The following is a 61,775-nucleotide window of genomic DNA, read 5'->3' on the forward strand; positions in this document are numbered from 1 at the left end:
CATTATGAACTTAATTCAGGTGTACTTTGAACAATTTTGCATTTCCAAATAAATCAATAAAGCTGAAAGCATGATTTGGCAAAAAGAGCTCATTGCTGCCAATCTGCTTTGCAACAAGAGAGACTGAGGTTCTGTGAAAAAGATTTCTGACAGTTTACAAATAAAGACACTGGAAATTTTAAGAGTATTTTAATGCCAGATACATAACCAAACTTTTTGCCTTCCCTTGTCAAAGCAAGAGTTATCAGACAGCTACCCAGACACAATCAGGCCCACAGGCAGAACCTGTACCAAATACAAAACAGGCTGGTCATGAAAACATGCAAGCAAGCAAATAGGATGATGAGGATGGAGGGTGGAATCACCAGATGGACACACACTGATATGTTACAACTCTACTGCTTTCTGAGTAGCTCAAGATGAAGAGTTTCCCCTTAATTACAATAGCTTCTCTTCTGTCAACACAAACAAGGACAAAAGGAATATAGTATTAATATTCATCCTGGTTACAAGACAAATTGTTCATTACATCAGATGACACTGTGACAACCTGTTCACTAACACAAGTTTAATTACTGTGCTACTGTAAGTTAAGGAATTTTCTCCCTTGTCTTATTTAGTTTTCCTCATCTATTAGATTTCCTATCACAAGTACAAATGAAAACCAAGATGTGCATATGAATGATGAATAAACAATTCAGAGGAATTAATCTTTGTAACTTTAAACAATTTAAATAATCCTGTTGTTGTCAAAATATACTATTATTATTCAGATGACCATAGGAAGTATTAAATTGATTTTGCGTGCAAAAAACTCATCACTTTGTAACACAGGAATCTGGTAAGCTTTTCATCAAGACTGGAGTCTTCACCAAGAAAGGTACCAGCACAAAGTTCAGATGAACTGAAGCACAGTAACAAGTTACCTGACAGTGTTAACCATAAGCCTACTTGTGTTATGTATCTCTCAATGCACTATTGAATAAATTCACAAATACCATTTACTCCTGTCGTTTCCAGTCTTAAGACAACAAATAACCCATGTATGCTAATCCAAACCTCACGTCTTAATCCACAAAATGATGAGATTTAAAGAAATTTATGAATTTCTTAAGTGCGATTAATTATACCTCAAAAAGTTTACTACCTAAAAGAAACCCAAACCAAAACAAACTGCCAAAAAACCCACAACATTATCAACATCTTGTTTGATAGAAGATGCTATCACAAATTATAAGGCAAACCATAGAAATAAACTCAAATTAGTCTGTTTAGCACCAGAAAATAACAGTACAAATGTGTGACCCCAGCAGTCCAGGGGCAAAAACACTTTTGTTGTTTATCCAGGTACATGGCAGGAGTTATGGGGACCCACTACTAGTGAGAAAAGTATGTTAATTGAATTCAGAGTCAGGGCCTGACAACAGAAAAGAGCAGATCTTTTGTTATTCCAGCAAAGGGCAGGACTTCACGTCTGCATGCTACAATATGACATTCACATTTTGTGTGCCAGAACATGCAAGGTTGTAGTTACAGATCACATAACTGAAATACAGAACTCATATCATATACATGAAATGTCAATGCACATATAACCTGACTGCTAAAAAGTAGGCAACAGAGAAATGCCTTGAAAATACAGGAGTACTGTTTAAAATTCATATGGAAACTGCATGTATGTTTGACTTCTCAAAGGCAGCATCACAAGGGCAAGTGAACTCATTTTCTGGTAGAAATTGACAGAGTGCAAAGGATCCACTGAGATACACAGAATTCTTCTGAATATACTCAAGATGAGTAATTTTCTCTCTCATGGCTATCTGGAGAGAAATGGAGCTGTTGGTTGGGACAACACTGCACATTTTTTCATTCTGGTGTGCTCTGATAAATAAAGACTACATTTAACTGAGTTAGGAATGAGCTTCCATAAGCAGTTCCCCTAGTCACTTGGAAATATCATCTCAAGCAAAACCTCTTGCAGAATACTATCTTCGAGTAAAATTTTCTCCCACTTCTGCAAGACTACAAAATTAGAATCATGGATTAACAAGAGACTGAAGAGTCTTCAGGAGTCTGAGTTCAAGCCATGCATGATGAGCTAAAGTTCTCTGCTCAAGTTGTGAGTATCTTCAAAGATGAAGATGACAACCTCTCTGGGTAACCAGTTCTAATGTCTACATGGACCAGTCTCCATGTAAAATGGTTTTCCTACTAGTTAACTGTAGCTGCAGCTTCCCTCTGATGTCTGTTTTATCACTATAAATCCACCATAAGAGTCTGGTTCCATCTTCACTATAACCTTCAGACAGCTTAGAACAGCAGTATGCTCCTCCCTTGGCCTCCTCTTCCTCAGGCTAAACAAATCCAGCTCTCCCAGCTTCTCCTTGCATATGCAACACGTTCCAGCCTCTCTCTGGACTCATCCCAGTATACCAATGGGTTTTTTTGTACGGGGGAACCCAAAACTGAACACGGCACTTCAATTCCAGTCTAACAAGTACCAAAAAGAGAGGGAAAAAATTACTTCCTTCAACGTGCTCCCCCTGTCCTTGCAATTACAGCTGAGTGTGTAGTTGGCCTTTCCCAAGACGACACGCTGAGCTTCCACGTGTTCTGCTTCTCTACCGAGACACACAGCTATTTTTTGGTGCCGACTACCTAGCCGATTTCCCCGGCTTCAAAAAGCCCCCCAAAGCTTCTCTTTTCTAAAGTTTTTCGCTCACATCCCCGTCCCCACTCCGGACATCCCAGGGCTGGAGCTGCTCCTCCCGGCGAGACACCTCAGCCGCGCTCCCGTCCCGTTCCTATCTGCCGCCTCCGCTGCCGGCTCCGCCCGCTCCGCATCCACAGCCCGCCCATAGGCTCCCCGGCATAGGCGAGCTGATTTCCCGGCTTCAAAAAGCCCCCAAAAGAGCCCTTTTGCTCAAGCTTTTCGCCCAGATTTCAGTCCCCACGCCGGACTTACCAACACTGGAGCTGCTCTTCTGGGAGAGGGCAGAGCCGGCACCAAGGACTATCCACTGTCCCGGCTTCAAAAAGAGCCCCTTGCAGTACTTTTTCGCCACAATCCCCTTCCTCACTCGGGATTTACCAACACTGGAGCTGGTCCCCTCGGAGAGTCAACGCTGCCGCGTTTAAACCTCGTTCCTATCTGCCGCCTTCGGTACCGGCTCCGCCCGCCCTGCCTCAGCAGCCAGCCCACAAGCTGCCGGTCCCCGGGGACAGGTTTCCCGGCTTCAGAAAGCCCAAAAAAGTCTCCTTGCCAAAGCTTTTCGTTGCGATCCCCTTCCCTACTCCGGACTCGCCAACAGTGGAGCTGGGCTTCTCGTCTGGCAGATACTCCAGAGTCAGGAGAGCCCTCAGAGCCCTCACCTAACTCTGTGGTGTCACAGGGAATAACAAAATTAGAAGTCACAACTAAAAGGTCTTGGCACATGGCACATGAAGAAGTTATGCAAATAGATAGATCAATAGTTATGCTTATCAGTGAGATTCAGGAAATGCAACTGGAAACAGTACCTTCTGTCAGTTCTTGCTCTGTACATATTCGTAGGTCCGTCAGTCTTTTTGAAACCTCCAGATTCACAAAGGATGGAAGTTTGAGTTGCCACTCTAAGTTTTAGATTATTCTTCTTAAAATAGGTACAATACTGATCTAGGATAAAAAAGAACAAGTCGATTTTAGTTAAAACTGAAATTGGGATGTTAAGCTTGACACAAGGTAAGAAACACTTCCAGAAATTTCACTTGCTGATGACAGAACCTGGGTAAACTCTTGTAGGACTTGAGGAGGGGGAGAAGTGGAACTCTGGTTGATCAATCAAGGCTTTTAAAACAGAGAAAATTTTTGTAGAGTAAATTTTTTGCTCCACAGAGGTAGAGTGCTGAAAAGCAATCAAACAAGAGCTGGTTATTGTCAGTGCAAGCACTTCTTAATCTTTTTCTGTAAAATTATTTTGTACAAGTCTGATAAGCCAGAAAGGGTTAACAATTTGATTAGCAGTCTTGCTTAAACAGAGTACAACAAATATTCTGCACAGCAGGTACTTCCATATTTTCATAGACTCATGGAATGGTTTGGGTTGGAAGGGACCTTAAAAATCATCTTGTTCCAACCCCTCTGCATGGGCAGGGACAACTCCCACTAGACCAGGTTGCTCAAAGCTCCATCCAGCCTGGCCTTGAACACTTACAGGGATGGGGAGTCCACAGCTCCCCTTGGGCAACCTGTGCCAGTGTCTCACCACTCACACTAAAAAAATTTCTTTCTAATGTCTAAACTAAATCTACTATCAGTTTGAAACAGTCACCCCTCATCCTACCACTACAGGCCCTTGTAAAAAGTCCCTCCTCAGCTTTCCTGTAGGTCCCTTCACATACTGGAAGGCCACTATAAGGTCTCCCCAGAGCCTTCTCTTCTCCAGGCTGACCAACCCCAAGTCTCTCATCCTGTCTTAGTAGGTGAGCTGCTCCATCTCTTTGATCATCTTCATGGCCCTCCTCTGGAATCGCTCCAGCATATCCACATCCTTCTTATATTAGGAACCCCAGAAATGGACACTGTACTCCAGGTGAGGTCTCACATGAGCAGAGACATCCTTTGACCTGTTGGTCAAAATTTAATTATCCCTAGCCTGAAAATGCATTCTAGTTTGAACATGAATGTTGATTTAAATGTAGAAAAAAAGTATTATGTAACACACAAGCACCCCGCCTGCTTTAGCTCTCCCATTAGGTAGCTGTTTTTAGAAACACTAACATGTAACAGCACAAGAATAATAAAGCCTTTTTGTTGACATTTCCACATGGGAACCTGCCTCTAAACTGCTGCACTCTTACATGGTGCAGTGGATTGGAATTGAAGAAAAAGTACTGGAAAATAAGACTACCATTAAGATACCATAGCAGTATTCCCTGATATTGAGTTATATTTGAATGCAAGTGATTCACTGGCAGAACAGCTACATGGAAACCTATTTAATGAGCACCTTCATCCTATGTACAGAATTCTGCAAGAGCAGAACACCATTTCCATTCCTGCTGCTATGTGAGTAGTAGTTCAAGTCCTCTTGTGAGAACCTTACTTCTTGTTTTATAGTTCCATTAATCTATAGAAAATTAATTCCATAGTAAACCATTAGTTAGTCTCTGTGTTTAGAAAACATGTAAAAGTTCTCAGGATAAGAAATTGGTTAGAGGGTATTGACGAGTTTTAAGTCATGGTTTTGAAAAATGCCAACAAATAGCTATGTATGGAGATTCTTTAAGGTAAAATTTTGTTGTTCAGTCCCCAACTCTGATGTCCTACTCATATGATCCTCCATGAACAAAATTTTGTGAGTTTCTCCTGTGAATTAATTCTTTATCACAATGAAGCTATTATAATGCTTTACATCTCTCCACAAGATTTTAGCACACTATTGCTAAGAACCTGCACTGCAGAAAAGTAAAAGTCTTCATAGGTCTTTCAAAGGTAGCAACTGAAATACTAAAAACAGTTGATTCAATAGCTTTTAATCAGATTAAAACTATTCAGCAATGGAATGCATTTTGTCTATAAATCACTCTCATAATAATTGTTCCCCTTCCTGAAATAAGTGAGGTAAAAGTTGTACTTAAATCCTGGACAAAACCCCTCAAAGAATGATGTGTAGATAAATCACTTACAAGCAGCATTTATAAAACCATTCCCAGTGAGGTTTCTTTGTTTACTGAAAGTTTGTTATAAAACATATTACTAACTTTAATTTGATAGATGGTTGTTGCTTACATCAATGGTACTTACCCAAAATAAATCTAAGCTATTTATGGACCACCTCAGTTCATCAAGTGAACTTATTACATAGGAATAATTTCTTAATTGCCTTCACAGTAATTTATTTTAAATGAAAAAGAAATCACAAATTAGCCATGCTTTTCAATTATTTCTTTTCCAACTTAGTGGGACTGCTTATCTTCATTATTTTTTCCCTCTATTTTCTCCTAGTTCTGCTAGTTTCTACTACCTCAGTGAAGTCCATTAAGCATCCAATGTAGTACCACATTTTTGTTAGTGATAGAGCTGCTGCTCCTACATTTTCAGAATGGTTACAAGAATTAAATTGAACTTGCAAGGACTAAGTTATGAAGTCAAAATCTGAGTAACCTCGAATGCCTAATCAGTATTCAAGTGCTAGGCTTGTATTCAAACCACTTTATCTTTCTTGTTTACAATGGCTGAAAAGTACCTCAGCAATCTGTAGTCTGATGCTCAATGAACAAAATTCATTTGTAGGGCTATTTCATTTGGCAAGGAATGGAGACAGTTTTAGATTTTTATTATCTTGTTAGACTCTGTTCCTAGTCCCAAGAGGTGGCAATTCAGTAGCTGCAGGATTAATAGAGAGAAAAAGCAGTCAGAGGCTAAAACTCACTTGAGAGTTTTTTGATGGGTATAAGAAAGGCTAACAAGGCAAGACAGAGGGGTATGCGACTTATCAATGATTTTTCAAGTTTTCATGGTGCAGTAGTTTTTGTTATTCCAGTCAGGCATTATAGTCACACTTCAGACCGATGCTTGTATTTCTAGCAGACAGACCAGATGTTGGCCTTTGTCTTCATATTTGGTTGGAAAAATAAAATCTTCCTTTGCCAAGGTAACTGGAAAAAAAGGTGATCAAAACATGACAGACTGATGAGACATTCTTCTAATTAGCAAGAAAACACAGCACACTGCATACTTGGCTTTGAAATGAGATAGCAATAAGCCTAAGTCTGAACTTCAGGGTCCTTAAAAGAGTCAACACTGAAAAAAAAAAAAGGAAAATCTATTGGGAAAATGAGACAGTGAATCAGCCATTTGTCCCAACATCAAAATAAAACTACAAATTTTTTTACCTGCATGTCACCTGATTTCTCTTGAGCATGGGATGGCTGAGGCATCTGCTGAGGACTCTTGAATGAGCCATATGCTGTCTGGGCAGGCAGAAAACTCTCTCCCTTCAATGAAATTGGCTCCATCAAGAAAATATTTTTTGACACATTTAAATTCACCCCACCCTAATGGATTCCCTTCATTTCCTGCAATGCATTGGAGAAACAGCCAGGCCTGGAAATCCTGGCTTTGTGGCCATTTCCCTGGCTGTGTTTGCCCACATGATGCCTGCCCAGCTGGCTGCCTCTGTTGCTCTCCACCTGCTCCATGACTCGGAGGATGTTTTTGCCTCTGCAGAATCAGACAGAAAAGAACAGTTCCAGTTATAGGTATCCAAACTGTGGTTGCAGACTCCAAGTTTGTATACCCCTCTTCACACAGAAAGCCCTCTGGTAATTCAAACTCAGCACTGAATCCTACCCAACACTGATTGTCGCAGTCCGAGACGGGGACCCAGTTTGATGCAAACAAATGTCCAACTTTATTGAATCAGAAGGCAATATTTATACACTAATCTAAGAGCTAATGCCACGTATGCATATTGCTGATTGGTAGTGCCTACATTTTGTTACACGAGTTTTAACTTGATTGGCTACAAAACCTTTAGCAACAATTAACTAACAAAGCTTATCTTTCACACATTCGAGCTTCTTCGTGGATGTTGCTATCGTGCCGAGTCCCTTAATCTAATCGTCTTGCTTACTCCTTAACCTTTGAGTGTTCTAACGTACTGTTCCTTGCGGTTACAAAAGTTGCTTCAAGCAGCACTGTCCTTGCACATAGCCCAAGGCTTATGTTGAAATTATCAGCAATTGTTCGGTGCTGACAGTCTGAGGCTGTACTGCCTCAACTGATTAAACCAGACTGCCTGTATAATTATTGAGGGCAGGGAGTGACCTGGCTAGCCTGATGGGGAAAATGAGTTCCTGAAAGCTCTTGAAGCTGTGCTTCAGTAAGCACCTCTTGCCACAGCAGTTAGCTTCCCATTTAAATTCCATACACTTCACCATAACAGTGGTTCCAAATGACAATAAATTAAGGCAAATAACATCTCTGCTTTTTAATTGCTAGGGGCAGCCAGTCTGCTCTTTAAATCTAGACCACATTTCACATAATGCACATTCTTTCCAACACTGCACCACAGAGGTACATAATGACAAACTATATGTTAGAGAGTCTCTTGATTCTGTAGGACTTGAGGTCAGTAACAATACAGTTGAGTGCCTGTGAGTCAAAATCAGGGGAAAGCCAGTAAGGCTGACATCCTCATGGCAGTCTGTTACAGACCAACCCAACCAGGATGATGAGTGATGAATTATTCTACAAGCATCTGGCAGATGTCTCAAAATCACCAGGCTTGTTCTCAGGGGTGACTTTAACCTGCCAGATGTCTGCTGGGAACTCCACACAGCAGAGAAGAGGCAGTCTAGGAGATTCCTGGAGCATATAGAGGATAATTTCCTACTCCAGCTAGTAAATGAGCCCACCAGGGATGGGTCCTGCTGGACTATTCTTTCTACAAACAGTGAGGGGCTGGTGGGAGATGCAGTGGTCAGAGGCCATCTGGGGCACAGTGACCATGAAACAATAGTTTTCAATACTCAGGGATGCAAGGAGTGTCAACAGTAAAACCTCTATGCTGGACTTCCAGAGGGCAGATTTGGGTCTTTTCATAAGGCTGATTCAGAGTATACCCTGGGAAACAGCCCTTGAAAACAAAGGGGTCCAGAAGGGATGGGTGTACTTCAAGGAGCAAGTCCTGAATGCACAGAAGCAGCTGTCCCTGCATGCCCAAAGGCAAACCAGAGGGGAAGATGAGCTGTCTGGCTGAACAGGGAGATACTGAAGGAAATTTGGGTTAAAAAGAACTTACAGACTATTGAAAAAAAGGGTGGCTACTCAGGAAGAGTTTAGTAATATAGTTAGGTCATGCAGAAAGAAAATTAGAGAGAGGAAGGCACAATTTGAACTCTATCTTACCACTTCCATTAAGGGTAGCAAAAAGTCTTTCTACGGTTACATCAACAGCAAAAGGAGGGGCAGGGAAAACCTCCATTCTTTGTTGGACGTGGGGGGGAAAATATAGTTACCAAAGATGAGGAAAAGGCTGAGGTATTTAACACTTTCTTTACCTCAGTTTTCATCAGTAAGACAGGTTGTCCTGAGGACAGATGGCTTCTGGGGCTTATAGAGAGAAATAGGAAGCTGAGCAGCCTCCCTGTAATCCTGGAGGGAACAGTTTGTGACCTGCTGACCCACTTGGATCCTCACAAGTCCAGACAGGATCCACCCCAGGGTGATGAGGGAGCTGGTGAAGAGCTCACCAAGCTGCTCTCCATCATTTAGCAACAGTCCTGGGTCACTGGGGAGGTCCCAGATGATTGGAAGTTGGTGAATGTTGCAAATGGGCGAACTTTTCTTGGGGTACGGCGCTCCGATGTTGAAGAGGTGTTCTCACCAAGGTGCACAGTAAGTGCTCCGATTTTGCTGCCTTCAGACTTGGGTGGCCTTGTTTGCTGCTTCTGCTCCAAACTCCAGCGACCTCCCCCTTGCGCTGCTCGAGAGTGAGCTGAGTGTGTGTTCGGAAGCTCCCATTTTATTGGCCCCCCAATCCTGCTCATGTGCAGCTGAGGCAAACCCCGATTCGGAGGAGGCTTAACACAAGCTCACACCTCCCACATCATAATTAGCACCCGAGTGCCTCAAACATGGGGCTGTGTACGCATGCTCAGGCCGTTCCTCTACACATTCTGCTACAGAATGTCACAGCAATCCACAAAAAGGGATGAAAGGAGGACCTGGGAAACTACACAGCCTGACCTCAGTGCCTGGCGGGTTTATGGAACAGATCATCCTGGGAGCAATCACCCAGGACCTGCAGGATGGACAGGGGATCAGACCCAGCCAGCACAGGGTTAGGAAGGGCAGGTCCTGTCTGACCAACCTGATCTCCTTTTATGATCAGGTGACCTGCCTGGTGGATGAGGGGAAGGCTGTGGATGTGGTCTGCCTGGACTTCAGCAAGACCTTTGACACCATCTCCCACAGCATTCTCCTGAAAAAGCTGTCAGCCCACAGCTTGGACAGGAGCACCCTGTGCTGGGTTAGGAACTGGCTGGAGGCCACCTTTGTTTCCTTGGTTCCACATTCTTAATCATCAAAATGACTGTATATGATGCATTTCTACAGCCAATAAAAGGTGAAACTCACAGCCACAGACTAGCTCACTCTCAAGCACTGTATCACTGTATTGTGAGTTTCACCTTTTATTGGCCCCCTGGTCTTGCACATGCTCAATAGGGGGCCTGCCCTAATTGGGCACAGGTGGATTTGATACCGGCTCACACCCACTTCTTGGTAATCAGAGGCATCTGATTGCTTTGTTCCACTACACACCCTGGCATGTGGACTGGCACCCTGGACAGAGAAAATAAGAAATGGCACAGTCACCATCTTAAAAGCCAGTTTATAGCTCCCTAAAACTGTCAAGGTTTCTTACTTCAGTCTCACTCCGAACAGGTGTGGCTCCTTCTGTGACAGCATAACACCTAACCCCATCTTTCTGTATTTTCATATTTTGGGCCACTGATTTTAATTATTAGCACTGCTGCCAGTGTTCTTCAGTCATAATTCACCCCCTGCTAACAAGACTGAACAAAAAAATTAAACAGAGCCAGAGACTTACTGGTGTTTGGGATCTTCAGCTGAGATAGAGCAGAGTGAGGTTTGAGAATCAAGGTCCTACAGCTGTTTCATTATTTGCAAAGCAAGGCAGCTCTGCCAGGAGAGACTTCATGGTAACATGGTTATTTATCATGACCTAGCTAATACAACCCCTTGCACAGCTTGGTTATTCCTGCAAACCCAGCTAGTACCAGGCAGAATTTTCTCTGTTTCTCACAAACTTCACAATCTACCTTAGGGCTCAAATAAAGACAACTTCTGAATGTTAGCTGCAACAACACTGCTTATTTACCTTCACATTGGCTTAAACAGGATCAGATTTCATCCCAAGATTACAATTCTCACCTGCTTTGCTGACATTTAATAATTATTACCAGTGCAAGTGTATTAGCAAACACCACCACTGCAAGGTCTTAAAATAAACAAATCCTTTGACTAATCCTGAAAGAATTTTTCCCAGCAAGACTTTTTAAGAAAAGACATTCAGCTCCATCTGCTGACAGATTTAGATTCTCCCCGAGGACTGCACAGGGATTTATTTTTCATTTGTTAAATATCCTATATGCACACAAAAGGCAAAAGCTCAAACTGCTGATGTGTAGATACCTATCAAAGTGAAAAGCATGCTTCCCCCTAACAGGTCCATTAATACATCTCATTACTGCCCTTAGCAGTAACAGTAACCATCCTTGGAACACCTGTCTTCAACTGACATAATTTATTATATTTTGCCCTTGTTTCCTATGATAATTATAAACAGAGGACAAAGGGCACTGAAGCTAGGCTGTTTAACAAGACCCAGTTAAATATTTCAAAGAGCTACACAAAAAATCACTGGGAAAAAAAAAAAGCCAGTCTATTAAATATTATGCTGCCTCACTCTGCCCCTGAAATACTATAAAAATCCACCCTCTAATTACAGTTACAGGTTACAAGTAATTTTAGAAATGGGTATTTTGCATCTGAAGAGTAACAAATTTTCTTAATAAAGGAATATCTTCATTTAAAGAAAACATCTTACAGTGAGTTCAGAGATTCCTAAATTTATATTCATCATTGCTTCTTCCTTTAGTATGCATCGTTAGGGGTCATGAAATACTTAAAATGAATAGCCAGAGCTGTACATAAAATACATACATAAAATGCTATAAAAGTATTTTAAAAGAAGCATTTAAAAATATAAAATTCTGAATCAGACTTTCTGAAAATAAATCTTGCAATACAAACAATGCACACACTTGCATAAAAAGATTCTAATCACCTGTCTGGGGTGACCTGTCTGCCTAATATACATGGCTTACCTGTATCAATGAAGCAATGGCTGGTATCAATTTAAAAGAAACAAAGAAACCTCCACAAAGTACCCTAATCCTTTTTATAGGCCTGATTCTGATACTATTTTTACAAGTGTATTTTATTTTATCTTAACGAAGCAAAGCTAGATTTACACTGGAGTAATTCAAAACAGAGCAGGGACTGTGTGCCTATATACAGAGCTCTCTTTTGTGTACTTTGGTGGGGTTCTGTTCATCTAAGCACAAGTACAAAATGCTTTATTAGCATAGTAGCTTAGTGGAAAAATAAAGCATTCTGAAACACTTAGGCTGTCAGTCATCTACCTTTTTGCTGTTTGTTACACTTCTGTTCTCCTTGAGCCAGTCATTAGAGTAGACATTGAATTTTCTAACACTTCTCTTGAACAAGATAAATTGACACATCTACTTAGCACACCCAGAGGGCAAATCCAGGAGAAACGTAATTTTTCGTCTTGATAGGCTATAAAGACTTTTAATGCAGATCAATCCGGGATATATCTGCTTTCCCAAAACAGGAGGGGATATTTTGTTTGTTTATTTGGTGGGGTTTTTTTATTTATTTTAAGGAAAATAAAAAATTCAACCTGCGTGTTCTGCAACCACCCTTTCAAAAGTCCTTTGCTGCCCTCATGTGTTTCACAGGAAAGGTAGTTCTTCAAGTCTGCATACAAACTAGAGTAACTTCTACAAGAAAGACAATAGCTTCCCCTGCTAAGAACAAAACATAATGCATAGAAATAACTGAAGGTTTCTCTTTCTTCTAATGAGGCTAATTTGACTGGTTTAGAATTATTCTATATCAAATAAATAAACAAATAAAACATATTCAATTTCAGATAATCATAATTTTCAAGCAATAGATTTCAAAACTGGTTGGATAATTTATTGAAAGTTAATGTTAGCCTGGTCAAAAAAATCTGAAATGCATTATTTCAAAACTTACTTTTCATTAAAGCTAATTTCAGCATCTTCCTGCTGCTTACACTCACCGGCAAAGTAACTTCTTTCCTGTTCTAACCCTGTGCAGGATAAAATCAGCGCAACTGTTGCATTAGGGCTTCTGTTACACCCCCCATCTATAAACAGAAAGCGATGGTTCCCATTTCAAGCTTTCCTTTTACACTGCCCCAGGTTTGTCCCTGCACTGCTTCTGAGGGTCTTGCCCTGACACAGTTCCTGGTAGCAGATCCCTGGAATCAGGGATCTGATGGATTTTGCACTCAGACTTTGGCTGCTGAGGTTCAGACCATCCTTAAAAAGGTTTCAGCATTCTCTTCCCATGTTCCTGTCTTCACTCTTTCCACTGCCTATGCTGATTCCAGACCTCACTATGGCAATATGAGTTTGTAATACGCTGTAACAACATCTCATATGCCAGTCCTGGGTTTACAGTGGCAAAACATACCAGAATGACCAATAAAATGTGCTGTCTTAACAGGCTCCTTTTGTACTCTGGCTGTAAAACTGAAATAGTCCTCCCATACCAAAGCAGGCAAACACTCAGTTTCCCAACAGCCATTCCACTGGAGGGGCAGAGCTGGATTACGATCCCTACAGCTTTGTTCAACCATGGATATGAGCTATTTGGGGGGACCTGACCATAAACTTCTATTTATATTGCCAGGCTGTTCCTGAACTGCTGTGATTGTTTTATCATTAAAACTGCCACAGACCTTTAAACTGCCTCAAATTCTCAGCAATAATAGTGTGTAAACTTCTGTCTTCACTACAGAAATGTGTAGGATTCCAAGCTATAAAATATTTTTTTTCTTTACATTATTAAGCTACTTGCATAAGTGATCAGCAAATATATATTTATATATGTTTATAATATATATTATACTATATATATTATATATTAACAATATATATATTTATAATATATTTTATATAAAAAGATATAAAAATATAAATATATATATAGAAATACATAATATATATCAGCAAGTGCTCCTATATAAGTGGGGTGAACAGGAGGGTATTACCGGGTTTATTTCTCTTTCTCTAACAGATAAAAACAGTAGTCTCACTTTAGAAAAGCTATTTGCCATTACTGCTTAGTTTCTAATTAAAAAAAACCCAAACTAGCAAATGTACTCTAAGTACTGCCAACATTACAGTACTTTCACCATTCTAGTCACAGAAAATGCAATGTTAGCAAAATCTGACACGCTGTAACTTAAAATTCTAGGAAAAGCCCAAGGAAAGCTTCATGCACCCCAAATGCAGCCCTGCAAAGTTTGCTGCTGGCACCACAGGAGAGGGCACCCGTGCCTTCATGTTACAGTAACAAGGGGGTGGTGGTGGGAAAAGGAAGAGAAACCACTGAAACAAGAAGTAGTTTTGCATGTACAAATACTCTTCTTACAAATACAAAGTAAAAAAAACAATAAACCAAAACAACAACCCGGAGATGGAAATTAATGGAAATGACCGTGTTAACTTACACCAACCTAATTAATTTTTAACTACCAACTCCTAACCTGCTGTCTCCAGTACCAACCCCTGTCCAGTCTCTAAGGAGCCCGGTGCCACACCACAAACACACACAGATTTCTCTCCAGTTTTTTCTTGTCCCATAACCGCAGGCGCTGGGGACACTCGCTGTGTGGCACAGGGTAGCTCTTGTCCCCCCACCAATGCCTTCCCTCTCTAAACCCTATAAGCTTTATTTCTGCTGCCCCAAAGAAGGGACTACACCTCCCCTTTCTTACGGCCAGCCCAGTTTTTAGGGACCAGCTGACTTTCCCCGAAGGGCTGGTTTTAGCTGTTAACCCAGCTGCTAACTCAGCTCGTTCCCTCTTTCCAGCCCTGCGCGCCTCCCTGCGCATCTCCCACGCCGAGAAACACCGCCTGAAACTCGGGCTTTTCCTAACCACTACCGGGCACCCCGAAGCCCAGCCCGGAACCCAGCCAGACTCCCGAACCCTCCCCAGTCCCCAGCGCAGCCGCCGGCGGAGCCCGCCCAGGCCCATGCGGGGAGGTGAGGCAGTGACAGTAGCTGCTGCCGGGTGGACGCCGCTTTGTGCTCCGCCTACACTCCCGGGGATTCCGGCACCCGTTCCCGGCCGGGCTCCGGGGCCCGCTGTGGGAGGAAGCGGCGGGCTGCGTCTGGGAAGAGCCTGGCGGGAAAGGCGATTCCTGCCCGCTGTCTCCCACGCAAGTATCTTGGTCCCCAAACCCTGCGGGGGCACACCTAGGCCCCACCCCGCCATGACATGGCGACCAGGGGAGGGGCGGTGGCGGCTGCGGCGGGGGACCCGGCAGGGTTTGGGCCGCTCTGCCCGGTAGAGCATGTCGCGACTCGTCGCTCGCCCCGGGCGGTCGGTGGCGATGCTAACGCTGGCGCTTCTCTGGTGCCTGCTGCGGGCGGGCAGTGCTGCCCTCCTGCCGCCTGCAGGCAGCGGGCTGGGGCGGGAGGGCGGTGGCAATGGCCCGGGCCGCTCTCCGTGGGACGGAGGCAGTCGGGAGAAAGAAGCGGTGGCGGCGGCCCTTCGGGTAGGTGTCCCTGCCCGCACTTACACTCGCAATCCGCACCGGGCAGCGGGCTCCTCCGGGGCAGGAGGGGTTGCTGAGCAGTGACTGAGGGCGAGAGGTGGAGGAAAGTGGCGCGGCAGAGCTCCGAAACATCGAAGCCCTCTCCGGCATCTTTTGCTCTTTGGTTTTCTGCCTGCGCGGCTTCCCCTCCGTTCGCTGGGCTTCGGGTTGCCGCTGGGTTCTCGCTTTGCCCGGTTATGACGCCAGGGTTTCAGCTCTCCCGAGCCTCCCGTCTCCGGCTGAACTGAGGGTCCAATCGGAGCAGCTGCCCAGGGAAATGGGACCGGGAGAGTCGGGCAGGGGGATGCTCTGAGCCACCTCACCCCATTCTGCATCGTGCCTGAGGAGGGGGCCGGGCGGGGACAGCGGGGTGGTGACCGCCTTATCTGCAGACCTTTTATCTATCTGTGAAGCAGAAGGTTTGTTGTGCTGTCAGGGCAGGGCATCAGATGAGTTTGACCCAAGTTGTTCTCAGCTTGCCTCTTTTATCTGTCGCGTATCGTTTTTATACTCTCCGTGCACTTAACGAATGCTTTTTCAGTAGGGTGCTGAAATAAGTCTCCTGGTTTCATATTAGTTTGTTAGGAAGCCACAATTAATCTGAGGTGGACAGCTGTTCTGTTGTCTACATTCTTGATTACTGGTTGCTAACCTTTTTCTGCTCCTATAGTTCTGTCACTAAGGCTAAGTTAATAGTCCACAATATTTATTTATTACTTTCTTTCAGGAAAGCACTAAGAGAATTAGATTACTAAATTCATCATCAAAAGATAATACGACTGCTTTCTATGGAATAAATCAGTTTTCTCACCTGTTTCCTGAAGAGTTCAAAGGTACACATTCTGGCTGCTGTTAATGCCTTCACTGTTATTTTTTTCCTATTCTTTCCCAGAACCTTGTATCTTTGATGTTAACAAATTCTATCAGTGCTGATAGTGAGGTAATTTACAATGTCTGGTACCAAACTGTAAGCACTTCTGAGGGATACAATGGTCTTCATGTTGCTCTGGTCTTGAAAGGTTGAATTGCCCAGAGCCTGAATTTGATTTAGTATAGAGACCCTCCCTCCATCCTTCCTTAAAGCCTTCTTCAGTTACAACAGTTGTAAAATTGGAAAATACACAAGGTTCTGGAGTACTCTGAGTTCCTGTCCCCTAGACTACAATCTAAATAAGCTCCAAGGCTATACAATAATAGTTATGACTTTCAGGAGCAATATGACACATTTTGGTTTTTTTGCTAAGGAACTTTGATAGCTAACCTGATTTATCTGCTGTTGTAGGTTCTTTTCCTTAAGGGATTTCACACTTTTTCAGGCTTTTTTGTTTGCTTGTTTTTTTGTTTGGTTGGGTTTTTTTGTTTTTTGGTTGTTTGGTTGTTTTGTTTTGTTAATTTTAAATAGTTGAGCAGCATTTTGTGTGTGTTTCAGAATCTTTATTCTCCTCTTATCTTCCCCCTGACTAAAATGAAGTAGTATTTTTTCAGTGAGTAAAATATTACAAACATTTTTGAACAAAACTTGTTTTATGAAATGGTTATTTGTCAACTAGTAAATCTTTATGCTTTACGACCACATTCCCTGTATCAAATTCTTCTGTTCTTTTTAAGACTGTAGAAATATTTCCATTCATTCCAAAGTATAGTATTTTAAAATTCATTAATTTTCTATGGATTTGAGAATGAGATGTAATCTCATGTTTGTAACTGTAGATTAAATTTACCTCTGCAGCCTCTTGTTTGTGGGGTTTTATTATTTAGTTGATTTATCAATGTTTTTGTTCTGTGTTTAGCTATTTACTTAAGAAGCACACCTCACAAACTTCCCAGATACAAAAAAGTGCCAAATGGAAATGAAAAACCTTTGCCAAATAAGTTTGACTGGAGGGACAAGAAAGTCATTGCAGAAGTGAGAAATCAGCAAACTGTAAGTCCTGATGTTTTCCTTTTCTGGTTCTCAGCAGGTGTGTCAGAGACCTCAGAAAGGTTTCAGAAAGGACCAGCACTGCCTCAAGACTCACTGGAGTGCTGGCACAAGTATGGACAGTGGAACAGATGCCAAGTCAGGGAGCATTTTATGCTAAGTGGGATTAGACTTCAATTAATCACGAGGTATAAAAGTTGTGCATTTAGAAACTATGCAATTACAAACTCTGTGCAATATTTATTTTTTTATCTTGTTAACTAAATCTGCGATTATTTTGCACCATGTCTGTTTTGTATTTTTCTAAAGAGGCTGAGGTAAGCCCAATAACTGACCTCATCTCCCTTTTTTCCCTGGATGGGTGTGGATCCTTTGCTGTTGTTTTCTCTCATGATTGAATGCCCTTGGCTGGTCAACACCAGTATCTTTACCACTGAACAGCTCAGGGGATGCATTCATGATAGGAAGAAAACCAGACACCAGGTGATAATAGTTTATCTCGAAGTGGTTATGGTCACTGGTAAGAAAAAAGCCAAACTGTTAAATCTCCAAAGTCTTTCTTTTCTGTCCTTCTCATAGTGTAACCAGGACCCTGCCTAGGAAAAAAATTTTCCTGTTTTAAATTCCATAGTCTTAAAAGCCTATGCTGTTGTATAGAGTCTGTTATGGTGAAGAGTTTTTCTGTTTAGTTTCAGTTAACTTTTTTTTAAACTGTAAGAAACTCTTTAATAAACTCTATAAAATACTTCAGGCTGTAGAAAGTTGTAGACTGTCTCCCTAAGAGCAGCCGTTTAAAAATTTACTAGTAAATGTGCTTAAAAATTAATTTCCTTCTGAACCCCAGCACTTCTTTAAGAAAATAGATACCTCACAGCCAAAAGCATTGTCAGATCTATCTTAAAGGGCAAAAATTAAATCAGGAGGGAATTCTTAAAATAAGACAATAATAATGCATGAATCCTCAAAATAAGGCATCCATAATGCATTTCTAGCTTTCAGAAAGCAGTACAAGAGAAAAAAGCAGGTCAGTATTTTAAGTGGCTGATGAAATTTCTTTATTGTTGCCTTAAAAATGAAGTTCAAGGATGTTGTAGTAAATGAAGAGCACTAGAAGACCCTGTTGACTCTTTTTTGAAGACTGTTAAGAAAAGAGAAAAACAAAGCTAACTTTTTCCCTTCTTTCCTTCTTCTTTGTACCAGTGTGGAGGCTGCTGGGCCTTCAGTGTTGTGGGTAGTATAGAGTCTGCCTATGCAATTAAAGGAAATCACCTGGAAGAACTCAGTGTACAGCAGGTTATTGACTGTTCCTACAATAATTATGGCTGCAGCGGAGGATCCACTGTTAGTGCTTTGAGCTGGCTGAACCAGGTTGGAAACTTTTCATAAATCTTGAACTTTCCCTTAGCCTCCATATTAACAGTCATTTTTTACCGGAAAAAAAAAAGTGTTTAGAAAGGTAGAGTGTGCAGCTGATCTGACTTTTTTTTAATATAAGTGTGTATATGTATGTATATATGCACATATGTGTGTGCAATTATGTGTGTATATTTATTTCATCTGGAAACAGAAGTTTGTTCAAGCAGAATCAAAATTTATTGGAATTTTGTAGTCTGTATACATTATTGTGAATGCTACAGATCAGCCCACAGGGGTAGAAGACGATATTCCTTGAAAGCCACACTACTTCCACTAGATTGAATTGGAATGGCAAACAGAAAGCACATTTATCTACATGTCATGTTTCGGATTTGAGTGTCCAGTTCCTCAGTGCTGAGTGCAACCACTGAGCTCCTTCCACTCAATGCATTTCTCTTCCCCAGCATCTGGGGAAAAGGCAGAAATTTAGGGGATGGAAGGGACCGTGAAAGATCGAGTCCAGCCCTTCTGCCAGAGCAGGGTCACCTACAGGAGGTCACACAGGAACGTGTCCAGGTGGGCTTTGAATGTCTCCAGAGAAAGAGACTCCACACCCCCCCTGGGCAGCTTGTGCCAGTGCTCTGGCACCCTCACAGTGAAAAAATTTCTCCTCGTGTTTATATGGAACCTCCTGTGCTCATGTTTATATCTGTTGCCTCTTGTCCTATCATTGGGTGTAACTGAGAAGAGCCTGGCACCGTCCTCCTGGCTCCCTTTATTTATTAAATGAGGGATTACATATAATTTGAGATTTACTGCTTTCAAATTTCTGTGGTTTCTTCTGCAACACTGTAAAATCATGGATGAGTGGGGAGAAGCTCAGAATAAAATTGACTATGTTTCCTGTTGTTTCATGTACATCTCAAAACACTAAAAATGCAGACAATTTCTATTTTAGTTGTAGCTAACACAGTTCATTATGATTAATGCAAAGTGTGTGTTAATAATATAGAAGCAGTAATATGTTTTTAATCTTTGAAATAAAAAGTGCCCTCTCTAGGATGCCAGTTTGAGTTATAAGAATATAAAGAGAATCCCTAAAGATTTTTTTGTTTTATTAAAAAAGAATGATTGTCTTTTTATGAAACTTTGTAACCCCTGAAGAATCATCTAAGGCAGCTAGTAATGGTCTAGATAACTTGTATAAGTCTGCATTTCAAGAAAGGCTGAAGATATTTTTACCTGAATTCCTCTGAAGCAAAATTTCCTCCTACTTGGCAACAGAGGGCTTCAAAATAACTGGACTGGAGAAAGCACTTTTCTAAACAGATAGCACACAGCAGAAAACAAGTAGGCTTGTTGCAAAACTTTGTAGCTGGACTTCAAACTGTGGAACCATTGTATACTCTTACAAGGATTTGGTGCTAATAGCAGAATTGGACTTAATTTCAATATTTTATTTAACAGTTCTTGGGATACTTATGGCTCGTGGACTGTCCCAGATAGAACATAATTTTCTGTGTGGATGTTGTTTGATTAGAATGAATTAATTAAATGAATGCGTAGTCTCTTTGTCTTGAAATTGATGAGATTGTGCTTGAGGCTAGTTTAAATCAGGGATACATTGTTAATTTTATTCATAATTTAAAGACTTCTGAAGCTTTCACCAGGAACAAAGAAACTAGAGATTATAAATATCTTATTTACCAACATGACGTTTCATTTTTTATGACACAGTGAATTTTGAGTTAGTTCTGTGCTCATTTTCAAGGTGTTTGTTTAAGTCAAATGCATTAAACTTGCACTTATTTATCTTCTTGCAGACAAAAGTAAAAATTGTGAGAGATTCAGAATACACTTTTAAAGCTCAGACAGGACTGTGTCATTATTTTGGTCACTCAGATTTTGGAGTTTCAATAACTGGATTTGCTGCTTATGACTTCAGGTAGTTACTTTTGATTCTTTTTATTTGCTGCACTTTTCCTTCAGCATTCATCAGCTGTGAAGTAAGATAGAGCCAAAGGTTTTGAGACTGATTGCATCAGTTCTGTAGCTGTGCACAGGATAAGAATTAATACATAACATTTTTAGGGTTAAGCTTGTCACAATGAATCTACTAAACCCTGGCATCACTAAGCTTGTTCAAAGTGGAAAGCTTAAGCCAGTGTCTTGAAATGAGGTCTTTTCAGTTGGCTCTGTTTGAATTTCAACATCGAGTCAGTATATACATACATATATATATATATATATATATACACACAAATATACATATTTTATGTGTATGCCAACTGACCATTATATTGCTTAGAATCAGAAGTGGTAAATGCTAGCAATAATGATTGGAATTTGTTGAAAAATGTAGGCAGTGTTCAGTTAATTCAATAATCATCCATTTACATACCCATCTGCATCCTCCTCCAGTCCATGACTTAGCAAACAGTGTTGTCAACTAAATTTTATAAAGATTACTGGTAGTTTTTAAGGTTTCTGTACCAAGGAAGTTTGTGTTTTATTTTTATCCATACAGTACAGCTGCATACTGAGCTTCAAGACACAAAATGTAATTTTGACTAAGAACTTAATTACTGCCACATATAAGTAACTAAAATAAATTACAACTTTACCAGTCTGTACTTACCAGATTTAGTTATTGCACAAATCATACAGTGATAAAGATTTACAGTTCTATTATAAGTAAAACTGCATGAGGATGCTAGTGGTGATGTCTGATAGTGGTAATGCTTGTGTTTTGGTATGCTTGGGATACATATGCATGTTTGGAAAATATGAGGTAATAGTAATATAGACCAGAGGAAATAGTAATATAGACCAATGGTTTTTCCAAAGCTGGACTTTAATTGAGAAGGGTGATGTATGAAAGGTACATAGTGCTCACCATTGCCCAGTGAATTGACCCAGAAATCTGCTTCTTTTTAATAGCATCATATCTTTGGATCTATACTTTTCCTATAGTCTGTGTGCCATATATTTGTATTAATGTTTCAGTATATGAAATCCATATTTATTGAAGTGTTATGTGGTGTGTAGAACTCATAGGGTACAGATGATTGTTTGATTTTTAAATTTTATTGAACAAGTATTTTACTCCAGTTGGGTTAGTGTGCTAACTTAAGTCACTTGGCATTCTGTCTGTCATCTTCCACAGTGGTCAGGAAGAAGAAATGATGAGGATGCTGGTTAACTGGGGCCCTTTGGCAGTGACCGTGGATGCAGTTAGCTGGCAGGATTATCTTGGTGGGATTATACAGTATCACTGCTCCAGTGGAAGAGCAAATCATGCTGTCCTTATCACTGGGTTTGACAGAACAGGTGGGTTTCCATCAACTGAACCTCAACCCAGTAGGTACTGTATTTTTTCTCTGACTTGCAACTTGTCTACTGGGGGGCAAGGTGATTAAAATCCACAACTGGGTGGTTTGTTGAGAGCTGTTTGGTTTGGTTCTGAAAATGCAGCCTGATCCTAGGAGGAAAAACCTTTTGTCTGTGCTCCTTCAGTTCTGTGAGGCTTCATGTTCTTTTAATGTCACAAACTTGCCTTTATGTGTCTTTATGCTAGCAGAGGGTATATTCAGTTATATGTAACTATTAGCTCTGTCCTCTGTGCAGTAGTTTTCACTCTACTATGTCATCAAGCTATCAGAAACTGTGAAATACTAAAATGATAATTAACTCTGAAGAGTGTTAGAAGTTTTTTATGCTTGCCACATCTCACATTGTCTCTTGTTTATGAAAATGTCTCTTTCAGGGAGTATCCCTTACTGGATTGTACAGAATTCTTGGGGACCTACGTGGGGACTAGATGGCTACGTCCGTGTTAAGATAGGTGGCAATGTCTGTGGTAAGTCTGACAAAAAATAATTAAAGTGGGTTATGTTTCTCCATGTAAGTAAAGAGATATAATGGGATCCTCAGAGAGGAAATAAAAATAACTGCTGTCTTTGAAAAGAGGTTAGATGAGTCCAGGTGGAAAAGTAAATAAAGCAGTTGCTAGTTCAGCCAAGCCATATAGCTGAGTGATTGAAAAACATCACACAAAGATAAAGCTATATAAGGCAAAACAAATAAAGTGCTCCTCTACTAACATGTAGAGGTAGTAGCATGGTAAATTATACACTTGTGTATTACGGTGCCATTGCTATACTCAGTGTGTATAAAGCAGCAGCTGTCCTTGTCTGGTGGGTGTAATTATCTCTGAGTTCAGTTTAGCCTGTGCTTGGGAATGCCGTACCCTGCTTATGGTTTTTCTTGTAAGATGGAGGTACATACTTTATTTCTAGTCTTATCTTCTGCTCTGTTACTGTCTGCATGATTTTTTTGGTGTCCAAGGAGTTTTTGTAGTGTTAAATACCCATTTTTTTCTGAGCTGCTGGATATGGAGGTAAGGCAGATGAAGCTCACATTTACCAGCAAAGACTTGATATCAAGCCAAATTGCTGGGATTGGACTACTAGATACTAAGTAATGTGTGTCCACTGAATTTTTGTCTGTTAGATTAACACTGTAGGGCTCCTTTTGGCTTTCCCTTTTGTGGATGTTTTGAAGCACTTCTCACAGTCATTGTAAAAGGTTTTAGGTACACGTAAGCACAGATAATATTCAGTTTCCCTAAACATTGAAGGATCGGGACAATAAATGCAGTCACAGACTTCCCATGCTGCTGAATGCTTTTTTGGTACTTGTTGAATGAACAGACTATTTGGAAAGATAAATTTGGAAGCAGTGATAATTAAAGTAAGTCACTTGTAGAAGTGGTCAGGAAAAAAAAAACAACGCTATTTTCAAAACTCAGTCTCTCAAAAAGCAGTATCTTCCACATTTTCTATAGTTACACAAGAGCAATCCAGCAAAGGCCAGTAGTTGCTCTCTTTCCCCACAGATAGATACTGTCTTCTGAGTTAGAGGTACTCTGACATCACTTTTGAGGGGGTCACAGGCTGTAGTAAGCCTTAGCTCTTAGTGCTGGAAGGAGTACAGCAATTCAGAGAGAACTGAGCATGACTAAAAGCCTTGTTTCCTCTGGCTTTGTGTGTGTTTGAGTGTTCAAAAATGTCATGTAATGGAGTTCGTGATTTCTGATCTCTTGGTGAGCTTTCAGCGCTACATAACCTCATATTGTTTATCCATTTCTAGTAAACATGATTACAGGGAAGAGGGTATCAAGGTTTAGATTGCTTTTCAGGACCCAGACTGTACCCATGCTGAATCCTCAAAAAGGTTCGAAAGTTTTGAAGGTGAAAGAAGAAGAGAGAGGAGTGCAGAGCATGGCTGTAGTGTCCAGCAATGAAGAAATTGGCAGCAAAGAGTTGCAGCTGATTCCTCACCCCCTCCCCAGCAGCTCACTTGGCATGGCATGGCAAGGCATGGCATGGCATGGCATAGCATGGCATGGCATAGAGAGGGCATTATATGAACAGGAATTCTGGAAACTTACTTCTGGAAAGTCTCCACTTCTGGAGTTTATTAAAATTTTGTTTGTTTCATTTGTAGGTATAGCAGATACAGTTTCATCAGTGTTTGTTTGATGCTTACTGGCCAAAGACCACGATTGTTGTTTGCCACACAACTAGATGAAGATTTACTTCAAAGCAACATTTTGTAAAGTAAGAAAGGACTGTACAGGCAATTGCTGCTGTTAGGCAGTACAGAAATGGTTTGGCTGGAGTTTTAACACTGTTTTTATTTGAAATGTGTGTTGCATATCAAATCTCTCATGGAATAAGAAGACTCATAATCAATTACAGAGTACGCAAAAAAAAGTTACCAAGATGGACTGAAACTGTGAATCTGCTACTCCATAAAAAGAAACAAAGTGATAAGGAAGTTGGATAAAATAATCAGTTGTATGAGAGAGTATATGCAAAATGCTTTGAATATAAGAAGAACCATTAGGTCAGCTTTTATGTCAAGGGAGGAACAGCAGCTGGAAGAAAAGATTGTTTTGATACCTGTCTTGGCTTTTCTAGCACTTTTGAGAGACACGTTTTGTATTCCTCCTGTTTGTGAACCCTACTTTTTGCTGCTGCTAAAATAATAGAAGAAAGTGGAAAGCTGGCATTGTTTCCTGAGCACCCACTGTATCTGAAGTGCTGCAGTCCTTCAGTTTCAGTCTTCAGACCTATGCTGGGTAAATATAACTTCAAAGCTCAGCATTTCAAAAGCAGGAGTTGATCTAATGAGAAGACAATAAAGATTTATCAGTATTCTAAATTTGCCTCACTTTTAGTATGTATCAATTTTATGCTTATTTCAATTATATTTTGAATAAAAAACTTGAAATGCCTGTCATACTGTTACTTGAACTTTATGCTTGCTTTGTGAGACTTAACAGAAGATGAGCTTTAATACTGCTTTATTTGAAGGGCAAAGTACTTATTTATAGCTACTGTTCTTCACAGTGTTTCTAGGCTAGGGATTTACATTAATCTGTAATGCATGGATACCAACATGATTCTTGAAGTCTGTAAAAGTTCAAGATGCTGGGGTTTCTTTACATTGAGGGCTTATTTTTTTAAATCTAGTTTTTGAAACTCTTAACTCAAGATTCCTTTTGAAATTCCACAGAAGCTCAGAAATTAATATTCTTCTGAAGGTGATGAGACTCATTACATCGTCAGTTAGAAGTTAATAACAGTCATTAAGCAAAGAGCAAAAAATAAAAAAATATGTACAAATAAGATATGATAATGATAATTCTCTATAATTTGCCTCCTCTCTCAAGGTATAGGTTTTGAGAAACAAGGTAAGAGTTAAATTGATGACCAAGATGAATTGGGGAACTATTCTAGTCTTAGTATAGACTAACTCAGTGCTAATTTTTTCTACAAAAAATGAGTTTCTTCCATTAGCTGATCATACTATTTACATAGCTGTCATACATAAATACATATTTACACACCCACACTGTGTGAGAATAGCTGTTATATTTGAGGTGAAAGTCCTGATCTTCTTTACAGCACCTGGCCTAGAAAGACAGGCTAGTCAGAGTCTTCACTGCTAAAATAGGAGCTGTCACAGTATTCTGCAGTGTAGAGGAATTTGTGAATAGTTGGGTTCATCTTTGGTATCCAGTGTCTTGGTACTAGAAATGTTGAAAGATTGAACAAATCCACAAACACCTTGTATCTGTCACTGGAAAGGACAATGGGAACAATTAATATGGTGGTATCAGCATAGAAGGGCACAATTTCAAAATCCTCAGGAGTTGCTCCATGTCTCATTCATTTAATAAGGTTTACTGCATTAACTCTCTTCCTGAATATTCTGGAGTTAAAATCCAATCCTAACAGTTTCTAGAGCATAGAATTAGATAACAGATTAGACTCAAAAAGAAATATTGTTGCTCTAGTCACATTTTTCTCCTGAAAATGCGGATTATCTAGGCTGTGCTCACCAGACCTCCAGTACTGTGGTAGATGTGAAGCAGATTTTATCTAGGCTGAATGTTAACATGAAATTAAGGATGAGTGAGAAAGCTTGCTGAAAAAGACAGCAAACCTTTGATCTTCTAAGTCAGTCTGTCTGCTTTCTATTGCAATCTCTGTGATGATGGTTGTGATGGGGATTGTTGACAGCAGCCCTACAATGCAGTCATCAGCCACAGAGAGTTTCTCTTTGAAAGCAACCTCAAAGAAAGTCTTCTAAGATGTTTCAAACACCTATGTGCTTTTTGACATAAAGTTGTTTAGGATTGTCAGGACCCAGCTGCAGCTACAACACTTGAATTGTCTGACCAGCTGAAACCACTGGCTTTCAGTGAGCTGTCTGAAATCTGTCTCCTGGCATTAAAAGGATCTAAAAAGTGCATTATTGCAGGTAATGGGGGACAGAAATGTGTTCATCTTACCTCACTGTCGAGCGCAGGTACTGGTAGCCTGATGAGCCTCCAGTGCCAGCCTTGCTGCCAATCATCCTGTGCACCATGCAGACGTGGTTATCTAATGCCAAAGAGGAATATTGCATGTGTTCAGTATTAAGTTAAAACCAAAGGGTCATCCTGAGATGCATCACTGAAATACTAAAGATCACACAGAGGTCTTTTCAGAGACACAGAACTACTGGTTCTTCAGCAATGCAGGAGTTAATTATGCCACTCCAGTCAGCTAACAAAATCATTGTTAATACTGAATGAATACACTAATTATTATACATTATTATGCTCTGTTAATACAGAATTAATGTTTATTTAGGGAGGTCAAGATAGGGAAGGAGCAGAAGGACCTTTGGCATATCAAGAGCTGTCATGATAGCATTTTGGCAAACATTTAAAAATATATACCCGTCCCTTAAAAAATTGTTCACCTAACTTGAAGTTTTTCATAGAAGTGATAGCTATATCTATATATTTAAAGATTGAAGGAAAGATATTTTTTCTTTCAGGATGAGGTACTAAAAAAAAGAAAAGTAATTCCTAAAGGATGAATTCAGAAGGTCAGTTCTAAGGCACCAGGTATATCTTGTCTAAAAGAGGGTGAAATAGAACAGTTTACTTGTACTTTTAAAAGAGGGAGTGTCACAGTCAAAATTTGAAACTTACATCTCCATTTGGTCATGAGCACATCAATATCCATAAGGGAGGTGAGAAGCTGAAATGGAACCTGAAAACGAGGCTCCTCCCTTGGAGAAATGAAAGACAAAGTGAGACCTCTTAAGACATACTGTATTTTTCTAAGTATGGCTTCTCCAATGCCTAACACTGTCTGTATATTTTCCCTAAATAGCTATTGAAATGTCAGTAAATATTCTAACCTCCATCCTTGAAGGGGATGACCTCATCGCTCTCTACAACTCCCTGAAAGGAGGTTGTAGCCAGGTGGGGGATGGTCTCTTTTCCCAGGCAACTCTCAGCAAGACAAGAGGGCATGGTCTCAAGTTGTGCCAGGGGAGGTTTAGGTTGGAGATTAGAAAGAATTTCTTTACGGAGAGGGTGATCAGACATTGGAATGGGCTGCCCAGGGAAGTAGTGGATTCTCCATCCCTGGAGATATTTAAAAAGAGACTGGATGTGGCACTCACGGCCATAGTCTAGCAACCCCAACGGTGGTTCAAGGGTTGGACTCGATGATCTCTGAGGTCCCTTCCAACCCAGCCAGTTCTATGATTATATGATTCTATGAAGATACTCAAAACACAACAGGGTACAGCCATGAGCAGCCCAATTTAACCTTCAAGCTGCGTCTAACTAATTGAGGTTTTTGTGAAGAGCTGAACTTGATTACTTTCCAAGGCCTGTTTCAACCTAAATAAGCTTGTGCTGCTGTCCTAACCATCACTTTTCCTCCTGCCAGCGTAAAAAAGATAAATCTTTTTATGTTACCTGTAGAAGTAGATCATTAAGGCACCTTTCAGTGCTTTATAAGACAACCGTCTCTCTCCTGCAAAATACAAGGGTCTTCGGTTTGTTACTTATTCTCCTGCAATTTAATGCTTTTAGGTGAGTGTATATATCATGTACCAAAAATAGAAATGCAATGTACCTTTACTAAGCAGGTGTTCATGCCGTTTTTCATCAAATAATGAAAGTAATACATCTTTATGTTTTTGGAATTCAGATAATAGGTCATATTTTTCTTCCGATTCTGGTTTGCCCTTTGATATTTAAAACAAAAGCAGGTTTTAGAATTCAATAGGGAAAAACAAGTTCTTGAATTAATCATGATGTAACTTCTACGTTCAATATAAATACAAGTTTACATCTTAAATGCAAGAAATGACAAGTTCAAACAAGACAGACGAGTCACTGCATCACTATCAGTTAAAAAACACAGTCACCAAAAATGTACAGTTAAATAGCTTTCAACACAATTCAGATGAATCAATGTTCAAACAAACTGACAGCTTATAACTTTTCCTTAGGTCAAGGGGTCTTAAAACCACTTAATCTTCATTTGTTTGAAGTCTGATTATTTTACCATTTTTTTCAAGGCAAAAATATCACCTCCTTGAACAGATATTGGTAAGAAAATTGTAAATAAAATAAGTTTAGATAAGTTTGAAACTTGTAAACAGATATTCTATTGATTAATTCCTATGTTTTTTTTCTATTTAAAATATACTTAAAGCTAGAAGTCTTACAATATTCAGGGATTTTCTTGTACTTATTTGCCAATGTAATTGAAATTATCACATATGGGCAAATTGTCACATACTGTTAAACAGAAATGGGCTGTTTATAGCGATACTCTATACAGCTCATAGGCTCCACTTTTTAGAGTTTTACTTTAAACAACTACTAAACAACTACTCTAAGCAACTCTATACAACTACTTACTAAAATAAAGTTGCAGTTTCAGTTAAATCAATTTCAACCCTCACATTGATATTCTTTCTCTCTCCTTTTGCAATTAAAATCATTCATGTATCTATCCCACACTTTAAATCATCTTAAGTGTCAAATTACAAACTTATTCAGATTTCCTTGAAAAGTTTGCACATTTTTCTGCTTCTTGCAGGCAGAGGCTGCTGAAGATTAAGTGAGAATGAGAAACCACAGGTGAGCCAAAAGTCAAATTTATGTCAGGATGTCATTTTGCCATTTTGTCTTTGCTTATAGCTAGATCAAGAGTGCATTATATACCTGCAACAAGGCAAACTCCTCTTCTAGACCTTTTAAAACATTTACTTCAAATTGTCCCCAGAAATCAAATCCCTCTTCTTCGAGTCCTGGAGTTCTTTCCAGCCATGCCTTTAATAATAACAATAATAATTAATAATAATAATGTGTTCAAACATTAACAATGCCAGCCCTAATTATAAGCTATAGCAACATACATTATTCTGCAACCCTTGTTCTGGTTTAATAACCTGGAGAGCTGCTATTGCCAGGGTAAGGATATCCATGTAGATGATTTATACCTGCAGAATGGTGCTGTGCAAACAGACACACATTCCAGGTCAAATGATAAGTTCTGGAAGACAAAAGCTGGCTCATTCTAACAGTGTCTTTAAAAGCAACTCCCTTGTAGATAGAGGAAAACAATCTTCTTCCACATAAATGGGATAACTGCAAAGAGAAATCTCAGAAGGAGGATGCAAAAGCATCAATACAACCAGTTTTTATCATGTTAGGCTGACCACTAATCAAGCACTCTCATTAGTTTATACCATAATATGTGATGATATGAGGCTGCATCAGGAATTTGTTCTGTATGAGGGGTCCCTAGACAAATGGATAGGGTTGCTAAGAGCAGTTGCTCTTATTGAGGTGTTTTATTGCATTGTTGTTTAGAAAGTTAATTTTGTGAAAGAAAATTACAAGGGAGTTAGAGAAATTACTGTGACTAATTCATAATTTTGAGACAGTCATGAGATAAAGGTGAGTGATAATGAAACATTTGTTAAACATCCTTTTTCCTTTCCATTTTAACCTTTCTAGTACTCATCACTAACAGCAGAAATATTTTAAAAGTTTTTTTCTAATAACGGTTTAAGGTCTTAAAAATCAATTTGAATGAAACAGTACATTTATATTCCTAGCTCATACTTCCACAGTGGAATTTCCTAATTTAACAGTCAGAGTTTTCTGACAAAATCTTTTGGTTTACCGGTGACTAACTCTCTTTCAGACACATTTTGGTACGAGTCCAAAACACGATGCACTGGTAAATTGCCAAGATGCTTCTTCCCTCAGGGAAGCAGAATTATTACTGACACCAAGGAAGGGCATTGGTTGGGAGATAGGGGAACACAGAGCAAGGTCCAAGAGAGACATGTTACCTCCACAAGTTGCAGTAGTGTTGGTTCTTGCTCTGATTTAAGGAGTAGCTCATAATCCTGACCCTTGAAGTTGTCACGGTAATGCCTTCTGTTGTAGGGAACTCGGAGGCTTTGGTGAACACCAATTTTGTTCTCTAGCAAGCGAAACTGCAGGCTCTGAAAACCTGATGCTGGGCTTAGGTAGTATCTTTGGGAAAAGCAGAAATCATAAAAGTACCTGGGATGTTATTTTAGAATTATTTTTTATTTTTTGCTATTTTACAAAAGAATTAAAAATACATCTTTCACATTTTAAGAAGATCAAATAGGTATCTGAGCACTTTTTATGTAATTGCAATTAAGAAAAAAAAAAGCTGTTTTACTACAACTCCTGTGTGCATTACATATTCTAATTTTCTAGCTATATATGAGTGTTCATGCATAAATTCTCATGTTTTTCCTGTGTTTTAAAATAACAGCTTTGCCTGTGTTTTACAGGAGGAAATTATTGTTACTTCCTTTCCAGACAGAATAAGAAGCTTCACCTGTCCTATTTTTTCCTGGGATCGAGTTACTTTTCTCCTTAATAGTTAGAGTAGCACTGTGTTTTGGGTTTAGTGTGGGATTTGGTACAAGAAGAATGTCATATAGAATCATAGAATTGGCTGGGTTGGAAGGGACCTCAGAGATCATCAAGTCCAATCCTTGATCCACTACCGCTGCAGCTCCCAGCCCATGCCACTGAGTGCCACATCCAGTCTCTTTTTAAGTAACTCCAGGGATGGAGAATCCACTACTTCCCTGGGCAGCCCATTCCAATGTCTGATCACCCTCTCCGTAAAGAAATTCTTTCTAATCTCCAACCTAAACCTCCCCTGGCACAACTTGAGACCATGCCCTCTTGTCTTGCTGAGAGATGCCTGGGTAAAGAGACCAACCCCCCCCAGATACACCTTCCTTTCAGGGAGTTGTAGAGAGTGATGAGGTCTCCCCTGAGGCTCCTCTTCTCCAGGCTGAACACCCCCAGCTCCCTCAGCCTGTCCTCATAGGATCTGTGCTCGAGTCCCTTCACCAGCCTGGTTGCCCTCCTTTGGACCTGCTCCAGGACCTCAGTATCCTTCCTGAACTGAGGGGCCCAGAACTGCACACAGTACTCGAAGTTACTAGTTGTTGCTAATAAATCAAGGACTTTTGAACTTCTCTAGATTTGTCAGTGTGCAGGTTCTCAAGAAGGAGGGAGGAAGCATACCCTGAGCAGCAGATCCCAATTGTCCAATGGAACACTCCATATCTTACAGCATCATGGTCAGTGTATAGAGCAGAGTTGGCTGGGAAGCACACACTCTGTTCCAGCATTATGGTTTGGGGATTTCTCTCCTTGACGTTTGCTATCCAGCAACCAGCTGGATGTGAGTCAGCAGGTGATGAGGAATTGTGCTGTGCATCACTTAGAATCACAGAATCATAGAATTATTTTGGTGGGAAAAGCCTTCTAAGAAGTCCAATCATTATCTGGTTTTATCCTCTATTCTCCTTCCAGTCCCACCAGGGAGAAAGAAGTGAGGAAGTGGCTGTGTGGTACTCAGTTGCCAGCTGGGCTAAAACCATGACACCACCCTTTAGCAGCTGATACAAAAATTTCTACGCCCTTAAAGTTCAAATTACTGTATTCTAAATAGGCTAGTTTTGCAGAATCATTGGTATGTATACAATAGAATCATGTTCAGAAAAACATACAGGGCTTTTTTTGAGAGAGAGATTCCTTAATAGAATTATCTCAGAATTTAATTATGTGACCATGCTGAAAAAAATTATTAATAGAAGTAATGGGAAATACCACATTGTTATATAGCTGTAATGCACTTAGAATTGTGAATATAAGAATTTGCAGAAACAGGTCATCAATTTGGTCTTATATTTGCTTATAAAATTACAGTATATTGTTGAATAGCAGAAGCAAGAATGCATCTGTCCTGGTTTGGGCCAGGATAAAGGTGATTTTCTGTCTTGTACTTTTGTTTTTAGCTAAGTCTTCTGTAAGTAGCTGCACTTGCTGAAATTAACAGCAACTTTCTCAGACAGTGGTATGCAGAGCCAAGGACACTGCTCAGCTCTGAGGAAAACTTTTACCCTCCAGAAGGAAGAAAACAGGTCCCACCTGCAGCCCTCCTTTGGGGAGGAACGGACAAGATAGATGCCAGAATTGACCAAACAGAGTATTCCATCCCATATACATCATACTCAGTATAAATTTGAGGGATCACAAGGGCCAAGCCAGATTTCCTGCTTTCATCTTCCAGCTGCCTTCCCTTCCTGCTTTTCCTGCTTCCCTTCCTTCACCCAGCATCCTAGAAGGATTCTGTCCATTCATCTGCCTGTGGTCCTGATCCGTGCCAGCCTGAATCTGTGTGTTCCTGCCTCCAGCTACCTACTGCTGCTGACTCCAGGATTCCAGCGTGGACTTTCCCAGGGCTGCCCTGCAGCCTCGGTGGTGACGTGAGAGTTATTGGGGGAAGGGGTGAGGAATGTGGTATCAATTTTCCTGTATGTTTGTATATATTTAGTAATTTTTCCTTTTTATCATTCCTGTTTCATTAAAGTCGTGTAGTTTAGTTTCCAACCCATAAGTCTCTCTCCCTTATTCTCTCTCCTTTCTTTATCAGAGAGGAGAGGGGCATTAATAGAGAGCATCTGTCATTTGGTTTAATTGCCTGGCCAGCGTTAAATCAGGACAGACACAAACAGCAAGAACAGGAGGGAAGGTGGTGGAATAAGCTGTGTAGAGGAAGAGCCTGGCTGAAGTGAGGGAAGAGGTAGAAATCCCATGGGAAAGGTGAGGGAAGCCAAGGTATCACGAAGAAATCCTGGTCGGCAGTAGGCAGAAATGCTGCCAACCACCTGCCCAGAGATCCATTGGCAGCTGCTGGGGAGCAGAGGTGGCTGTGCAGGGAAGGACACAGCAATGCTGCCCTCTGACACCTGGAGCACTGCAGACCCACTGAGAACACGAAGCACGGAAACACTGCAAACCAAGACAGCTGAAATGCTGAGTTGGCAATCTATGGAAAGTGCATTTCTCTCCCCCACACACTTCTACCATTTGCCATAGTGCCTGGCTGCAGCTGCGCAGAGGTCAGTTTCAAGGAAAATGTTAATGGACCCCTAAACTACTTGCGCTGCTTTAACTTTTTTTGACTTATTTGACTCTGCAGTCAATAGCAGCACCACACAAATATCAGGTTCCCTTGTACTTCTTTGCAGAGCATGCTGGACTCGTACTCAAGCCCAACTCCTTATCTGACCCTTGCACTCTGATGTCCCTCATCACCTCTCAGGTATTCCCTCTCCCTGCTGAAGGGTGAATATGCTACAAGCTGCCAGGGAACTTCCAAAATTCACAACTGGTTCTGAGGACAGGAATCACCAGCTCGTGGATTACAGTGGAGGGATAGTAAGCATTTACCTGAATTCAAAGAAGTCCAGTGCAGTCATAGTTTCCAAAACTGAGAACTGTTCCACAAGTAATTTTAGAATCATTGAAATTCTGTTCATTCGAGTAATAACCTTCAACATGTTCCTCTCATCTCTTACCTGTAAAAAAAAAAATTAAGATCATAACCAAAGAGAATGTTCTCTTTATATCCTACCTATTTATTCTAGGGTTTTTTCACTGTTGTACATCACTCCAGTTCACAAATTCTTTCTTCATGAAGCCCATAGATGCTCATATCGAATAAAGAGATCTGTTTTTAACTGAAAATATAATTTTCAAAGATTGGAATAGCTTTTTCTCTGACTGATGCTAGATTGCAACTATGCTGAATACCTAAGATTTTTTTTCTTTCATACATTCTTGATTGAAATAGAAGTCACCACAAGAAATAAAGTTCTATACCGAATTAATTTATTTATACCACTATTATTTCTAGTGCTTGCAATACAATTTTAATGCTATATGATAAAATATGATAATTATAATTGTTTTCTATTATAATCACTTCTATAACAATTGCTATTATTGGGAAGGAACAAGTCAAACAAGTGTGGAAGCACTTAGATACTGAGAAGCAGAATAATCTGAGAGGGACATTGGGAACAGCACATCTAAAAAGATGTTCATCAGAGATGTGCCTTAGGAAGCAGTGGAAAACAGAGAAGACTGCATCTGGAAGGAAACAGAAAATGTTGTGGAAAACACAGAAGCTCTCTTAGCTCTCTGGCTGAGCTGAACTCTTTTAATGCAAAGAGTCTGCTAGAACTCCTGTTAGCTTCAGTGAGATGAATTTTCTCCCTGAGACCAGGACACTGAACCAGGAAATATCAAACTACGAAATGAAGGATGATGACAATTTCCTTAATCATCTTCCTGTCTACTTGACCTTAACATTGACATTTTAAAAATCTGTTTATAAGCAAATTTTCATTTATCAGAAAAATAAATAATAAAAAATTACCTAATAACTGATTTGGATCAGTTCTATTCTGATATAATGTTCAACTAAAAAGCCAACAAAATTACTTATGTGGAGGAAAACAACACTATTATTTGAAATGATAGAACAGTTGTTTCTTTATGGCTGGTGTAATTTCAAATGTTATTAGTGTATACATACATGTTATTCAAGGTATTTCTCAAATTACAAGCAGACAGATTTTTTTTTTTTCTGGGTGTAGTATCAGGTCAGGAGTTTTCCTTTGTAATCAATTGTTATGAGGTGTGTTTAACTTTGGACAGATATTTAGAGCTGTTCAAATATTGCTGTTATATTTGTAATTTTCAGAAACCCTTATAAACTTGTATGTTGTGATTTTGAATATTGTGTTTCTGTTGCATTTAATAATACACAACTACAGAAGGGACCTTTCCTTTCATATAATAGATAGTGGATGGAAGGATATAGTATGTAGACTTCAAAAAACTTAACAAAGGCAGAAGTTAAGTTTTTGCAGTTATCCAGTACTAGTAGGGAGTACGGGAGGAGTAGAGAAGAATTGGTCCTGGAGAGAGATCTACAAAAACAGGTTGCCCAGAGATGGGGTGGAAGCCCCATCCCTGGAAGTTTTAAGGCCAGGTTGGGCAGGGCTCTGAGCAACCTGATCCAGTGGGCGGTGTCCCTGTCCATGGCAGGGGGGTTGGAACTGGATGATCTTAAAGGTCCCTTCCAACCCTGAAAGTTCTGTGCAGATTGTAGGAGAAAATAAGATTTTGCAGATCAAATATCTGTACTGTCAGGGTGTAAGAACCACCCAGAGCATGTGTTGCTTTGGTAAACCCATATACATCAGGCAGGATGGCAGAGGGCAGGAGAAAGGGAGGTCTGGATTTTCCCCAAATTAGAATTTGCTCCTAACTTACGTGGCCATTTTGAAAGATCTCCCGCACAGAGTCCATTTCCCATAAAATCTGCTTAAACCAAAGTTCATAAACTACAACAAGAAAATCATTGTTAGCATTAGCTTCAACATTACTTAATTTTTAATTTATAGCATTGAAGAAGTGAAATTCTTATATTTTGATTCCAAATTAATAGCCTACATTTACACTGCTGGTGCAGATACACCAATGTACTAACTGTTGCAGCATGCTGTCCTTTACCTAAACTGCTAAATCAAATCATCAAGAATCAAGAATGTTAAAAAATTTTGAAAGCATGTTCTGCACATCAGGTATTTGATTTACAGAATGCTCATTACAAAAGTACAAAAGAGAAACTCTGTCTCTGATACCCCACTAAAAGCTAACTCCAGAGCTGCTTACAATCTTTATCTACAATCTTTATCATCTACATATTTCCCTTCAAGAACAGAAAAATATAACCAGGCCATGTGCCAGCAAAGCACATGGACATTATCAGCTGGGGAGCACCTAACCATATGCAGGCTCTGGATGGTTAACATTGGACTGAAGTTTCAGAGAAAGCACAAGAAAACACACAAAATTTGCCTACAATAATCAAAGGCTGTTATCAGATGGGGAATGATCTTCAACCCTTTAATTTCTCTAGAAACATAACTATCTAAATCTTAGTTTACCAAACCCAAAAGTTACACCTATGGTTTCTTGAGCACAGATGTGAATATAGCTTTCTAAATGACATAGGGATATATACAAATTTAAGTGCAGATAGAAGGGTAATTGTAGTGATTTTGTCTAAAATGAAAACAAATTGTATATTGCATGTTTCATCATTAAATAACTCCCTGTGGCAAAAATGCCAATCAGCCACCAGTGAACTCCTCCAAACCATTTACCTTGATGTGTCACAATGAAAAGATGCTCGTCATGGATTTTTTTTCCTTTTTTCTCACTCTGAAGTTCCTGAGCATTCAATATTTTGTTCAGCTGTAAATGAAAGACAAGACTATTCTGTAAAGCTGTCAATTCTGTTATTAGTAGTGGTAATCCTACTGTTTAGAGCTAACATTTTATGGTATATATATAGGACCCATATTCTAAGCTGTATGAAAAGTTAGATTAAGTGGCCTTGTGTCACTTCTATTTTATTTTTTTAAAAAGCTTACCTAAAAGGGAGTGTTTAAGTACCTCAACTAGTAAGGTTTGGAAAATAATTTAAAAACTGTTTTTAATTATTTTTTTTTTTAAAAAAGGAAACAAACGATCTGGTAGTTTTCCAGCTCTTAGTTCAATACTGTCACTGTTCAGTGAAAATGGAGATCCTACAGTAAAATTCGTTGTGGTCAGGCAATAACATATCTGGAAAAGAGCTCTGATTTGAAGTTGTATTGGTTATTTCAGTTTTGGCATTACTAACTTTTTAATGACACACATACACAATTTCCCCATAGTTGCTTTAAAAAAAAATCTTTGCTAGACTCTATATAATGTGTCACAAGTTCAGAGCAATTCTGTTCACAAGTACAGAGCAATTCCACTCATGTCAGCTCCTGCTGTCACAAAAAAACCCAAACCAAACAAAAAAAATGGCTGTATGCTTTTATTAGTTATGGCATATTATTTCTTATTTGTTTCTTAGCTACTCCTACTAGTTGTTACAGCTCTTTGGTTTGGTTTTTTTGTGCCTCTGAATTTCTGCAACATGTTTTTCCAGACAAATATTCTGGGAGTTCATGCAATAATTTGGGGAAGTTGCACACAGCCACTGACATAGACAAATTGCCAAGTGGTGACTGTCAGACCAAAAAAAAAAACAAAAAACAAAAAAAACCAAAAAAACCCCAATTTTGTGGTGCACCACTTCAGAGTTTAGGTTTATCAATAGAAATAATTTCCTTCCAAAACCTCTGAAATATCCAGCTCCCAAGAGTGTGAAAAGCCATCCAGCATTCCACCTGTACCATCCCAGCTGAGACCAGCACCTGAGCCCATGGGTACAGCACAGGGGCACTGAGAAAGCTCCCTCACTGCCGTCAGGGCTGGATGGGGAGAAGCAACAATTGCAGGTCCTGCCTCTAGTACTGCCAGTGAAAATCAAATCCTTAAACTTACTTGTAGGTAGTCTCCATAGACAAGTCCACCTTTGCTGGCTTTGTTTATCCCTTCTTGAGATCTGTCATCTTTTTCATCTTCCAAAGATAAGTTGTTCAAATTAAATCTGAGAAGAGAATTAAGCACATTTATAAACTATTTAATTGAAGAACTATGAAAATATCTGCCTTTTTACTAACAGATGCATCTACAATTAAGAAAATGAGCCACTAAATCAGGCTTGTGAGAAAAGCTACTCCTGAAACACCCTGTCACAGTAACAGTAGCATCACATCAGCAAATACTGAGTGCTCAGCCAAGTCCTGGTACAATCTTTGCTCCTTTTAGTGATAGCTGCAGCTTCCTATCTGTTGATAATCACTGAATTTTCTCTGAACTGCTATACTTCACATTAACTTTATATCTTTTGAACTGATGTTATGAAGCAAAACAGAGGGATGAGGGACTCACAGATAGTTGTTCCTCGCAAAGGGGCACCCGCTCATTATTCCAGGATCCAAACTCGCTGAGCTGCACACCAGGGAATATATTCTGTCAGTGCTCCCAGATATGCTGCAGCTGCCTTATATGTAACCTTATCTCACTGCCTAGGCCAGCCCCCAAATTCTCCTCCTTCGCCCTCAGCCCACCCCCACTATTCAGTTATTACAGAATCTATCACAGCACAAAGGTCAATAAGTTCACGTGTTGTTGGCTCTCTGGGTCATTGGTGGGGTTTTTTTGTTTGGTTTTTTGTATTTTTTTTTAATTAGTCAAAATAGGAATGGCTGGCATGCTTGGTTGGTCCTGGGGCAGACACTTTTTGTGCTTTGTACTGCAAGGTTTCCACCAGTTGCTTCTAGGGGGATCAAGCCTGGTGTAAGGGGTAAGTAAAAAAGAGGTCTGTGTGTGAGAAAAATAATATAATAAATTCAGGAATTGTTAAAGTAGGTTTGTAATATACAGCCTCTTGCATCGAAATATCAAGATACTTTTAAATTTAAAAAGTGAAACATAGAGAAGAGGGAAGGGGAAGGGAAGGAAAATGTTTCTATTGCAGACTGAGCAATGCTTTTAGGAGATCTTAAGTAATACGCTTTCAAAAAAATGCACACAGATTAGAGTAAAAAACCTAAAATAATCCTGCACATCTTATGCTATTTTTCCATAGGTTTAATACATGACAATTTCTTAATTTTACTTCCTCATGCAAAAGCTTCTGTCTCATTTGTTGACAAATGTTACCCAATTCTGTTTAATCATCAGCTTAACACACAATGAAGTAACATGTAACCAGTGAGCACTTCTTTACAGCCTGCCAACCCTTTCTGAAAAAAAGTTAATGCTCAGTTTTACTGCAAACAAAGCTACAGGGCCCCTGTGACCCCAGACCATTTGCTCTCTGAAAGACTTCTTGGTGTCTGTGTGATGGTTTCAGCTGTTCTACTCAAGAGTAACTGGATCATAAAAAAAAGGTCATACCCAGTACATGGGTGATGGGACATATTGTATGTCAGGCTATACAAATATCAGCTTAAAACTAATCTGAACCACTAGAAAAAGCAAGAGTCCACTGTAGCAACCCATCAGAAAGGTCAAGGTGTCCATCCTTCATGATGTAAAACCTGACTGAGTAAAATAATCCTCTCACCACACACATTTATACAGCTGCCTGGGATGCAGGTAGGTAGAAATGAAGGTGAGGACTGCACACCTCCATGTTGAAAACTGCTTTTCATCATCCCATTTCCACTCAAAAACCTGGATTGTTTAATAGTATAATCTCTCGTATCCACAGATGTCAAAGGCATGGACAAGGAAGGTTTACTTTATTTATCATTTTTATACACTTTCACCTGAAACATCCAGATTGAACCTTCACAGTAAAATCAAACTTTGCTACCTTTTCTCACAGTACAAGCAAAGGAGGAGTGTGAACATAGTGAAAATAAGGGCAGTCGAAAAGGCTTGAACTTTTAACCTCATCAAAGAAGTTACTGTCTGGTTTCCTGTGCTGTTACGGTTTCTTCTGTGGGACACAGAAAATCATAAATTGCCAGAGCAATGGTATCTGCCTTGCAACTTTCACATAACCTACTCAGTAGGCAAAGGACTTTGAAGTCTCAGGAACCTTTTAAACCCTGTGCTTAACAAAACATTAACTCCCTATTTGGGAAGTAATACTACCCTCAATTGGCTCAGCTACCAAACTTTCAAAATCTGAGGATACTGTCTGAACCAAGCACTACACAAACTCCCTTCCTAATTCAGCAACAGACAAGCTTCAGTAAATCAAATAAATAGGCCAGACTGCAACGATTTTCACAGTTATTTCCAGTGTTTCCAACACATTCAAACTATCTGTTTAGGGACCATGAGGTTGGTTGGTTCCATGAAGCTGATTGGTTCCAACAACCTCCATCTTAAAACCAATAAAAAGCATCACAAGCAGTTTGTTTCAAGGCACACTGACAGCACAGATACATTCCTTCTAAACATGTTTCATGTTTCAATTTAACATAGGAAAAAAAATTGATTATCACAGTGTGTTTTGGGTTGGAAGGGATCTTAAAGATCAGGTAGTTCCAACCACCCTTCATAGGCAAGGACACCTCCCACTAGACCAGTCTGCTCAAAGCCTGACTTTCAACTCTTCCATGGAAGGGGAACCCACAGCTCCCCTGGGCAATCTGTTCCATTATTTTGCCACTCTCAAATTAAAGACTTTCTTCCTCATACCCATTCTAAAACTACTCCTTTTCAGTTTAAAGCCATTATGCTTTTTCGTATCACTACATGCCCTTGTAAAAACCCAAATGTGTATTTAGGAAAATAAACTACTTAGCAAATTTGTTGAAAAATGCTTTTAGCATCTAAAATATATAATCTATACTTAGCATATACTTTATGGAGTGAATGCTGCTGACTACAGTCTTCACACTAAATGCAAATCCATGTTTACCAGGCAAAGCATCTGAACTCCATGATTTTGCACACAAATCAGAAATAATTAGCTCTCTCTTTTCTGCATCTCAAAGATAACCTCAATTGGAATAAATATTCAGTCTAAACTATGCATAAGTTCTATCAGTCTGAAATGATGCTGCAATAATATAACAGTCCATGCTTCATTTTGAATACTGGAAGTGTCAGAAGTGGCTTTGTGTTAACTTCCTAGGCAGAAGCCCTGCCTCCCCTGCCGTGCCTCAGAAAAAGGCAAAATGAGACCCCTGTATCCACACTTCATAGAGAGAAGCAAAACCAAGTATGGGACTCCTGTCTGCACTGTGTATCTAGTCAGAGCAAGCTGTGTAGATTTACTGTGTCCTAAAAAGCTGGGTAACTTTATGGATAATACTGTTGTAACCATTCATTTAAAGACGTTTAATCTCATGCAATCTGAGTTATGTTCTACAGCCAGTCGTCCAGCTACAGCAGACCTCAAACCATCCAAGGTCAGTGGGAAAAGTGGTCTAAATGAAGACTTAAAAGGCCCTGAAATAAACCATAGACAATACAGAACTGTTATTAGTTCATCTCACAGGCTCCTTTCATCTGATCTCAGTAAGGCCTCACAAGTGTGTAATGAACTTGGTACTGAAAAAAAGAAGTGACTTGTGCTACCCAATTATGAAATTGTAAGTTGGCAGTTTAGATGATAGCAAAGATTCAAAGACCCCTCAGGTTTAGGTCAACTCAGAGCCTTCAACTCTGGCTTGCCTGTCAACATTCTTAGAAATAAATGTGCCTCTGCCATGCTGCCCAGATTTAGTTCATTGTAGAGACCTGATTTTCCTTTGAGTGTTTTGAGTGTTTTTTATTCCCTAACAGAGGTTTTATAGCTACTTGAATGAAAAATCTCTTACATGTGGATATATCTCAAAGCAAAACATGTTAATTTTAATTGATGGTATTATTTTTTTCTCAAAATGCACCATCATTTCCCTCTTTCATGCTGAATGCTTAGAATGACACAGGAGCAGATGCAACCACAAACCCACAGTTTACTGTTCATGCTGTGGATGACTGAGCAAGGTGTGTGACTGCCTGTGAGCTTTCATTTATTTATTTGCTTATTTTTAACAGTGAGACTTCTGCTCATCCCAGAAATATTTCAGAAGACTCTCACCTTCAGCTGAGAGTGAGAATGTTCTGCTTTGTGGCTGGGCTGAATACAGCTACTGGGCTGAAGACAAGCAGTTATACAGCAGAAAAAACCCAAACCCACAGCTTCCCAAAACTGTATTTTGTACCCTTCAGACAAACTATCATGGACCTCATGACCAAGCATGGGAATTGTTAAGCATCCTTCTCAATCCATCCTCATCCCTTTATTTTGTTTAGCTTCCCTGCCCCAGCTATTGACATGGGGTAGCTATGCTACCTTTGCTCATCTCCCCTGCAACCAGGATGCAGAGCAGAGACAAACTTGGACAGAAACAAGTGAGTTGTAAGGGCAAAAAGGGAGCATCCCTTTACCTTGGCCAAGGGGAGGTTTGATGTAAGACAGAGGTGTCCTGGAGCATATTTTGTATGCACATCTGGAGCCAAGAGTTTGCATGTTCTTATTGTGTGGGGGCTCTACATCTAAAACATTAGTCTGATGAGGACAGGTAAATAAGAATGATCTTTTATGTATTGTCATGAATCCAACAAGAACCTTCTCCTGCTAAATTAGCAGGGACCTGTCCTTCCAAGAAAAATCTTGCTATTCTACATGAAACCTCTAAGGAGAAGAAAATAGCCACACACAAATGTTTTGGACAGCATCATCCATTCTTCTGCTCAGACTCTCATTCTGATTACAAAATCATCCCAGATCAATTTGTTTTTCCAATGTTCATTAACTTGAACAAGGGGCTGGAAGATCTTCTGGCTCCAAACAAATGACGCTTGAACCTTCCCAATGCTGTTTTCCAAGAATTACAGATAGGAGTACTCAGGCACAGATGGCTTCTACATACACAACTGTGGCTGCAGTGAGCTGGATAAAAGATCCAAGTAGGGTCATGCCATGCTGAAAAGTTTGTACTAGAAAGTAGCAGATATTTTGGGAAGAGCTATTAGAACAAAACAGACAGTCAAGCATTTTAAAAACAAAACAAATTTAAAAAGCAAGCTTTCAGTGAGATAACTTCCCCAGTAAATCCATCTAACTTTTCATCCTTACTTCCTAATATGCCTGTGTCCTTGCATTTAATAACAATTCCTCTGTGAATTCACAACCTGCAGCAATGAGTTTCATAACTAAAGTGCATATCATGTGAAAGAGTATTTTCCTGTGCTAGTTTCAAACTTTCTGCCAAGTAATCTAGCAATTATATTTTCCATTTTGTGCTAATTCATGCCTTATGAGAAACAACTGTACTATGGCTTTATAGTCCCAGCCACCCTTTTCTGCACTTGTGCATAATCTTTTGTGATCTTTTAGACATGAAGCATTCAATAGGCAAATATCTTTTTGATGTATAGTTGTGAGCATTTTTAGTTCAATAAAATTATAGTGAAGAAGGAATTTGTCTCTTGGACAGCAAATTCATAACTATAATTGTGAAATTATTATGTATGGCAAATATTGGTAAGGTTTGGTTGACAGGATGCAACTTAAATTACTCAGTAGCCTAAGCCAAGGCTTTACTGTGCAGGCTGCTATATTGGACAAAAATCACTTCCCTAGACAGTTTAATAATATAACAAGAGACAGACATATAAATAAAGATGCATAGAAAGAAGGTGAAGAGAAGATAAATTTGACACCAAAACATGTTCCCTGCTGAAACGAGTGTTTTATGATTTTCTAAACTGGACTTGCTATTTACGTAACATTTGAAAGTAACAGTCAGTTTTAAGAAGAAATAAAATCTAGTGAGTCAAGGCTAAACCAAACAAGCTTAAAGTTGATGCAATATTAATAATCCAATCAGATACTTGTACCTGGGGGAGGAGCAGAGCTCAAGGTCTTGTGAAACTACAAACAAAGAGAAGAGATAGTACAACAAGGATTTTAGGTTTTTTTTAAACAAAATATTGTATTTTTTCCTACTTCTTAAACATAAGGAACTGCATCATCACTTCTCAGGATACCTTTAGCTGCCATCTACATTTCACGCATGGCAGCAGAATCTTTCCCTGCTGTCTGTCATTTATGGCTCTTCACAATTTTCCTCACATTGCACAGTATCTGACCCTGTAGAGCCTGGTACCAAATCTCCTGTCCCAAGCTGTGCTCAAGAAGGAACTCTACTTAGATTACCACCAGTTTCTTCTTCATCTGTATTTTCTACTCAGGCTGACTATGCTTTCACTGCTCATCTGCAAGCTGTCCCCAGATGGTGAAGCTGCCTGCATTCTGATATGTCCTAAAGAGACAATTTATGGTCCTCATGTTCTGACTGGCAATTATTTTCCAACTATGGAAAAAAACCTTCTTCCACTGCTATTGCTAACTCTCTCTCCTTTTGTTAATGAAAGGCACCAATATCAGACAAAACTAAAAACAAAGGGAAAACAACAAAACTTGAATACATGCCCCAGAGCTGTCCCAAGGCAAACCTGTCCTCTTTTCATGCCTTGCAGCCATACCTTGCAAGATGCAGTTTTTAGTATAAGAAAGGCTTTCTTTTTCCCCCCTCTCACACACCTAAACCCTGGCTACCAGTCAGGAATAGTGGAGTCAAAATCTGGAGCCATAAGTTACTTCCATGCCTCCACGTGGCTGAACGCCTGCTGCTGTTTACTCTGTGGTGTAGCTGGCTACTCAGTGCAGGTCAAATGCTGATAACCATTTGCTAATCTGATGCTAGTCAGTATTATCATTAATGGCTTGGATGATGGAATAGGTTGTACACAACTTAAATTGACAAACGAGAACAGCCTGGAAGGTTTCATCGCATGCTAGTGGGGGGAGCTGAGATTCAAAATTATCTTAACACTCAGAAATAAATAATGTGCAAGTTCAGTGATGCAGAGAGTGGTACTTTTGAACTGCAGCTGTGATAACAGAATTAGCAAATGAGAAATACTTTAGAAATTATTTGGACTTCTTAGTGGTTCAAAAAGAGCTTGTTAAGCCACTAAAGGCAAAACTGTGAAGAAGGCAAATTTTATACTGGAAATATGAAGTGGAAACTTTCTACATTGCAGGGAAACCCTTCTTTCCATCCAACATCAGAAAATATTTGTCTCTTGTATTATGTCCTGGGCACTACTCTTCAAGAAAGATGAAAACCACTTGGAAAGATTTCAGAAGAGAATGGCAATAATGATGAAGACTTGAAGTAAAATATATGGTCCATTTAAAGAGAGGAAACAATTATACTTGACCCGTAAAACTACGAGATAGTTGTGGGCAAAAACTGATACTTTTCCTTCCAAAAGAAGAATAATAAATGATTTTCCATGAAAAAGAGATAGGAAAAGCATAACCAGTTGAAATTATGTCAAGATATGACAAATATAAAAGCAACAAAACTAAAACCAAAGACATTTCTAGTACCTGTAGAGCACCTGGAAACAATGATGAGAGCTTATAATTTTTCCAGCTTCTATCTCAATGCAGAGACAAACCCAATGAGTTCTCAAGCCTTCTTTGAGCCCCACCTTCTGCAGCCCCTCATCCATTGCCAACCCCCTGGCACACCTGCTTTGAAGGAAGGAACAAGACAGATGTTTTCATTTACAATTAGTTACTATTTTTTCCATATCCCAGCATTTGCCATGAAATAGCAATGAAAATGCAGTATAACAGTCCAGGTGGTGTTCACTTCCTTTCTTTATTCCATTTTCCAATTTTTTTGTATTAACTGAATATAAGATTTGCAATCTGCTATATCAGCAAATGCATGACTTGTTCTGTCTTAAAAGGAGATAAAAATTGAGATGCTTCCGGTTACTTCTTAGGAATTACAGATCATTTTTGCTAAAGCTCAAGAGAACATGAAATTTGGAACTGGTTCTGAAGACAGCTATTCCAAGTGTGGATAAATAGCATCATGCAGCTGGTGGCAGAGATTTATTTTCCTCCAGAGCAGGAAGGGCTCCTCATCTACTTAAAGAGAATCTATGCAGTTCTGGACATTGCAGTATTTTAGTGAAGATGTCTTGTCTTCCTTAAATAAAAAAAGGAAAAATTATGAAATTAATAGTGCATTTGTACTATTATTAGCAAAATATGTATTCAGAATAGTGCATTCCCTGGTAAAAAGGGCTTGACCAGCTTACAGTCTGCTGTTGGAGGTGATGAGCAGCAGATGCAGACACATGCTAGGAACATACTTTGCTCTTCACAGGGAGCATACAAAGTGCTCACTGTGCACACTCTGGTGGGAGAAAAGCCCACAAATGGCACTTTACCTCAACAAACCCAGAAATCCCCCGAATTTCAGTTAGATGAACAAAAGCACACCTGGCTGAACAGCTCTGTAAAGGGATCCAATAGCCACTAGGACTTGGAGAGAAACTTTTGAAGAGTTTTCCCACAGAAAACTGTTTCATTATATGTTTCACTCTGGAGATCTTTAAATAACAAGATAAAGAAAATTCTTTCCCTTCAGAAACATTTTGAAATCCAGCACCATCTGGGACTTTATTATCGCAGCCCAGAGATTGTGCAGAGACCAAAGGAACATCCCAGAAAGATGATGTGGTCATGATAGTTTTGGGAGATGACTCTCAAATCCTTTCATTCCTTTGCCTGACTGTAATAGACTCAAGAAAATCAATCTCATTTTCTTCCTGAAGTACAAGCCACATTATTAAATCTATTTTAAATTTACTGAATCTATTTTTTGTTTTAAAAGTTGATTTAGAGAAAGATTTAATTGCTGTTAAACATTCATCTAAATAATGTATTTTTGCATCCAAATTATTATTGTCTCAAAAAGTTTCTGTAATTTGCTCTTTTTGTGGTCTTTCGCAATGACAGAATAAGTAGCAAATAACAATCTGTAAAGGAAGCACTTTGCAAAATGGCTGATCCAATTATAAACAGATACAGAACATTTTTTATTAAGGTTCCCTCATCTGGATGTTTTGGGAGAGAACATTCTGTTCCAATCCATGCTCAAATTCAGTAACAAGGATAAGAAAATGACTACATTTTAAGGTACTGATTATATTAATTACCATTACACCTCTTAAACTAAGATTCAAAAATATTTTCCTTTGGTATGGGTTTTTCTAAGATCAGCTTGTAGAGGCTGTGGGGTAGATGAAAACTAAAACCACCTGTTTCTGTTATGGAATCAGACTTGTACAAACCCAAAGAAAAGATAATAGATTTCCCTTTGAACCCATAATCTTTCTAGTTTTATCCAGAAATTTGCAATAATGAAAGAATGAAATTCCCTTTCATATCATTCCCTTTTTACCTTATTTCTTAGAGTGCTTATGAAGAACCAGGCCTTTAATGGGATGTAACTGTAAAAATCAGATCTCTAGCTTTTTACAGTAGGTTCACAGCAACCTCTGGCTTGAGATCACTGAGATATGTAAAAGCCCCAGCTTTTCCACAGAAATGCAACTACTCTTTTATATGAATGTGCTTGACACAGCATGCTCAGAATGTCACAATGTCTAGTCTGTTCTTGGGCAATGCTGAGCTATTCTGCTACCATACAACTCCTACAAAGCTCTAGACAACTCTTAGAAGCAAATTCACTATTTAAAGAGAGAATGTACAAGTAAAGAGGAATTTTACAACTGCTTTGAGGTATCAGAATTACACAGTTTAATTTCTTAAGTGCCATTTAAATTCTAATTTTAGAAATGTGCTTTCACTTTGTTTCATGTTAAGGATTATTGAAAAAGATACAATTGTACTTAATCATACAGTCTCATCAGGAGACTGCCTCACTCCCCTTGTTTCCTGGAGTGCATGATAGTGTCCAAACAAAAAGCAAGAACTGCAAAGTGCTGTGGCTGTTGGTGCTGAGTTCTCTTGCCATTGTTATTTGGCAAACCTGCAGTTGCTTTATCTACTACTATGAGTTGCTACATCTACTACTTTATTCTACTACTTCTACTACTTCAGCTGGCCAACCACAACTGCTGTGGTGATTCAGTGTGTGGAAAATATCAAATTCCCTGCTGTGACTTTTTGCAGCTTAAACAGGTAAAAGTTGTTTGTTGTTTGCTCTTGACAGGTAACACCTCTTTCTCTGAAAGTGGTCAGGTTCCACAAATTTCTTGAACAAAACCCATGAAACAAGGAAAATACAGCTCTGAGGAGTCATGTCTTCCACATCATCAAATGAGATTTGAATGAATGGGAAAATATGAGAACCAAGGAAGGAAGGCTGGATTTTTTTCTTTACTCTTCCTTCTCCTAAAGATGAACAACTGCACTACATATTTTTAAGTTTTAAGACTTCAATTTGAGTAGAAGTGTCTCTGGTGGAGTTGTTCTATGTACAAGTGTTGCTTATAGAAGGTAACTAGGGAACAGTCGTCAGCCATCCCCAAGTAAAAGGTAAAAGGTAATACTTGCTAACAGAATCTTGCACAAATGTAGAAGTATCAGAGAAAGCAGATGTTTGCTCTTCCACTGTCCTGCATAAATCCATTCTGGATTATACTGCACAACATGCCCTTTGGCTAGAAATCCCGCTTGATTACTGTAGGTTGTCTATTGTAAAAATGCTTCACTTCTTGTCACTAGAACAGCAGCGCATTGTAAGTGAACAGTCAGCTCCTGAGGGTGGCAGGTGTCTGCCTGTGGGACACTTTGCTGCCACATCCCTCTGGACTTCACACTGTGCTTATCCTTCCCTCCCTCTAACAATTCTTTTGTTAGAATGACAAAGAATCATAGAAATACCTTTGCCTTTATTTTTTTGACTAAAATTTAGCTCTGAAATTTCTTCCTACCAATCTTCCTTAAATCGGGCCATTAATAGCTATTATATAAATACATTAATGCATTGAAAAAAATAAGATTACACAAAATTGCAGTTCTACAGAACATGATATTGTAATTTCATTTGTTTCAATTCTCTTTTCAAACCATTCTATACAGATTTACTTTACTGCAATGTAGGATTTCAATGTTGTACATCAGAAAAGGACTGACAATCATCTTTTCTGAGATTTTTCAAGTGTATTCTAGGAGTAAGAATCCAGAGCTCATGGGACAATAGACTGTCCCCACACTCAGCTGTAGCGCCTTAGTAAAGCAGGCACGTGTGATTAATGCAAACTCACTTCAAAATCGATTTTCTAAATTATGGAAGGCAGCTTTTTTAAAAGGAATAGCTCCTCCCTGCTAGTTTCCCATGTGAATGCAGTTGTTCAGCTTGTCATCAGTTAGTTCTACAAATCTGGTTGGTGGTTTATGCAGATGGCTAATCTACCAGGGAGGTTTGGTATTTACCAGCCACATACTACAAGAAATAATTCTAATACAACTGACCAGAAGAGCCATGGGAAAGGGCCTATTATCTGTTTTCAGATATGGAAAATACCTTCCTAGCAATGAGGACTGTGTTGTTTATTCATATCATAGAGACCAAAGTGCAAGGGAGGGAGCAAAAATCACAATCTTCAAGCAGCCAACAAATCATGCCACAGATAAGGTAAGAGCAGCCTTGAGATCAGTCCTATAATTCTGCAGAGCTCCAAGCAATTCTTTCTCTTTCCCACTGATGGGTTTCTAGCTCATGCAGCAAGCAACCTCAAAATAATTTTTTTAGTTTGGAACATTGTGTCTGCAGTCTGAAGAAAAACACTCTGAAGAGATAAATTATGCCCTCCTGGGGAACCAGAACTTCAGCATCAAAGAGTTTACAAGGAAAAATGGATTTTATCTGAACAGAAGCACAGTGCTAGAAGGTACATTTTGTGGACAGCCATAATACCCACAGGCAAGTATCTATTGATTTTACTAAAACAGTAACATGGAGGGGAAGAGAATGTATTCTTACTCCTCAACTTGAGACACCACTCTCCTCAAACTCCATCTGTGCCAATAAGTGTTGGCAAAAATCAGTAGCACTGCGGACTGTCTCAAGAATGCCCAGGGGGGGTGTGGAGTCTCCTTCCCTGGAGACATTCAAATCCCACCTGGACACGTTCCTGTGTGACCTCCTGTAGGTGACCCTGCCCTGGCAGGTGGGGGGGTGGAGAAGATCTTTCCAGGTCCCTTCCAACCCCTAACTTTCTGTGATTCTATGAAGTAATACCAATATGTATTTGTTATTATGCAGAACCTTGTGTGTATTGACATGAAATACCATGGTCTAAGCTACAAAATAACACAGCAGCAGAAGCCCTTGTCTATATTCAAACTACTTGATAAGTGAATGTTTAAATTTTTTTTTTATTAGTACTTAATCTAAAACTAAAATAAACAAACAAACCTGTTTTGTTAAAAATTCTTTTCCCTCCCAAGTTATAGCCTATAGCTTCTAAACAAAAAGCAACACCTTTTATTTTATAATAATAATAATTTTGTCTATCTTTGGGTTATTTTTGATGCTGTCTCCTGTCTCTCCATGAAAGAACTTGCACTATGGACAGCAGCTGAGAAGAAAAATTAAATCTGGCACTAGTTTATGGCTATACCACACACAGGACTGTAAGAATAGTGAATTCCATGGGCTTTGGAGGGGAGAAAACATGAGGAGGAGAAGCAAGTGAACAGTTAAAAAGGCACAGAAATAGGAAATACTTTAAGTATCTGTTTCACAGTAGGATGTGTTATGTTGTACTTGCTTTATTTAGAATTTTAAGAAACCCATTAGTCTTCTCCAATAAACATTCTTAAGAATATTAATTCTGTTTTCTTAAAGTGATGGATTACGTATATTGATTTTGTTTAACACTGGAACCCAGCAGGGTTTTTTTTCTTGTTAGACAAAACCAACTGCTTAAGATGACAGATGTTTATTTTCTTCTATTACAGCTGATGTAGGCAGCCAGCTTGGATTGTTTTGTGGTGCCAGTGTGATTACAGTCATAGAATTGTTGGAGTATAATTTTAGTAATTTTTGTTGGATGTGCATCTTTCTTCTGTTGAAAGCTCCTGAAATCCCTCAGTGGAACAATCCATCCCAAAACCATTCAACAGATGAGGATAAAAAGAAGGGAATGTAAGCATGTTAGTGGCTCATGGAAGCACAAAATTAATTGTTTCTGCAACTTCTCTTCCTTATTTAAGATACAAAGGAGACAGTAATACTTAGGAAGAATAAGAAATGCAGGGACAGGAACAATGCTGTTTCTTCTGTTGCCTAAAACTATTTAATTGTGCTGCATTGCTTTGAAGAGTGACCTTTGGAAAGTCTCGTTTGTTTTTGGTTTTTTTTTTTCTCATGTAAAGTATAATTTAATCTTTACCTAGAATTCTTACTTGAAAGGATCAACAGTTTTTAAAAATAGCATAGCTAGTGATACTGACATGCAATGCAATTTAACATTTCTGACCCAGTTTTTATCTTCTATAGTTTGAGTGAGGAGAAATAGTACACATGCTAAATTAGCACACACGAGTTCTTAACAACCATAAAGTGGAACATTGTTGTGCTGAAAAAGCAGATTTCTTATTAACAACGAGGTCTTTGCTAGCAGGTTACCACTGTTGCATGTTCCGGTGAAGGAACATGATTTGCCTATCACAATTAGGATTGTCTCTAATAGAAATAACTTCTACAGTGTATTATCTGCTTGCCCGAAACTCAAAAAAATAAAAGTCCTGCTGACTCCTAGAGAACCATAGGGCATCTGAGTAGATGTCAAGTGGGCAAACTTAGACAAAGTTCAGTATTTAATGTCATGAAAGACATTAAGGATTTTTGTGGCTTCAGTGCTGAATGAGGCTTTCTGAAGGTTTATTCCTTTAAAAGTATTCAGAAAAGCTTCTGTCATTTCCTGCATCTGTGTGGACCTACAAAGCAGAAGTGGTTCAGGGTCCTATGTTCTTAAAAAAGACTTTGGTGATTAAATAATCTTCAAAGATGTGCAATAGTGTAGGGTAAATAGACACTCTTCCACCAACACACACACACTGACGCCCATAGCACAAGCAGAGTGCACTCCTGGAGGGTGTTGTATTCTTTTTATGCACAAGAATTTAGTAAATAGCAAAATTATTTTTAAATTTTGAGAGTTAATAGGATATAATCTTACTTTATACATTGAATTTATATCATGTATCTTTCTCCAGATTAAGTGTCCAAACACAGTGGTGAACAAATCCATGCTTGCCTAAGCCTCCCATCTGTCAATTAGAGCTCCTGATGCATTTGGAGGTGCCAAACAGAGCCTGGATGGATACCCTTTAGGAGAGGTAGACACTGAATAGTCTTGTAAAATATGCATGCAAGACTAATTTTAAGACTGCGTGATGAAGAATTATTCCTGATTTGAACCATTGGCTTCTGTTCAATTAACTATACATAACAGTAATAGATACCTCTTTATATGAAAACTTAGTTGTCTAAACTTTAGCCTAGCACCATATAGACTTTGCTAATCAAAACATTTTTACATTACAAAGTTCAGAAAGTCTACAAGACTGTACCTTCTGAACTACTGCTCTTCAGACCCTGCAACCCTCAAACAGCCCAGGATCTCTCTGTGCTCTCAAGTGATGTTCATGCTAAGCCTGAAACTCCAGGTGAGCGATCTGTTACAGCCACGCTCTTCCATAGCAGCTGCTTAAATTCAGCAACTAATAATAAACTAGTTTCTACAAGGAAAGTAGTAAGTGTACTTACTAAGCAGCCAGGTCCTTAAGGTTACATATAAAGGAATGAAAATGCTACCATTTTGCAATCAATTGCAGAAGCTTCCCTTCAGCGTAACTCCTAGGATAAGCCATTTGGGAAACACAGGGAATATTTTTTTCATCTGAAAAAGAGATGCCTTGATTTTACCCCTCATTAACTGCAGGCTTTAGAGATCTTAATCCAAAGATTCTTGCTCTTTCTTTTTTATTGGTAATTTCTGCCAGGATTTTCCCAGCCTCACTAGTACCAAGGAAAGACATGATTAAAATGGTGGCTGTATGAAAAGGTCTATTTAATATCCCTGTCAGAGGTGTGTGTTGGCCAGTGCAGAGGAAGAATGGAAAGAACATAACAAAAATTTGGCAATATTTCCCTAAATATTTCCCCCAACCTCGAATGGTTTGTAGCTGTGAAATTCTTGAGCCAGAAGAAATTATAGTTTTGAAAGTAGGAAGTAGCTATTACCTGGTTTCTGAATAAAAAGAAAAGTAGGGAAAAGATTAAACGTAGTGATCTAGCACACCTTGTAGTTCAGAGATCAAAGTATTTTCTAGCTATCCATCACGGTAATATTTTTTCCTTGCTTGTACTAATAAGGGCTAAATAAAATAAGCATTGTAAACATAAAACAAAAGAAAAATGGTATTGGATTTGCTGTGCCAGAAGTTTGAGTGGCATGAAGCACAGAATATGCTACAAAATCAGGAAAAAAAATAAAATAATAAAAAAAAAAGGCCAGTTTTCTGAAAGGGAATGTTAAATTAAGCAAAAATGCACATATAGGACTTAAGTGACTCTTGATTACTCCACTGACTTCTGACAAGGACAGCTAAAATCCCTATTTGGCTACAGACTGTTCTAACATATGTGGCAGAAGAAGCTCTGAAGAAAGCACAGAGACTAGTGGTTTGCCCAAGGTCAGATGACAGACTTGAGTCTTTCTTCAGCACTGACTTGTGCTGACATTATATAAAGCAATTGATTTGCCCAAACAGCTGAATACAGCAAGTGTGCTGGGCAGCAGAGCAGAAGTTATGGTGCTTTTGTATTCTGATATATGACTACGGTTCTACTAAGGAGACAGATTAATTAAAAGTTTTAAGAAAATACTTAGCTTTACTGGATAGGTAAGAATACATACCTATAAGTGCAGCAGAAGCAAGGTGTTTTAATAGTTTGATCAGATCTCCCAATTCAGCATTATTTTGCTGCTTATTTGTTTGCTTTTCCTTTTCACAAGTGCACACCCATGCTTCAAGTACAGAAATCAGAAAGCTCTTACCATAAAGCAAATGGTACCATGATTCCTAAATATTAATCCTAACAGAGAAGTTAGTGATATGATGAAGAAAGCCCCCTTGGGTTCCTTCCAAATCTTTGTCTTTATGTGCACTAAGATTCAACTTAGAATTTTGTGCCTAGAAACACATGAGCCTGAAGAGGACACCCTCCAACTGGCCCAATGTAATTAAATGTTTCACAACAAAAAATAAAAAGGGACATTTTTAAATGCATGCTGTAGAAGTTACTATAGTTTATTTAACACTGGGGAGAATATCATGTTGTTGCATACAACATTTTGGAGAGAATGGAGGAAGGCAATGGATTGTGTGGATAATGACCTGTGTTTGGTTGCTCTGGATTTTATGTCCTTAGAGAATTGTTGTGTTCTCTCACACCCAGCAGATCAGAGTATCAAAATAGCTCCTGCCAAAAGGAAGACAACTTTATAGTTTAAGACAGACATACAACATGCCATGACAGAACAGGGTGGGACTTGGAGTTTGTTAAAAAATTAATCGCATCTTTTGACAAGGTTTTTTTCAGCTTTTATCTATTTATCTATTTATTTATCTATCTTTTATCTATCTTCTTTTTTTTTTTTTCAGTCTTTTATCTATGTCACAAGGTGACTATTGCAATATACATGGCAGACAGCCCTAAATGAGTGCCAGAAAATATGGCTTTGTGCAAGGAGAAGCTGCAGCTTTGGCCAGAGAGGTCAGGGCTGCTGCTTACTTAGTTGGCAAAGGGGAGTGAACACAGAACATCCTGGACAGAAGTACTTGAATCAGACAATTCCACAGGAGACCAATTCATTGCAGTCTCTCACCAGCAGGTGCCCCACTTACCTCAGGTTTCTCGAGCAGAGTTGATTCCCCAGCATCAGTTACAGAATTACTCTGTATAAATTGTCATTATTTCCCTCTGATTAGTGGTGCATGAGCTGATCTGAGGAAACATTTCAAAGGAGCTAATGGCAAGCGTAATTTTACTTAGCCTGAACTAAGCGACAGTATCTTTGTTGAACAAAGTTAGTTTGATTTCTGAGGAAGAAAACCCAGCCACACAAAATGCATACATAGCTGTCCCCATTCAGCAACAAAATAAGCTGATAAAGGGTATCTGAAGGAGCTTGTAGAAAACATCTGATCTACTTTTGCTTAATAAAGTGTTAAAGGAAGATAAGACTCTCTCCCAAATCCTCTCTAATACTTTGAGCTGAAACTATTCAGAGGGGGAAGGAATTTCCCTGTACAATCACCCAAGTTTGATGGTAGTTAGGATAGATAGAGGATAGTTAGTCTGTCCTCTAGCCCTAATACAACTGTTTGTACTGTGTGTGGCTTTGGTTCTGGTAAAACTCCAAGGAAGTTCTTCTCACCCAGACAGTGCCCCATGGCAGCCCTTTGGTTTCCCACAGCTCCTTGCCAGTTCAGCACTGCTCTGGGCTTGCTCTGCAGTTTTGAAGTCCAAGGCTGACCAGGTGATTCTAAAAATCCCAAACCAAGATCAACCATAATGGTTCACTTAATGTCAAAGTACACTGTATTTTCATAGAATCATAGAATTGGCTGGGTTGGAAGGGACCTCAGAGATCATCAAGTCCAATCCTTGATCCACTACCGCTGCAGCTCCCAGCCCATGCCACTGAGTGCCACATCCAGTCTCTTTTTAAGTAACTCCAGGGATGGAGAATCCACTACTTCCCTGGGCAGACCATTCCAACATCTGATCACTCTCTCCGTAAAGAAATTCTTTCTAATCTCCAACCTAAACCTCCCCTGGCACAACTTAAGACCGTGCCCTCTTATCTTGCTGAGAGTTGCCTGGGAAAAGAGACCAACCCCCACCTGGCTACACCTTCCTTTCAGGGAGTTGTAGAGAGTGATGAGGTCTCCCCTGAGGCTCCTCTTCTCCAGGCTGAACACCCCCAGCTCCCTCAGCCTGTCCTCATAGGATCTGTGCTCGAGACCCTTCACCAGCCTAGTTGCCCTCCTTTGGACCCACTCCAGGACCTCAATGTCCTTCCTGAGCTGAGGGGCCCAGAACTGGACACAGGACTCAAGCTGTGGCCTCACCAACACTGAGTACAGGGGCAGAATCCCTTCCCTGGACCTGTTGGCCACGCTGTTCCTGATCCAGGCCAGGATGCCATTGGCCTTCTTGGCTACTTGGGCACACTGCTGGCTCATGTTCAGCTTCCTGTCAATCCAGACTCCCAGGTCCCTTTCTGCCACTCTGTGGCAGAAAGCTCCCCATGGGGTTGTTGTGGCCAAAGTGCAGGACCTGGCACTTGGCCGTGTTGAACCTCATCCCGTTGGAATCAGCCCAACTCTCCAGTCTGTCCAGGTCCCTCTGCAGAGCCCTCCTGACTTCCAGCTGATCCACACTCCCCCCCAGCTTAGTGTCATCTGCAAATTTGCTGATGATGGACTGAATCCCCTCATCTAAATCATCTATAAAGATATTAAACAGAACTGGGCCCAACACTGATCCCTGGGGGACACCACTAGTGACCGGCTGCCAACTGGATGCAGCACTGTTCAGCACCACTCTCTGGGCCCAGCCCTCCAGCCAGTTCCTAACCCAGCACAGAGTGCCCCTGTCCAAGCTGCGGGCTGACAGCTTTTCCAGGAGGATGCTGTGGGAGACGGTGTCAAAGGCCTTGCTGAAGTCCAGGTAGACCACATCCACAGCCTTCCCCTCATCCACCAGGCGGGTCACCCGATCATAAAAGGAGATCAGGTTGGTCAGACAGGACCTGCCCTTCCTAACCCTATGCTGGGTGGGTCTGGGTGGGTCTGATCCTGCAGGTGCTGGGTGATTGCCCCCAGGATGATCTGCTCCATAACCCTGCCAGGCACTGAGGTCAGGCTGACAGGCCTGGAGTTTCCCGGGTCCTTCTTCAGGCCCTTTTTGTGGATTGGTGTGACATTTGCCATTTTACAAGTGTATATCCCTCATTATGCCATACCAATTAGTACATCCAGTTACTGGAACTATACAGAGTGAAACACATTCTCAGGCTGACAGCTGGTTTTCTTATTGAAGTCCACTTACAGAAAATATTGCCAAGCCCATACTGTAGGAATTACTTACTGCAATGCTAAACATGACTGGGTTATAAATTACAAGCTGTGCATAACTGGGATGCTGCTGTAGATCTGGGGCTAGTATTGCATCTCATCGGTGCTGCTTGTGACTGGTCCTGTTAACTCTCTTGCTCTGTTAGTCCTTAATCTCCCGCCAGAAGGTCACCTCTGCTGAGTGCTCACTGAAAGCAGTCATCACCAGAGGAAGGGTAGCTCCTCTGGAAGAGAAAAACCCTGGAATGGCCCTTCCCACAACACACAATTGATGTACAAACAGGGGCTCCCTACTTATATCTTATCTCAGGACAGGGATGCTCATCATGATTGTTTTTTAAAGTTCTTTTGTGATCAAGAGTGCTTTTACAAACTGCAGGAGGGAGACAGAGGTATCTACACTTGTGGCTGTTCTTTTCAGACTGAAACACTAAAGCCTTTCTACCTCTGGAGGTGTATTATTTTGCTACATGAAACCTGGTCAAGTGCATGTGTAGTTTTGGGGTTTCCTTTCACAGATGTGATCCTGAGCCTTGGAAAATTTAGTAATAATTCCAGTACATTTCAGGTTTCTTGATGAAAAGAAGGCTTGTAGCCCACATTTTCAAAAAGTAAGCAGAAACATGAATAATTATACTTCCAAAGCCACTCTCAGCCTAGCCAGTTGGTTTGTGTTAGTCATGAACACTGATTAACATAGGTTTTATCCTTCATTGGTCTCAATACAAGCACAGCACTGGGTTCCTTTATCTATTCTACCTATTGAGGACTAGCTAGGTAGGCATTCAGGGCAGGATTGAAGATTAAATATCTGACCATTGCTGATGTATCCATCATATACTTAAAGGCTTCATTTTCTGCTGTAGTCTGATAGAAGATAAGAAATAGGAACAGTTATAGGAATGTAGACTTTTGTACACAAGCTGTGAAAACTGTGGGCTTCTCAGGGTTGCACACATGCCAAAAAACATACAAAAACTCTTCATTAAAAAACAAAAAAATTGCTTCTGACATTGTTCAGCTCAACACATATGCCTCCTACAAGAAGTGACTCAATCCTTGGTGCATAACTGATACAATAAATTTAGCTAGGAATTTAAATAAAATCTATTTTCCTGGGGTGATAAACAGGTCTTTGTCAGCAGCTGACAAAGAAAACACAGAAGGCCTGCAACTATTCCTGGCTAACAGAACAAGCCTTGGCACCCTGAATCAGTTACCTTTCAGTCACCTGGCTCACTGTGACTGAATACACCCTCAATGTTTCTAGACACTGTCTGAAAAACTATTATTTGTTACAGACCTGAAATATTAAAATCTAGCAAACAGTACCAAGTAGCACAAACCCCTCAAATAATGGTTACTAAGAGAAATCCATAATTAAAAAACAAACAAAAAAACCCAAACACAAAAAACACCAAATGAAACAAAAAACTTGATGGGAACAAAGTCAGATCATAAGGCACAGCACTCTCCTTGCTGCAGGTCCAGGCTGATGCACCCCACATGCATACAAGTGCCCAGAGAACCAGAGAGGCCTGAATGAGGCTTCATGTTCAGAAAGCATCAAACCTCTTGTCTGGCAGCCTCCTGGTTATCTGTTCCACCTGACCCTGGAGGGTGGAGAGAGGTAGCAATGAAAAAGCCAGAGCAGTGCTTAATTAAAGCTGTTCCCTGGCTCAGCTGCTGGGTGAGGGCTGTTCCTCTCATCACCTCCTTTCCTGCTCCCTGATGGTTACAGTTTTCTTGCACCAAGTCAGGCACTGACAGAATTCACCCATTTGGCCAGAAGAAAGTTCTTTTGTTTTCCCACGGGCGGGGAGTTTTCCAGCATGTGTTTGTTGTTTAGGAGCAGGAAGCATAGCAAATTCACCCAGCTCCTGTAGTTAGTAACACTAAACGTCTTCTGGATGTTTGCAAGTACAGTGAGCAAGTAAAACAGTTCTGATAAATGCAACCCAAAGTTTGTATCTGTGCTACTGAGTTCAGAAGAGAAAGGGAATTATTACAGTTCCCCATAATTAAAGATTGTGCAGATGTTTCATGATGGTAGAACTGTAGGACAAAAGCAACAGCCTTAGGGGCTTTTGACATGTTCCAAATATGAGCAACAGTCTGGAAATAAGGCATTTTAATTTATTTTTTTTTCTTTTTCTTTTTTTTTTTTTTTTTTTTTTTTTGTATTTTAAATCCTGCCTCTAATTCAGAGGCCCTTTCAGTAACACTTATCATAATAGAACTTTTTATGTACACTCACCAGAGGTCAGTGATCAAAATGAACACAAGACAGAAATTAATGTGTAAAAGGGTCTGCCTTGCCCTGGGAGTGATACTGTGGGTGAGTAGAAACTGCAAACTCCTACCAGAAAAGTGAGGACTCCACAGCCATTCCTGAAGTGCTGATGAAGACTTTCAAACAACTGATTCCATTAACAGACCAGACAAATGCATCATGATAATGGCCTACTAAGACATGGTCTTGCAGTAATGTTGCAGTTGTCTCAAGCCTCCAGGTACATGGGTGCAATAAAAGCAGCCACTGTGCAAGTGGAAATGATAAAAAAATTACTCAGTGAGAAACTATTCATGAAATGAAAAGTCTAGAAAGATGTGGTAGTATAGCATCTTTGGCTTGTAAGTCTGAAATAATTAAACAAAAAAATTACCTCTTAAAATACTATCTGTCTTTTAACAAGTGTTACTTTTTTGCTTCTAGGGTGCTTTTATTTTAAGAGCTTCCTATAAGGGTACTTATGGGAATATTTTGTGCTGCTTGGGTAAAGTTTAACTCAGTTATCTTGAACTGGGGCTGTTACATAACACAGTCGTTACGTAATCCTTACAAAAAAAGTTACCAAAGATCAGTGGGATTTCAGCAATTTCTTATGTGGATTCTGGACTACTTTATCTTCATTTCAAATTTCAGGTTATGTTACATCCTTTTACAGATGACACCTGTTACAAGGCACAGTATCAACACAGCCATCAGAGGCAAAATATCTGGTTTCTGCATTCCTGAAGTAAAATGTAATGAGTAACATGATGTATGCTTTTTAAATAACATTAATACCTCCACTATTAAATGAACCAGCCACAAACATTACACTGATGTCTGAAGTCCTAAGCAGGGTTAGAAGAAGGGAAAGGATTGTAATTTTCTTAGGGGTGGTGGGGGCAGGCAGGAGTAAGATGGGAGTTCAGCACCTGGTGAAAATAAAGCAAATGATTTAAAAGGATGGATAATGTCCCTCAACAGGTATGCAGCATGGGTTTTGGACCAGTCTCCCAGGAAATAAGGGTCAAACAAAAATGGAGGTTGAGCCCCTCAGAGAGGCTGAGATCCATCACTTTTTCCAGATACCCTCTTTTCAGCCTTAAAAATGATCAATGGAAACTCATCTATCTGATGCTGTAATTTGTCATTGTGTGTTGAGGGAAGTAATTACTTCCAAAAAGAAATAGTTTCCTGTATTTAAAAAATTACCTTCATTTTCTTCCAGTGACTAGAGCAAAGCAGCAATTTTTCTCATGGTCTTCCTTAGGAGGAGCCAGGAGAGCCGGTTCGCCCAGCAGGTGCTGACTCCAGATTTTGCAGTTTGTATCCCACTCTGTGAGAGATGTGCAGTATGCAGTCAAAGCCTCCTGTTTGGTCAGTGGTTAATTTCTCATCTTTTAAACACGAGTTTAAAAGTTTTTAAGCATAGAGCTGTCTGCCTGATGGTTCAAGACAACAACAAAAACCACCAGCAAGGTGACCCTGTGTTGTAGGGACACCTGTCAGATCCCACTACCTCCAACCACCAGCAAAGCCCCAGCACACAGGGTAAGATCCCTTCAGTCCAGGATGGTGCCAGCTGCTTCCCTGTGCCCTTCTGCAAAGAGGGTGGCAGCAGGGGAGGCTGACAGGGCCCTGAGGGGCACAGTCCTGCAGGCACAGACAGCTCTTTGTCCTGCCCTGTCTAGCAGCAGAGGCTCAGATCAGAGTGGGACAGAAACACTCAGCACCATCAGGCCACCTCCTGAGAGCCTTACACACCCCCTGCTCGGGAATCCACAGCTCCAGGGACACTGTCCCCATTCAGAAGGGGAAGAGATGTCGTGTGCCACCTGTGGATGTCACCAGCCCCACAGAGATCACCATACTGAAGCTGCACACTGGGTAAGTAGGTGTGATCTTCTGCCACCTCCTTCCTGCTTTTCCAAACAAGAGTTTACCAAGGTTAGGCTGTTTGGAGAGTGGGAGAATTGTGCATCTGCAGACAGAGCTGCACTGTGTGCAGGTTCTCTTTGGTTAATTTTGCCTTTTCCTCCTCCTCTTTCCAGCAAAACATCTGCAGTCTTATGAATTATGCCCAGCCATGATCCATCTGTGGAAGGACGTATCCCCCCTGTCTGTGTGTTTGTTTCATCTGGAATTTACTCTCTGCCTTCAGTGAGAGTTTTTTCTGGGTATTAGTTGCAAACTCTTCCATCCTGTAACAGGATTAATGGGGCTGTAGATCCTGCTCTGGGTGATGGCCCAAGGCAAAGACAATCAGCCAGAAGGACACAAAAAGACAACCCCGACTCCAACAGGAACACTGCAATGTGGCTGTGTTCATGTCATGGCCTAACAAATATGAAATAACTCAGTACCAAACACACAGCCCCAGTGATTTAGCTCGTCTTTTCCCAGGAAAGTTTTGTTCTAATCAAGTATAAACAGATAATAAACATTAAAACATGATAGGGTAAAACTATCCAGTTGATAGTTCCTTCTTCTACAGTCTTCTATTCAAAAAACAAAAGAAAAACAA

The 61,775-nt window shown here is 39.9% G+C and overlaps 3 protein-coding genes across 3 annotated transcripts; 2 read left to right on the top strand and 1 right to left on the bottom strand.

Annotated features, from left to right (window-relative positions):
• Positions 1-15,001: 15,001 nt before the first annotated feature.
• Positions 15,002-24,270, top strand: CTSO (cathepsin O). The gene is made up of 8 exons (XM_008493870.2): positions 15,002-15,411; positions 16,178-16,283; positions 17,241-17,374; positions 18,572-18,739; positions 20,551-20,672; positions 21,894-22,057; positions 22,494-22,586; positions 24,236-24,270. Exons 1-8 carry the CDS (start codon positions 15,208-15,210, stop codon positions 24,268-24,270), a joined length of 1,026 nt encoding a protein of 341 aa, XP_008492092.2. The 5' UTR covers positions 15,002-15,207.
• Positions 24,271-25,646: 1,376 nt separating this feature from the next.
• Positions 25,647-38,446, bottom strand: TDO2 (tryptophan 2,3-dioxygenase). The gene is made up of 12 exons (XM_008493805.2): positions 38,358-38,446; positions 37,908-38,013; positions 36,692-36,782; positions 35,796-35,866; positions 33,903-34,030; positions 30,461-30,647; positions 29,322-29,429; positions 28,222-28,333; positions 28,062-28,119; positions 27,282-27,361; positions 26,592-26,682; positions 25,647-25,876 (listed from the first exon to the last, which is right to left on the bottom strand). Exons 1-12 carry the CDS (start codon positions 38,390-38,392, stop codon positions 25,723-25,725), a joined length of 1,221 nt encoding a protein of 406 aa, XP_008492027.1. The 5' UTR covers positions 38,393-38,446; the 3' UTR covers positions 25,647-25,722.
• Positions 38,447-41,107: 2,661 nt separating this feature from the next.
• Positions 41,108-50,975, top strand: ASIC5 (acid sensing ion channel subunit family member 5). The gene is given in 8 exon segments (XM_030450313.1): positions 41,108-41,341; positions 47,718-47,872; positions 47,917-47,996; positions 49,529-49,595; positions 49,597-49,712; positions 49,974-49,987; positions 50,087-50,154; positions 50,762-50,975. Coding segments are annotated over 8 exon segments (948 nt in total).
• The last annotated feature ends 10,800 nt before the right edge of the window (positions 50,976-61,775 follow it).

Source organism: Calypte anna, chromosome 4A (genome assembly GCF_003957555.1).
Source record: "Calypte anna isolate BGI_N300 chromosome 4A, bCalAnn1_v1.p, whole genome shotgun sequence".
Classification (NCBI taxonomy): domain Eukaryota; kingdom Metazoa; phylum Chordata; class Aves; order Apodiformes; family Trochilidae; genus Calypte; species Calypte anna.

Bases quoted from the DNA above. Each gene is read 5' to 3' on its own strand.
- CTSO (XM_008493870.2), top strand. From the start codon at position 15,208: ATGTCGCGACTCGTCGCTCGCCCCGGGCGGTCGGTGGCGATGCTAACG. The intron at 16,284-17,240 runs GTACACATTCTG...TTCTGTGTTTAG, and splicing joins GTTTCCTGAAGAGTTCAAAG to CTATTTACTTAAGAAGCACA. The intron at 18,740-20,550 runs GTTGGAAACTTT...ATCTTCTTGCAG, and splicing joins CTTTGAGCTGGCTGAACCAG to ACAAAAGTAAAAATTGTGAG.
- TDO2 (XM_008493805.2), bottom strand. From the start codon at position 38,392: ATGAGCGGGTGCCCCTTTGCGAGGAACAACTATCT. The intron at 35,867-36,691 runs GTAAATGGTTTG...TTCTTGTTGTAG, and splicing joins TTTCATTGTGACACATCAAG to TTTATGAACTTTGGTTTAAG. The intron at 29,430-30,460 runs GTAACATGTCTC...TTATTATTAAAG, and splicing joins CACTACTGCAACTTGTGGAG to GCATGGCTGGAAAGAACTCC.